This window comes from Rutidosis leptorrhynchoides, chromosome 3 (genome assembly GCF_046630445.1).
Source record: "Rutidosis leptorrhynchoides isolate AG116_Rl617_1_P2 chromosome 3, CSIRO_AGI_Rlap_v1, whole genome shotgun sequence".
Lineage (NCBI taxonomy): Eukaryota > Viridiplantae > Streptophyta > Magnoliopsida > Asterales > Asteraceae > Rutidosis > Rutidosis leptorrhynchoides.
Genome location: NC_092335.1, coordinates 365809939 through 365882027, shown reverse-complemented (window position 1 = coordinate 365882027; position 72089 = coordinate 365809939). Strand labels below are relative to the sequence as shown.

The window sequence follows — 72089 nt, the reverse complement described above, 5'->3', positions numbered from 1 at the left end:
CTTACAGAAAAGTTTGGGAACGAGGGTAAATCTGAGTATCGCATATCATCCACAGACCGACGGTCAGAGTGAGCGTACAATACAAACACTAGAGGATATGCTTAGATCCTGCGTGTTAGAGTACGGTGGTCCGTGGGATATACATCTACCTTTGATCGAGTTCGCCTACAACAATACTTACCATTCGAGTATTGGTATGCCGCCTTATGAGATGTTGTATGGTCGCAAATGTAGAACGCCGACTTGTTGGTTAGAAGCCGGAGAGAAACAGTTTGCAGGTCCAGAAACAGTTCAGATAACAACAGAAAAGGTAGCGATAGCACGTGAAAAGTTGAAAGCGGCGCGTGATAGATAGAAAATGTATGCCGATCCACGTAGACGGCCGGTAAACTTTGAGGTGGTTGATCGTTTTTACTTGAAAGTTTCGCCGTGGAAAGGAGTTATTAGGTTTGAATCATCCGCATTAGGTATGCGTCTATGTTTCAATAGCCAGTGAACAATTTTTGAATTCTCGTCACCTTTAATAGCCCATTTGTCTTGCAGATTTCGAAGCAAATTCAAATCTTCATTTTTAGTAATTGTGTCCAACTCTAAAGATAACTCCCTCCTGTCATTTGTATCCCCTACTGACTCATCTTGTTTGTCGATCAGATCAGCATTTTTATTAAGTCTTGATAAAATATTTGCTTCATTTTTGTCATAGTGGACTTGTTTGCCTTTGCTCAATTTTTAATTTTTGACTTCACCCCTTTTAATTATCACGAAGAGATTGACCTGCATTATCAAACATCACACTCACAACCTCCTTGACCATTCTTTCAAACTCTAGATGATTGAGCCAGAATGCTAAAATATAAACGGCGTTGGCCCGAAGTCTAATTTAGCATTATGAAATAACAGCGGCATGAGATCCGTATGTCTTTTAGAAGGAGCAAACAACTTTAAATATGCAAAAAGAATTACAAACATTAGGCGAAATCAACAATCTATCTAACCGAATCATCTTTGTAGCCGCTTGTTAATTCAAGTGAATTGCCTACCGCCAAGATGAATGTCAATTAACCCCGAATCACCAATACAATTATTGAATACATTTGCCACATCTTTGTTAAATATAGAACCAAATCTCCCGCTTTCTTCTTTAACTTTATTTGAATCTCCGAATAAAATGTATTCACCCACATGGTTACTCAAGATATCACGATGTCTACTACACATTGCTCGCTCGGCATTTTTTGAGGCCCATATATATTCACCATATAAAAAATCGAAGGCGCGTTAACCCGTTTCCCCTTAAAATCATCGTCACACCAAATGCTTTATTTGACGAAATAATTTGGGTCCCAAACAGAAATAATTCCACCCGATAAACCTCTTGAGGGACTACAAGGATAATCGAACGCAAAGCTACGCCACATTTTATTGATACGAAACAGCTCAAGGCAGGAAATATTTGATTTTGAACACCCAAAAAAGCAGATTATTCGCGAATCACAACTCCTTAACCCACAAACTTTTCTTCCTCTTCTTACATCCCCTAATATTTAATGAAAGTAATCTCATTTCTCCTGACAAAGCACCCATATTTGATCAATGAGGCAAGCATATGCCGATTTGATCCTTTGCTTATCCAATCCCAATTATTTACCTGCCACAGAGACAACCTCAATATCTTTTATAAAGAGAGATGAATACCCTTTGCCATCTTTCGATTGATAGGAGCTACTATTATCTAACACTACATTGCATTTCATCTCCTCTTGATTATCCTTCTTCTCACCCATATTATTAAGCGAAAGGGCCATTTTAGTTGCATCTGACTCTTGTTGTACCTTACCAATTTTCACCTCATCTTGCAACTTCTCCTTGACACCAAATAATCAGTAGCATCATCATTATTAGTCAAACCTTCTTTATGTAACTCACATGTTGTGAGTGTGAAGAAGCTTTAAACAAACAATCGGTGTTATTGTTGTTGATGTTAAATCCGGCGACCTGCAAAGGGGGACTCGCGGTCGCGAGTGTACTTTGTAACCGGAAGGATTCTCAACAAGTAAAATTGAAACGCGAGAAATGTGATAGAGAAAACAAGTTGATGATTTTTTTAAGATGGCGGTCGCGAGACACTGGGTCACGATCGTGAAAACTGCTCTAGCGGGCAGAAACTATTGGAGTGTGTTTATGCATAACACAAATAATACATACAATGATTAATCAAATATACAACACATTATTTGCAACCATAAAGATTAAACTTTTAAAATAATTTAGATTTCAACTACACATAAAATTTATATTGTACTTTTATATTTTATATTTTATAGTTTATTATTATTATTAATATTAATCATTATTATTATTATTATCATTATCAATATTATAATTATTATATTATATATAGTATATTATATATATATATATATATATATATATATATATATATATATATATATATATATATATATATATATATATATATATATATATATATAGGGAGAGGATCCAGTGAGAACTTTATAGTGTGAGAACCCTAGGAATTCCAAATACACTAAAATTCGAGCAAAAAAAGTGGCGGGCGAGCAAAAAAAAGAAAATTCGAGCAAAAATCAAAAACACAGACGAACAAAAATTCATAATCGAGCAAAAAAAAAAAAAAATTTTTTGTTCGAATTTCAAAAATGCATAACACATTTTTGTTCGACTATCATGTGTTCTACATTTTGTTTTTCGGATTTCAAAAATGTAGAACACATTTTTGTTCGAATTTCACAATTTTTGTTCGCCCGCCACTTTTTTGTTCGCCCGCCATTTTTTTGTTCAAATTTCAAAAATGTAGAACACATTTTTTTTCAACTATCATGTGTTCTACATTTTTTGTTCGAATTTCAAAAATGTAGAACATATTTTTGTTCGAATTTCACAATTTTTAGTCGCCCGCCTTTTTTTTGTTCGAATTTCTGTGTATTTTGGAATTCTCAGGGTCTCACACAAAAAAAGTTCACATTTAAGCCTTCTACTATATATATATATATATATATATATATATATATATATATATATATATATATATATATATATATATATATATATATATATATATATATATATATATATAATATTTTACAATATCATTTAACTTTAAGATCACGATTTTTCTTAAAAAAAAATAAAATAAACAACCTTAAACACACCCGAGTTAAAAGTACTCCTGAGTACATAATGACCAACTAATTAACGGCTGGCTAATCATTCCCCGCCTTTTCCGGAAACTCGTGATTTTTCACCAACCATATTTCTTGTCTAATTGTCAACTTCTACCAAAATTTCCTTTTCCTTTTTCACCATAAATAAAAATAAATAATCTTTCAACTACCATACTATCATTAAAAAATTTCAATTGTATCTTATATCCACCGGCTCTATTTTTCCCATTACCTACTAAATAAGTAATCGTGTCCCCCATCCCATAAAATGTACTACAACTACCACATAAAATGTACAACTAATTGTATACCATATTACCATATTCTTGTTTTTCCCTAACATATTCATTTACAAAAACGATCGCAAGTAAATATTCTCTTTATCAGAATGTGTTTAAAAATAATTACATCTTGGATAAACACCGTTACACGCATAACAATGATGGATACTATATTAAGTCAATGCAGATTGAATGAAAATGTTAATATTTACAAACATTTTAACATAAATAAATAGTATTTGTTGGACCCAATATTTATGAATATCATGTAAATGAGTATGAATGTATGAAAATTAGATGAAAATAGTATGAAAATAGTATGAAAATTGAAAGAATTAGTCAAATGCCCAACATTTACTAATTCCATAACTTGATTGAACTCTATTTAATGCTTTGGCTATGGGTGTGATGGACACTCAATAAGGATGTCTTGGTAGGATATTTATAGTCATCGTCATATCCCACCACTCTAAGAGAGCTCCCATCGGTTGTTACTTCACCTCCGCCAACCCTCTAGTCCAGGAGGACACCAATGGCAGTAATGTGTCCAGTCTTTAGTCCAGGGTGCCGCTCTCCTCTTCGTCCCTCTTTCAGTGCTTTTGTAACATATTTGTGGACGGAGGTGTGGTTAAGAATATTTGTAACCTATGCTTTTAAACTTGTACAATCTTTACTTGAATAATATAAGTGGGTTCCAATTCATTTGAAGGAGTATGTCATGTTTGGTAGTGTTTAGTCTTCGGGTTAGTCCTGGTGAGGAAGTGCTGATGTGACGCTGATGTGGCGCTAATGTGGCGGTTAGTCCTGGAGGACTAAGACTAAACCATTGGGACCTCTCTAAGTTATGGCATACAATCCATGTAATTCCTTGGATTCTAACAGTCTCCCCCTTTGCATCGATTGTGTGCAAAAAATTAGCATCCTTACTAACATACAAAAAATCTAAAACTAATAGTCTATTCTTCGATTTATGTATGTTGTCTGAGAGGACCCGTTTATATACATTATAAACGATTCACAATAGTTGATTACATCGCGAGGTATTTGACCTCTATATGATACATTTTACAAACATTGCATTCGTTTTTAAAAGACAAACTTTCTTTACATCGAAAATTGACAGGCATGCATACCATTTCATAATATCCACTATCCAACTATAAATTGACTTAATAATAATCTTTGATGAACTCAAAGACTTGAATGCAACGTTCTTCGAAATATGTCATGAAAGACTCCAAGTAATATCTTTAAAATGAGCAAATGTACAGCGGAAGATTTCTTTAATACCTGAGAATAAACATGCTTTAAAGTGTCAACCAAAAGGTTGGTGAGTTCATAAGTTTATCATAATCATTCATTTCCATCATTTTAATAGACCACAAGAATTTCATTTCCATTTCTCATAAATATACGTCCCATGCATAGAGACAAAAATCATTCATATGGTGAACACCTGGTAACCGACATTAACAAGATGCATATAAGAATATCCCCTATCATTTCGGGAAATCCTTCGGTCATGATAAAAACGAATTCGAAGTACTAAAGCATCCGGTACTTTGGATGGGGTTCGTTAGGCCCAATAGATCTATCTTTAGGATTCGCGTCAATTAGTAGATCGGTTTACTAATTCTTAGGTTACCAAGCAAAAGGGGCATATTCGGCTTCGATCATTCACCCATATAATGTAGTTTCAATTACTTGTGTCTATTTCGTAAAACATTTATAAAAATTGCGCATGTATTCTCAGCCCAAAAATATAAAGGGTAAAAAGGCAAATGAAACTCACCATACTGTATTTCGTAGTAAAAATACATATAACATCATTGAACAAGTGCAAGGTTGGCCTCGGATTCAAGAACCTATATTAATTATATATTTATATGTTGGTCAATATTTGTCTAACAATTAAGGTCAAGTCATAGTGTACCACATTCCTAATGCTCGAGACTAATATGCAAAAGTCAACAAAAGTCAATTTGACTCAAAATGATTTCCAAAATCTATACATGATTAATATATAGTTTAAATATCGTCATTTTATATTTTTAAATATCTTTAAAAGATTTATTAGAGTAAATAATATAATTCATTTATTAATAAATAAAACTTTAAAAAAATATACTTTTATATATCTTAAGTAATAAAATTTATAAAGTTCATTTAATATCATAAAGATAATATGATAGGTATTATTAAAGAAATTTTATTACACGTAGTAAAAATATGTTTGTATCTCATATGTATTTGATAAAATAATATCTATAATAATAGTAAGTAAAAGTTGCATTATTTTGTAATAATAATTATTATTATTCTATTAATTAAAATATCAATATTCATAATTACTAAAATAAAATGATAATTCTAATTATGATAACATAAATATTTATGATACTTTTTAATATTATCTTTTAAAATAATACTTCTATTTAAAATGATAATAATAATGATATTTTATAGTAACAATGACATTTCTATTAAAATGGTAATTTTTATTAAAATGATAGTTTTAATATAACGATACTTTTAATAATAATAGTAATGATAAAAAAAATAATAAGAACAATAATTTTATCTAATTCATTATCTTACAATATTTAATTTTCATCATGATACTCATACTCATTATTTCTTAATTGATTCGTTTAATAGCTTTTAATCGTCTTTTATATCGTTTTCATGTTAATGATAATAATAGTAATCATAATAATTAAGTGTTACTAATATAAGTTTTAATCATAATAATACTAATGATAATACTAATTATGAATATATTAATGATAATACTAATTATAACTTTAACGATAATAACGATAGTAATAATAATAAAAATAACAATTTTTAATGATAATACTTTTTATAGATAATGATAATAATAATAATAATAATAATAATAATAATAATAATAATAATAATAATAATAATAATAATAATAATAATAATAATTATAATTATAATAATAATAATAATTATAATAATAATAATAATAATAATAATAATAATAATAATAATAATAATAATTGAATAAAAATTAGGACGACGAGAGTAACGACGATAATAATAATCATTTTTAATAATAATACAAAAATTCAATTGATTATAACTTCTAATCCGTTCATCGAAACCATTCGATATCTAAATGAAAAGTTCTTAATTTTTTGCTAGCTTTCCAACGACATGCATATCTTATACCTTATCTCAACCGCATACGTAACTAATTCAGGATTCAACATATCCTATCTAATGGCAATATCAAAAGTACAAGCATGCATAATCCTATATTCTCGAGCACTAGTCAGAGATACACTATTAATATATAAAAATTAAATTATGAGTACTCACGTATCAATATTGAGATTCAATATTGCAGGAAAAGTAAGTAGACGCAACGGAGATGATAAACACTAGTTTGACTTACGAGCAATACTCCCGAACCATACCCATAACCTCCATAGCTATAACCCATAATTTCCTTAGCTCAATCCCGCTCGAAAAAAAATTTCGAAATCACTCGGATAGCAATCCGTCGTAATATTTTATGTATACTAATAATATATTGAAATAATACGGAGTAAATATATATATGTAAATCGATTGAGAGAGTTTAGAGAAAATATTTTCAAGTTTCTATGAAATAATGAAACCTATTGAATTCTATTTATAATAGATTTTTGAATTATAAAAGTGAATTATTAAAGTATGAATTATTAAAGTATGAATTATTAAAGTGAATTATTAAAGTATGAATTATTAAAGTGAATTATTAAAGTATGAATTATTAAAGTGAATTATTAAAATTAAAGTAAAGTAAAAATAAAGTAAAGGTAAAGTTTAAGTATAGTAAAAGTATAAAACTATGTACATATAATACGCGTATAAATATATATATAATATTAATTTAAATCGTTATATATATATTTAATAAAATAAAATATAAATATCGATATCTTTATCATACTGGTTAAGTAATGAGTTGTCAAAAGTGGTTCTAGATATTTATAAAAGTTATATACGTTTTAATAATAAAGTTCTTTTTAAACTGAAAACGTTTTTGTACGTTTGAAACTAAATCAAATAAATATGATAATTTTGTTTTCCAAAACTAAATATATTTAAGAATTATTTTGTTTAAAGGTTAAAATAATGAAAATCGTTATATCATAAAACGTTTTAGAAAAGTAGAATCATATATATTTATAATAGGTTTCAAGTCTTTAAATTACAGTCTGTTGGTGAAGCATGGGATAAAGTCCAAAGGTTAAATAAACGTATGAAATCATCTTAATGAAAAATGTCGAGTTACTTAACTTTTCGATATCTATTTCCTAAGTTATCTATATTCCCAAATTTCACTTTCACCCTAAATAATATGAAAGTTAACTAGTTAACACCTATATAGGAAATTGAACAGTAAACTCCACTAACCCTTGTCTAGTTCTCGTTAATTGACACATTTGTTCTTACTAATAAATCACTTTACCAATTATTCCGAATACCGTTAAAAAGAAATGTTTTCCAAATCAAAGTGGACCTCCTTACAGAGACTCGTAATCGTAATTCAATGTATCTAATAATTCAATCATTTGATATCATCTTTTAATTTCATTGATAACAATTAGAATATATTTTGAAACAAATACGTTTATATAAAGTATTATACGTCTAATACTTTGTTAATGTTTTCAAGTTATAATATATACACATACACATATATAATCATGTTCGTTCATATAATGGTTCGTGAATCATAGAAACTTGGTCGAGGTTTAAATGAATGTATGAACACAGTTTAAAAATCTTTGAGATTCAACTTACAACTTTGCTTATCGTGTCGGGAATATATAAAGATTAAAGTTTAAATTTGGTAGGAAATTTTCGGGTTGTCACATTATCGTTGGTGACGATCTTGAATGTGCTCAATTCTTGAATCTCAATTACTTTGATGACCTTGAAATACGAGTCTTGAACTGAAGTTTCTCAATAGTCTTTTGTTAATCTTCAAAATTTTCTTCGTGTTACCTTATTATCTCCCCCCTCAAAATGTGATTAAATCTTTTAAGCATATTTTGATTAGAGAATGACATAAAGAATTAGCATGTAAGCTCTCCCTTGACTAATGAGTAAACATAATTAAGGTATCAGAGTCAGGAATCGTGGTAAGTATTTGTTCACTCCCCATAGAAAGAACAATCGTTGCTCCCCTATAAGTAAGAACATTATCTCCCCTTTGATAAGTTACTTCAATCAAAGTGCCTGTGGGTTATGGGCCCACCAATCATCTATTTGAAGACCGGGTCTCATACTGAAGTATATGAGAGCCATAGTGAAGTCAAATCATCATTGTTTAAAATACCACTTGTAGGTATTATCAATTTGAACTATGGAACCTTCACTCCACTTAGATGGAATACTTAGTTTAACTTGTAAGAATAATTTCGGTGGTACTAAAGGGAATGCAGCTTTAGCCATAATCACGGATCGTGGCTTAAACTTGAGTAACTCTTCAAAAGAGTATTGGGTTGGTGTTGAAGAATTGGGTGTGGTATCAGTTTTGATTGCACCTTTATCACTTGACACTTGTTTAGGAAACTGATGCTTTGAGTGTTTGGAAACAATGTCAATTTTGGTATGTGGGTTTTTCTCGAACCTATGGATGGCTTCTTGGTTTTGTGTGAAATCCAACTATATTGATCGCGATAACCCGTAATCTCCCCATTCTTCCCATATGTGGTTTTCAGAAACGGAACGATTCTCATTGGTCCCATAATTGGAGTATATCTTTTTCCTTGAGGAAAATGATTTCTTGGGTTTAGAAACCTTTGGAGGTGTGGATTCTGTCTGGATAACTTTTCATCTGAACCGTTTGAGGAGAATTCGGAATCGAAGTCTTTGTTTCAACCATTACTGGTTCAGTGTAACTCCTACTGGCACCATTTCGGGTTTCAACTTTTCTTCTCGTGAAGAACTCTTAGAAGATTTGAACTCCCACTCTGAAATTTGATCTTTCATTTGAGAAATTTCAAAAAGATAATCTTCTTTTTCCTTTTTGAGTCCTTTGATGATTAACATGACACACGCATTGTACACACTTTAGCTTGTTGAAGTGTACACACATTAGCTTCCAACTTTTCTTCTCTCAATTTGCTTAGAGAAAGTTGTGAACTCATTTTGGTAATCTGAGTTTTAAGCTTTGAAATCTCTAAATCAACTGACATCATTGTATTTAAAGTACACGAAACGCGAATAATATCAAGAATATGATGTTTCGTTAGTTTTCGTCAAGTCTCCGTTAAGTGCACGATTTAGGATTTCCCTCCAAAAATTTTCGAGAAAATTGGATGTCGGAAACTTTTAAGATATGAACTAATATGTGTTCGGAGGTTGAGGAAAACATTTTGAGGATTTCCAAAATTTTCAGGCAAATTTCGTCCGAAATCGTGCGTTTTCGGGTGATTTTCGGGGCCGAAAAATTTTCTTTCGTGATAATTTAAATCTCGCGTAAAAATGATCTTCTAAGTCCAAGGAAAAATTTAAATATTTCTAGACTTTTCCCGCCTTTTTACTTGTTTTTTTTTTTCTTTCCAAAAGTCTAGATCTACTTGGGTGCTATTCGGACATTGAGAAAATTTTCAATTCGAACAAGCAATTCGCACACTAGATTCGCACACCAAGGTTGTCATTTTCGTACATTGTGAGATTCGCACGGGAACAGATGAGATTCGCACAAGGTGTCAAATTCGCACAGATGTCTGAATCTGATTCAAAGTTGACAGTTATCAATCTGAAGCTGAAGGTGTACGAATCTAATCAAAATCAAGAAATTGACCGAATTGAAACCTGATTTCTTCTGCAATTCAATCCTTATGCTCCGATTAACATCTTCAAGTATCAATTCGAAGCAGAACACTAATAAATCTGCATAATTCAGGTTGTGCGAATGTGTTCAAGTTATGAACACCAAATTCAAAATGAAATCTGATGCGTTTCTGAAGATGATGTTGGTCCCTTGATAAACAACAGGAGTATTGTAGAGGAGGGGGGGGGGGGGTGAATACAATTCTCTTTAATTAACTTAACAGTTAAACACAATTTAGTATTCAAGCATGTAATTTAAATAGAGTCAAAGGTAATTTTCAACGGTTTATTCTTTATTGATTAAATCACAAAGAATTACATCTATCCTTGGCGGAATGATAGTTGGTTGATACAGATTTTACCGAAGTATAGCTATAAAGGATATTCTGAGCTTTTACACGTATTGGACTCTAAATAAATAAACCCACACCACTAGTTGTTACAATAGTGGATACATCAATTTATACTAGTCCTAGTATCCGTGTAATTGTTCTATTGTCCACTGGTACATAGGATATCTGTACTTGTGGGGATAACTGCATCAGAGAGCGTGCTCTCCTCTTTCCTCTTTGGTAGCTATTTGCAGGAACACCCCAATTCGGTTTGGCACCACTATTTGTTTAAACAAATAGAATGTTGTGTTCCCTAGGCGTTGACAAGGTATAACACATGTCTGCACATGCGTTAAACTTATGTATTCCCACGTGGTCTTGTAAGGTCACTTGTCAGCCGCCGACGCGTGTCCTTTTCTGTTCAACTTTGTCTTTAACTTCTGTTGAATAGTACAATTGATGTAGACCACTCAGGAAACCACTATGCTTGTAATGGAGCATAGTTGTCTTGTGTATTAAGCTGCATTCCAAATATGCTGGTTCTTCATTGCTGAGTCACTTGATATTCTTGAATTGCTGAGTACACATCCTGTGCTTAATTGAAGAATACTGTCTACCTTGTGCTGGTAGACTAGGCAGCAAACTAAACACTCGACACAGCAATATCTGCTGTCTATACATAAACAAACTTGTGCTGGCTGCACATAACATTTTAGTGCAAATAAATAACAATTTTGTCATAATTAAATCCTTAATTATTTTGAGGACTCAACAGATGATTCCTGAACGAATGTTGCTCCAAATCACTTTCCTAATGCTCATTGATCAATAACAAGCACTCATTTCAACAATTTAACACGTTTTGAAATTTGGACGTTTTGGCTCCAAAACTTCAATTTAAGATCTGGAATTCGTTTGTTGATGAAAGTCGATTTGGTTTGATGTCGAATTTTCGGTTTGACCAGGAACACGAATTTGTAATCCTTTTGATGATTCAACTACGAATTATGAAACTTCAAATTTTGAGTTTGAAAGTTGAAGATGAAGATCATGATAAATTTTTTTGTTTTGTATCTGAGATGAATCTGATATGAAGTTGATAATCAGAATATGTTTGGTGATTGATTGAGGTTCGCTTTTGATGATTTTGGAGGTGTACGAATCTGAGTTTTTGGACAGAATGCAGATTCGAACAAGAAAAAATGTCAAATTCTCTCACTCACAAACACGAAATTTAATCTGGATCGGGACTAGATAAGATCTAGGACCCGCTCTGATACAAAAATGTTGAATCCAATATTTATGAATATCATGTAAATTAGTATGAATGTATGAAGATTGGATGACTATAGTATGAAGATTGAGAGAATTAGTCAAATGGTTAACATTTACTAATTCCACAACTTGCTTGAACTCAATTTAGTGCTTTGGCTATGAGTGTGATGGGCACTCAATAAGGATGCCTTGGTATGATATTTATAGCTCTCGTCATATCCCACCAATATAAGTCATGGCACACAATCCATGCAATTTCTCGGGTTCTAACAGTCTTTACAGAGATGAAGTCGGAATATAAGAATAAAAAGAATTATACAATCATTATTAATTAATGGATACTTAAATCAATTTATGAATAAAAGCTATCGTAAATACATTGTGATTGTCTCACGAAAGGGTGGCAAAGCATTCAAATTCATCTCATATCTTCGCATCTGACCTTAACCTTAACGTATGTCAAACACGATAACCAAAAATAAATAAATAAAATTGTCGCGCCAAATGATGTCCAAAACACTTTCAGTTTCAGTAGTAAGGGACGATGTTTGACAATGTTCTCCATAGGAAATCACGACAAACACCACCCTTTATATGCTCTTACTCTATATAACAACCATGTCTTAAATTATACACCAAGAGAAGTCTTAATCTATCCTATAATAGAAGAGAACTCGTTTCTCCACCCACTTGTAGAGAAAGAATTCTCCACTAACAGAAAGAAAAAGTCATCCCAATCTACTCATCCCAATCTACTCGAGGGTATAGAGAATATAAATTGCTTTCAGAAGGACCTCCAGCTAATAAGAAACAAAAATCGATACATACCTACTTGTCAGTGTGTGCTATATATGGAGATCAAGAAAAAGTAAGAAAGGCCACACACGCGCACACACACACATACAACGTATGGGGAAGGTGACATGTAGACAATCTTTGCTCTATCCTAGAATAGAAGATAATTCGTTTCTCCACCCGCGTGTAGAGAAATAATTCTCCACTTATAGAAAGAAAAAAATCATCCCTCTCTCTACTTGGGGGTAGAGAAAATAGAAATTGATTCTGGGAGGACCTCCGACCAATAAGAAAGAAACATCGATACATACTTGTGTGTGCTATATGGAGCTCAAGAAAATATGCACGCAGGCAACACACAGACGCACCTACGCACGCACGCAAACAAGAAAAGAGGCGCGCCCGCACACACACACACACACACACACCGCGCGCACACACATACAGACACGCACACAGGCACAAGCAGCACGCGCTCTTACACACCTACGCTCACACATGCATACACACATACACCCATACATAACTTACATACACATATCGACACATACATACACATAAAAATTATATATAAACAAAATGAAAGCCCAACCCAAACAGAGGTTTCATTCTATAAAACAAACCTATAAATTAATAGGTAGGAAGGACAATATAAATAAGGTCCCTAGGAGAAAAGGGATACAATCTAACTTTTATATATATATATATATATATATATATATATATATATATATATATATATATATATATATATATATATATATATATATATATATATATATATATATATATAGTCATCATCAAGAGGGAAACACTTTTTTGAGGGGAAATAATTTTTTTTGTTTTTTTCGAATTTTTTTTCAAACATTAAGATCACAAGAAAATATGAACATTTAAAAAATACTCTGTGTGATGAATGTTATTATTTTGACGGAAAACGCTCGAAGAAATAAATGATAGCATTCATCATTAGTAATGCTTTAATTTGAGTTTTTTTCATTGTTTTATTTTTCATCTTGTGTGAAGTTTTTGTTGTCTAAATTTAGCCCGAATTAGAGTTTAGGGTTTAGTCCCTAAACCCAAAATCCTAAACCTAAAACGCTAAACTCTAAACCATTCGTGTTAAAAATTCAATATAAACCATAATTTCTAAACCCTAAACCTTAATTTTTAAACCCTAATTTATACCTTAAAAGAAACTTTATTAAACATTACATATGATGCATGTTATCATTTATATTTTCAAGCGTATTCCCGCTAAAATAATAACATTTATCACAAAGTATCTTTTTAAAATGTTCATATTATTATGTGATCTTAATGTTAGAAAAAAATAATTTTAAAAAGAACGAAAAAAAAATCCTCTCCCCACTTTCCTCAAAAAAGTGCTTCCTGTTGATCAAAGATCCCTAAAGATCCCCTGGATGTTTGTCAATATAATTACTCAACCTTCACGCCAAGATGCTAAACTAACCACCACAAAGCTAAACATTTTTATGCACAAACAACTGGTAATAACAATACATCATCTTGACTAAAAAGAGGCAGATCATGTTTCATTAAGATCATATGCAACAAACAACACACCCCACACGAGCGATCGAGTCGAAAGTTACGGCCATCAAAACACGCAATATCATATCCAAACTTATCAATCCTAAATTAGATGCTAAGATCTAATTTAGGAGTTGAGTGAAATAAGGCTTGGATGATGGTGTTGATAATGTTTTTGGGACCTTATGATCATCTTTCACTTAGATTCAAGTGATCAATCACCATGTCCCAGTCTTGATCGAATTACCTTGGCTAAATTATGATTAAGGCTTGGGCGTATTCACAAGCGAACCATAAAAACCTTGGCAATTGCACAGAATCAACAACCTAAAATGAGAGGTCAATCTCCCTATTTATAGGCTTCGGATTTCCGCTGAGCTAACAACCGCGCGGCACCGACATACCTGTGATGACCCGGAAATTTCTGACCAAATTTAAACTTAATCTTTATATGATTTCAACATAATAAGCAAAGTCTGTAATGATAAGTCTCAAAAATTTTAGAACTATATTCATGCAATCAATTACCCTTCGACTGTGCTCAACGATTCACGAACATTTATGTGTATATAGATATGTATATATAATATATTTTTATATTAATGAAAACATCAACAAAGTATTAAATATAATACTTTACATGAACGTATTTGTTTCAATATATGTTTAGTATTTTTATCGACGGGATTAAAAGTTAATATCAAATGACTGAATTATCAGAAACATTGTGATTTGATTACGGGTCTCTGTTGTGAGGTCTACTGTGATCTAAGAAATCTGTTCTTTTTAACAATATTCGGAAAATGGTAAAGTGTTTTACAAGTTAGAACAAAGTGTCAAATAACTGGTACTAGACAAGGGTTAGTGGAGTTTCCTGTTCGATTTCCTATATATGCTTTAACTATTTAGCTTTCATATTATTTAATGTGAAAGTGAAATTTTGGGAATGTTGATAACTTAGAAAATGGATAGTGGCAGGTTAAGTATATCGACGATTATTTTAAAATGATTTCATATATTTAATTAACCATTGGACTTTATCATATGCTTCACCAATCTACGGTAATTTAAAAACTTGAAACCTGTTATGATTTATATATGATTTTACTTTCTTAAATAAAAACGATTTTCGATATAATAGACTTTTATTATTAAAAATGTTTTATGATATAACAACTTCTACTATTATAACCTTTTTAATAAAATGATTTTGAATATAATATAATTTGATTATTAAAATATTTATATTTAATAAACGTTTGTGCATAAATGAGTTATATCAATTTTAAGCTTTAAAATGCAAACGTTACGAAATAATACTTTCTATCATTTAAACGATTTCAAAATATATATAATAAGCTTTGAATATAATTAGTTTTCAAAAACTGAATGTAATTAAATAAAGATTTCAGCTATATATATATATATATATATATATATATATATATATATATATATATATATATACATATATATATATATATATCATGTATTAAAGACATACAAAAATTATATATTTCCAAACATTAGTACATATATACTTTACAAATAAAATATATTATTTTGATATTAACTTATATGTAAAACGTTTTCATTATATTTCTTGTATTAAATATTTAAAAATAATACTATTAAATATATTTTAGTAAATAACGAGACAATGAATTATAGAAGCAAATGACCAAAACACTCAAATGTAAAAGATATACTTTGGGTAATATAGTTTATCGATGATTAAGTCTAATTATTGATAAAGGTACACGTCGCGTAACGTAAAGTGCAAGTTTTCTAAGCGAACGAAAGAACGTTAGAAAAACCGAAAACAGAACATAAGTCGAATGCCAACGTACAAGTCATCGGAACTAAAATTATAAGTTAACTATGCACGTAAATATAATATAATATTTAATTAATTACAAGAATTAAATATATTATATAATAAAAAACATGTGTCGGCAATATAAGTTGAGCTAGTGAAGAGGGCCGTGCGATCGCATGACCAAAGGCCTTCAAACCCATGCGATCGCATGGGATGGCTGGCCAAAAATTATCTATAAAGCTCGATTAAATCTGGTCACGAAACACACACATACATCTACTTCCTCTGCATTATTATTATTTATATTATTATTATTATTATTAATCATATTATTATTATTAGAAGTATTAGTATTAGTATTATACATAAAATATTACGATGAGGTTATGAGCGAGTAATTTCAAACGGGTTTTCGAGCGGGATAGAGCTAAGGAAATTATGGGTTATAGCTATGGAGGTTATGGGTAATGTTCGTGGGTATTGTTCGTGAGGTCAATCTAGCGTTTATCATTTCCGTTGCGTTTGCATACATTCCTGCAATATTGAGTCTCAATATTGATACGTGTGTGATTATCCCATTTTTAAGTATTATTATTATTATCACTATCGTTGTTATTGTTATCGTCATTATTATTGTTATCTAATTATTACTATTATTATTATTATTATTATTATTATTATTATTATTATTATTATTATTATTATTATTATTATTATTATTATTATTATTATTATTATTATTATTATCATTATCGTTATTAATATAAGTATTATCATTAAAATTATTATTGTTATTATTATTAATATCGTTATTATCACTAACATTATTATTAATATTATCATGGTTAGTACAAATATTATTATTATTATGATTATCATTATTAGTACGATTATGATTATGACTATATGATTATGATATGGAAGTGGACTAGAAGTTATTAAATAAGATGATTATGAAATAATAAGTATAAGTATCATGATCTAGTTAAAATATTATTAAGATTATTATCTGGATAAAATATCATTCTTATTATTTTATCATGATCATTATCAAAAGTATCATTATTATTAAAATTATCACTTTTATTAAAATTATCATTTTTAATATAAATATCATTTTTATTATTATTATTATTATTATTAATATTATTATTAACATTAGTAAATATAATTATTGTTATTAAAATTATTATTATTACTATTAAAACTTTTGTTCATTATTATTATTGTTAATATTATTTTATCAAATAAATAATTGATACAAAGATATATTTACTATACATAATACAATTATATTAATAATACATATCACTATATTTTTATCATTAAAATGATATTAACTAAATGTTATATAAATTATATTACTTAAAATATAATAATATATTTTTATCATATATAAATCTTAACATAAACTTTTATCATTAATACATTATAATGAATGATGAAATATTTTAATAAGTATTTACAATATAAATATTAACTACTTTAAATACGTAGGATAAAAATAAATTATTTAATTATTAAAATAACATATAACTCATTAGATATAACAAGAAAATTAATATTATTAATATATATACAAACTTGTTATATGTTTTAATATATATATAACTGATATAGGTTCGTGAATCCGAGGCCAACCCTGCACTTGTTCAATGCCGTCATATGCATTATTATTACGAAATACAGTATCGTGAGTTTCATTTGCTCCCTTTTTAAATGCTTTTGCAATATATATTTTTGGACTGAGAATACATGCACTACTTTTATAAATGTTTGACGAAATAGACACAAATACTCAAAACTACATTCTATGGTTGGATTATTATACCGGATATCACACCTTTTAGCTTGGTAGCCTAAGAATTGGTGTTTATTATAATTGCCACCAATTGACGCGAATACTAAAGATAGATCTATTGGGCCCAACAAGCCCCATCCGAGTTACGGATGCTTTAGTACTTCGATTTGTTATACCCGATAAGAGTCCCGGAATAATGGGAATATTCTAGATGCATTTTGTTAATGTCGGTTACCAGGTGTTCACCATATGAATGATTTTTATACACAGGTTATGTGTATCATGTTTTGTACACGGGTTACGTGTGCGGTTAAATATTTGAAATATTGTGGTCTATTAAAATTATGGAAATGATTAATTATGATAAACTATTGAACTCACCAACCTTTTGGTTGACACTTTTAAGCATGTTTATTCTCAGGTATGAAAGAAATCTTCTGCTGTGCATTTGCTCATTTTCAAGATATTACTTGGAGTCATTCATGGCATATTTTAAAAGACGTTGCATTTAAAACATTTTAGTTCAAAAAGATTGTTGATAGGTGAATGACAGATTAGTCAATTATATTTGGGAAACATGATAATTTCATTGGTATGCATATTTGTAAACTTTCGTTGAAATGAAAGTTTGTCTTTTAAAAAGAATGCAATGTTTGTAAAATGTATCATATAGAGTCAGAACTTCGAAATGTAATCAACTAATGTGAATCGTTTATAATCAATATGAACGGGTCCTTTCAGTTGGTATCAGAGTGGTGGTCTTAGCGAACCAGGTCTTGCATTAGTGTGTCTAACTGATAGATATTAAGATGCATTAATGAGTCTGGACTTCGACTGTGTCTGCATGTCAAAAGTTTTGCTTATCAATTCTTATCGGAAATTACCTGCTTATCATTCTTAAGTCTAGACACGTTTTCCTGCATTTATTATATAGATAGTGTACAGACGAATTCATATCTTAGCATATCTGTTACTGTAAACTTTGCGTGACATCTTCCAAAGATTCCTTCGTAATTTATGGGATTTTGGTATTATATATACGTATGTAAATTATGTATTGAAGAATACCAAATCTAAGCCCTATAATCTATTTCATACCAAAAATCATTTCTCTGATTATACAAGATGGATCCCGCATCTAGTTTAAATTATTCAGATTCTGATAGCTCTTCCGTTATGGATTTCTACCTGAGTTCCGAAAATAGTGTAACCGGAATGGATCTACCAATTAGCCATCATCTATTCTGGATGAATAGGGGATGGGTTCGTAGTCTACTTAATCATTGGAGACAAGAATAAGGCGATCCCTTTCATCCACCAAATTTTCCTCTCCGCGAAGAACCTGAAGCACTTACCGGCGAACCAGTCCGAAACACCATTTACACCCTTATTTCCAGAGTATCCCGCCACGATTATATATTATCTAAACTTCTAGATCTTATTCATCCACTCGTTCCAACCACCAATCATCCCGGTGTACTAGAAGAAGTCAACGACTTTCACACTAGAGTGGTGGCTTTGGAGAATATGATGCAGAACTTACAAGCATCACAAGCCCCACAAACATTAACTGCACCCCCCGCATCAACACCAACAGTACCATTACCACCACCAACAACATCCTCATCAACATCACAATCTGTCCCACGACCATCAACGTCATACGCCCTGTAGATACCAAGGAATACCAACAATAACAAACGATGAAGTATTGATTCATAACTTCATCGGAGAAATATTCTACGATGATTATGTAATCTGTAAAGTTTTAGAGATTATTTATTCTAATAATAACCGTAAATCAAGATGAGTGGATGGATAGAGATGATAGAGGGGAGAATAGAAACCTGACAGGAATGGTGCATGCATTAGAAAATAGACTTGTTATATAAGCAGTATCGTCAGTATCACCAGCACTAGCAGTACCGTCAGCATCACCAGTACCAACAGCATCTACAACATCACAAGCTCCGCCAGTTCCATAATCACCGACATCATCACAACTCAACAACAAGTATATCGTATCAACGAGTTATGAAGTATTAACTCATTCCCTCTGAAGAATTTATATGTATATTTTATATATATGAATTTTAAACCACAATATATCTTTTCGTACTAAGCCATTACGTGTGAATTTTAAAGGGTAGATACTACTCAGTTAATTCATATTACTAATAAGCTATGATGTACATCCTTCGTTAACAATTTAACAATCGTTAATCTCTACTTCAACTCAATAGATTCTATTTCATAATAAACCTAGAGTATTGTTCGAGTACATGTTTGATTTCACACTTTCATTTTCGATATACTCGAAACTTTCTAGAAATCATCATTTGTGTCTTGCGAAGTTCACAAGAATTCTACAAACACCAACATCATTCACTGAAGAAATATCAATAGATGAATGATGAAGTATTAATTCATAATTTCACTCAAGTGGAAGAAATACTTAGCAAAGATTACGTAATTTCTAAAAGTTTTAAGAATTATTCAATTCTAGTTTCATGTGTAAACCAAATGAGTTTAATTTAACATTAACTCATTAAATCTATATTACATCTGAAGAAAATATACATACATGTATTTTTATAAAGACTGTAGTAAAATTCATTTGTACAAAATATTACTTGTGAAATTTTAATGGGTAGGTAATACCCGAGAAATGTTTAAGTTCACAATTAATATGTTACACTGTACATTCTTCAATTCTAATTCAAAAATCATTAACTATACTCACTACTTTCACAACGATATACATTCTTTCATAAACATCAGAACAACCATTCTTATTCAAATTCAATTACATATTTTGATTTTGATAGATCAGAATCCAAGTCAAGATTTAATAGGTGACATCACCCTTAGATTTCTACATCTTTCAAAATCATACTTTAAATTCAAACTATATTAGAACATCACTTTTTATTCACAAAACTCATAAAGATATTCATATCATTCAAGATTCACGACGATTTCATCATACGGATATTGACGATGACAACCTACATCTAAACCCTTCAAAATTCTTGAAAACACCTCAACTAATGAACAATCGAAAAGATGAACCAACTACACGTGACCTACGGAAGGAAAGATTTACGCATATAGTCATGCACCTGGAGAAGACTAGGAACATAAGTAAAAGTTTAACACGTATCTGTGCTAGATTCTCTGACAGTGTTATTACCAAAAATTAACTTGCAATCCCTTTTCAAAGTAGCCAGTTTTGTCACAGCTCCAGCAAGTCAACTTCGACTTTTCTGTCAAACTAGCCTTATTATAACTATGATATATACGTTTCCCTTTCGCCATCGTTATCGGGAAACCTTTTATATTCCACCACATTATCAGCAGATGTACCAGCAACTTCGTTACTCTTTGGCGTAAGTCTCTCCGAAAAATCACTACAATTATTCATTGAAACCCTATCATGTACTCATCTGTATCTTGTGACGATAATTGCCATACCAAATACCGGAAAGCATCAATCATTATTCTCGAATTTTGCAGCGTTTCCACGACAACAGTTATATGTATACATATAACGTCTACCTCCTGAACTTACGTACTTCAATTCTGAAATTTTGAAAAGGCACTCCCGTCTACAAATCAATTCTCTGAGTTTTGAAAAAGCTGATGAAGTAGCAAAGACTGTAGACAGCCTTAACAGTCAAAAGTTTGACGATAAAGAATAGTATGTTGAAAAAGCTCAAAAGAAAATTTGGTACTGAAAAACGGATTTAGCAAACTATGAAGGAGGTTGTGGACAAATCACAAAGATTAAATCTGCCTTCAAAGAATCCAAATGATTCAGCATCTGCTGAAGTCTTTAGCGAATACCTTGCTCCTTACTCTAAAACCCTTGCGGACAAATTTTTTCATCATTCTCTGATTTTAAATATTTGAAAGTTCTAAGATATCATCGTTTCTTCCATTATAAATATCCTCGATATTTCTAAAGATATCTTCATGACTATTCTTGTTCGAACTTATTTATCTCTTCGCGCTATCTGCGTTACATCATAAAGGAAATTGTTTGAGTTTATAAACTTCTAAAAATTCGAATCTAAAATTATGAATGTTTTTGAAGTAGTGTTGGAAATTGAAGCATGAGTTAGTATAATATAATGACACATGATCAACGTGATTATATTACACTAAGTCATGTTGAGTTTCTAATGAAACATGATGATTCATAGACCATAACGTCATCATGTGCCATGTTACATGACTCTTACATTCTACTTAATCTCTAGACATATTAAGAACATATTTTCTTGATAGTTCTATCTTTACCAGTGAAGTCTGGTAATTTGACCAATCAAGATCGTGCTATTACGATTTCTTTCTTAGAACATTAGTCATGATCATTCGAAACTTCATACCTACAAATTCTGGACCATTACTCGCTTTACTTAAAGTTGAGAAGAGAAAACAGAAGCATGGAACTCCGAAATATAAGCGAAAATATAAGCACGACAACAACACAGAGATTACAAACTGTGAATATCAAGGCGTATAGCAATATACGGGAGAACTAAAAACACTATGAATCCAAGAACATAGTAGAAGTAAACAGATTCTTTAGGTGGTAGATGAAAAAGGAGAATGACAGATGTGATGGTCAAGAATATATCAAGAATTAGAACTGGATGGAGCATATTGATGAATGTTTTGGAAGCATGAATTAAAGAAGAAAGTATAAAAGATGAGAGATGTGAAAATAAGGAAACAAAGGAGGTGGATTTATAGTAAAATATCAGACAGAGAAATCGAAACAGATTATCGCATTAAATTAAAGAGGATCATAATTTCCTTAGTCGCCGAAGAATCAAATCTTATATAGATTACGAAGATTTTCTTTATTTCGGAGATCAACCGTGATGACGTCAAAAGATAAGACGAATCCCTATTTTCTCATTTCACTCTTTTGCGATAGCTTCACTCGTACTCTTCACATAATCAAATTTTTTTATCCATATTACTCAATGATGATAAAACTCTAATTTTTTTCAACTCGTATTCGTCAAGAAAACATACTTATTGTTAGCTGTGACGACCTCGATCAAATTTCGGGACGAAATTTCTTTAACGGGTAGGTACTGTGATGACCCGGAAATTTTCGACCAAATTTAAATTCAATCTTTATATGATTTCGACAAGATAAGCAAAGTCTGTAATGACAAGTCTCAAAAATTTTAGAACTATATTCATGCAATCAATTATCCTTCGACTGTGCTCAATGATTCACGAACATTTATGTGTATATAGATATGTATATATAATATATTTTTATATTAATTGAAAACATCAACAAAGTATTAGATATATAATACTTTACATGAACGTATTTGTTTCAATATATGTTTAGTATTTTTATCGACGGAATTAAAAGTTAATATCAAATGACTGAATTATCAGAAACATTGTGATTTGATTATGGGTCTTTGTTGTGAGGTCTACTGTGATCTAAGAAACATGTTCTTTTTAACAATATTCAGAAAATGGTAAAGTGGTTTACAAGTTAGAACAAAGTGTCAAATAACGGGAACTAGACAAGGGTTAGTGGAGTTTCATATTCGATTTCCTATATATGTGTTAACTATTTAGCTTTCATATTATTTAATGTGAAAGTGAAAGTTTGGGAATGTTGATAACTTAGAAAATGGATAGTGGCAGGTTAAGTATATCGACGTTTATTTTAAAATGATTTCATATATTTAATTAACCATTGGACTTTTTCATATGCTTCACCAACCTACGGTAATTTAAAAACTTGAAACCTGTTATGAGTTATATATGATTTTACTTTCTTAAACGAAAACCTTTTTCGATATAATAGACTTTTATTATTAAAAACGTTTTATGATATAACAACTTCTACTATTATAATCTTTTTAATAAAATGATTTTGAATATAATATAATTTGATTATTAAAATGTTTATATTTAATACACGTTTGTGCATAAATGAGTTATATCAATTTTAAGCTTTAAAATGCAAACGTTACGAAATAATACTTTCTATTGTTTAAACGATTTCAAAATATATATAATAAGCTTTGAATATAATTAGTTTTGAAAAACTGAATGTAATTAAATGAAGATTTCAACTATATATATATATATATATATATATATATATATATATATATACATATACATATATATATATATATATATATACATATATAGATATATATATATCATGTTTTAAAGACATACAAAAATTATATATTTCCAAACATTAGTACATATATACTTTACAATAAAATATATTATTTGGAAATATTAACTTATATGTAAAACGTTTTTTTATATTTCTTGTATTAAATATTTAAAAATAGTACTATTAAATATATTTTAGTAAATAACGAGACAATGAATTATAGAAGCAAATGACCAAAACACTCAAATATAAAAGATATACTTTGGGTAATATAGTTTATCGATGATTAAGTCTAATAATTGATAAAGGTACACGTCGCGTAACGTAAAGTGCAAGTTTTATAAGCGTACGAAAGAACGTTAGAAAAACCGGAAACGGGACATAAGTCAAACACCAACGTACAAGTCACCAGAACTATAATTACAAGTTAACTATTCATGAAAATATAATATAATATTAAATTAATTATATAAATTAAATATATTATATAATTAAAAATGCGTGTCGGCAATATAAGTTAAACGATCATGAGCTGGTTAAGAGGGCCATGCGATCGCATGGGATGGCTAGCACAAAATTATCTATAAAGCTCGATTAAATCTGGTCATGAAACACACACATACATCTACTTCCTCTGCATTATTATTATTTATATTATTATTATTATTATTATTATTATTAATCATATTATTATTATTAGAAGTATTAGTATTAGTATTAGTATTATACATAAAATATTACGACGAGGATATAAGCGAGTAATTTCAAACGGGTTTTCGAGCGGGATAGAGCTAAGGAAATTATGGGTTATAGCTATGGAGGTTATGGGTAATGTTCGTGGGTATTGTTCATGAGGTCAATCTAGCGTTTATCATTTCCGTTACGTTTGCGTACATTCCTGCAATATTGAGTCACAATATTGATACGTGAGTGATTATCCCATTTTTAATTATTATTATTATTATTATTATTATTAGTATCGTTGTTATTGTTATTGTCATTATTATTGTTATCTAATTATTATTATTATTATTATTATTATTATTATTATTATTATTATTATTATTTTTATTATTATTATTATTATTATTATTATTATTATTATTATTATTATTATCATTATCGTTATTAATATAAGTATTATCATTAAAATTATTATTGTTATTATTATTAATATCGTTATTATCACTAAGATTATTATTAATATTATCATGGTTAGTACAAATATTATTATTATTATTATGATTATCATTATTAGTACGATTATGATTATGACTATATAATTATGATATGAAAGTGGACTAGAAGTTATTAAATAAGATGATTATGAAATAATAAGTATAAGTATCATGATCTAGTTAAAATATTGTTAAGATTATTATCTAGATAAAATATCATTTTTATTATTTTATCATGATCATTATCAAAAGTATCATTATTATTAAAATTATCACTTTTATTAAAATTATCATTTTTAATATAAATATCATTTTTATTATTATTATTATTATTATCATTAGTAAATATAATTATTGTTATTTAAATAATTATTATTATTATTAAAACTTTTGTTCATTATTATTATTGTTAATAATATTTTATTAAATAAATAATTGATACAAAGATATATTACTATACATAATACAATTATATTAATAATACATATCACTATATTTTTATCATTAAAATGATATTAAATAAATGTTATATAAATTATATTACTTAATATATAATAATATATTTTTATCATATATAAATCTTAACGTAAATTTTTATCATTAATACATTATAATGAATGATGAAATATTTTAATAAGTATTTACTATATAAATATTAACTACTTAAAATAGGTAGGATAAAAATAAATTATTTAATTATTAAAATAACATATAACTCATTAGATATAACAAGAATATTAATAATATTAATATATATACAAACTTGTTATATGTTTTAATATATATATACATATATATATATATATATATATATATATATATATATATATATATATATATATATATATATATATATATATATATATATATATATATATATATATATATATATATAATATAGGTTCGTGAATCCGAAGCCAACCCTGCACTTGTTCAATTCCGTCATATGCATTATTATTACGAAATACAGTATCGTGAGTTTCATTTGCTCCCTTTTTAAATGCTTTTGCAATATATATTTTTGGGCTGAGAATAAATGCACTGCTTTTATAAATGTTTGACGAAATAGATACAAGTACTCAAAACTACATTCTATAGTTGGATTATTATACCGTATATCACCCATTTTAGCTTGGTAGCCTAAGAATTGGTGTTTATTATAATTGCCACCAATTGACGTGAATCCTAAAGATAGATCTATTGGGCCCAACAAGCCCCATCCGGGTTACGGATGCTTTAGTACTTCGATTTATCATATCTGATGAGAGTTCCGGAATGATGTTGATATTCTAGATACATCTTGTTAATGTCGGTTACCAGGTGTGCACCATATGAATCATTTTATACACAGGTTATGTGTATCATGTTTTGTACATGGGTTACGTGTGCGGTTAAATATTTGAAATATTGTGGTCTATTAAAATTATGGAAATGATTGATTATGATAAACTATTGAACTCACCAACCTTTTGGTTGACACTTTTAAGCATGTTTATTCTCAGGTATGAAAGAAATCTTCTGCTGTGCATTTGCTCATTTTCAAGATATTACTTGGAGTCATTCATGGCATATTTTAAAAGACGTTGCATTCAAAACATTTGAGTTCAAAAAGATTGTTGATAGGTGAATGACAGATTAGTCAATTATATTTGGGAAACATGATAATTTCATTGGTATGCATATTTGTAAACTTTCGTTGTAATGAAAGTTTGTCTTTTAAAAAGAATGCAATGTTTGTAAAATGTATCATATAGAGGTCAGAACCTCCCAATGTAATCAACTAATGTGAATCGTTTATAATCGGTATGAACGGGTCCTTTCAATACCCGCAGTAATTGTGGTGGACACTTTCACAAATATTCTTTGCGCATTGTTCCGCAGAGTTTAAACACCGCACATAATTGCTTGTTCACTTCTGCGGTTCTGTTTGCTTTTGCGCTTGAGCTGCCTTTTGCACTTAAAATATACATATATATGCCTATATATATGATCAAGTCCCCCCCCCCCCCCCCCCAGTTTATTGTGTTATATTTACGTAGAAAATATAACATAATAAACTCTAAAAAAAATGTAGTTTAAAATGCTCTTCTCAATCTGTCCGCAAAATATTAATTATTTGGTAAGCATTTTTATGCAATAGTCAAGTGACCGTTAAACTGTGCAGCAAAACAACGGCTATATAGTTTCCTGAAGCATTTTACGCACTTGCTATTCGTTAAAGTGAACAGATGCAAAGTGAATTCGCCTATAAATACTAAAGAATCCTAGTTTTATCCAAATTCACATTGCCAACTCACTTAATCACATACTTTAAAAACTTTAATCATCTATTCTCTTATTTCTCCAACGTTTAACAATCTTCGCCGTTTATTCAATTAATTAATCATGAAGATCCAAGAACTTAGCCAAAAGGATAATCCCAAATCCTTTATTGCTTCATGGCTTAGAAGCCCCGAAGCGAAAGCTCAATCCTCCTCTGCCAGTAATGGCACAGAGGTACCTTCTACTGCAAAGTCGGGCAAAAAACGTAAGTATATCGGCCTTTCTGCATCTGAGCAAAGGCAAACCCGATCAAAAACAAAGAACCTTGTTGAGACCCCAATTGTTTTAGATTACTCTTCTGAAACAAAAACTCGTAAGTTTTTTCACCTTTTATACGCTTTTATTGAATTGGCAATTTATATTAGCCGATATGTGCATGGCATTCAATTTAATCATGCATATATATTTGCCTTTCTTCTTACAGCTGAGCACACCATTACTCCTCCAGAGTCTGGTGATCTGACCCTCGCTAAATATGAAGAGGCTTTTCGCACTCCTCCCAACCTAGTCAATTCAGTACGAATTGATGGCTTCCATGGGTATTTCTGTGCTTCCCGGCTGCTGCGGAGGAGCAATTTTAAAAGATGAAACTTGCAATTCCTGACGATCTGCGTCAGGAATTTGCCAAGCTTAATTCTGTTTCTGTACATAACTCATATGTGCAGAAGTTTTACATGGCTTTCAATTCTGCTGTCGAAATGATTGCTCGTCAAGAGCAGTTTTATAACTTCTTAAACAGCGAGAAGTTGAAGCTTGAAGAAGAGCGCAAGAAAACAACTCTTGCTCAAAAGCAATGCTCCACCCTTACCACAGACCTCAAGACTACGAACGAGGCTATGGAGGATCTTAAAAAGCAGTTGTCTGAAAAGACAACCGAAGAAAACAAACTAAAAGCGGCACTTGAAGCTGCCAATAAGACAATCGAAGAGCGCACTTCAGAGCGCGATGAAGAAAAGTTTTTTAGAGTTGCTGCTGAATTAGAATTTTCAAGACTGCGCCAACATCTACCTGTTTCTGCGCAAAAGGTGATGGACTCTCATGCTGTTTCTGAGAGGTTTGATGTTTATGTTGCTGCACTTCAGCAAAGTGAACGCGTTAAATTTCATGCTCGCCTTGGCAAAATTTGCGAGCTACCAGAACCACTGCCTGAAGATATAGCAAATATGCTCTGCAGCCACAAAGAGGCTGACGAGTAATATGAACTCACCAAGGCGGACATTACTGAGATTCCCATCCCCAAAGTTATTGCTATTAGCAAAAATAGGGATGCTACTGCTGAGGATATTATGAAAATTGACCTCAGCAAGAGTGATAAGCAAGCGCAGTAGTTTTCGCGTATTTAATTTGTAACAGACAACGCAGGTGTCTCTGCGTTTTTATTTAATATTAATGAATTTCTTTTTATCATAATCAATTGCAATTGTTTATTTTTATAGCGCTTAGTTTCAATTTATATTCGCAATCGCTAGACTTGTCCTTTGCATTTTCAATCATTTATTATTGTGCACATAATAAAGATCTACTTTAGCGAAACAATCTTTTACTTGTATAGTTTTTAATATACCTTGCGAATCTTCCAAGTTCGCCGAAACGATCCTTGGGATAAAATATGTGTTATAGCGAAGCATCCAAGTTGGTCAAATTCGCAACTTAGGAAAATTATATACATATAGGTTCCATCATTACGCTAACACTTTTCATAAAATATGCTCCAACATATAGCGGTCTTTTCCTTCGCTGTAATATCCGCGTGTTTTATAACATGACGCATGGATTTTAACCATTTTGCAGCTATAAGTTTCAAACCGTTGATTAAAATATCAATTAATTTCAAAGAAACAAACAGTTATCATTCATTCTGCAAAAAATTGCATATACATTTTATCAGTTATCCTTTCGCAATACAAAGTTACATTTCTGCGTATTGTTTACAACTTATGCGTAATATCTCTTTAACAGCATAGCATGCCATGCATTAGGTATAACTCTTCCATCGATGTCCGCAAGCTTATAAGAGCTTACCGTATTAATTGCTATTATTTGGTATGGACCTTCCCAATTGGGTCACAATTTACCAACATTTTCTGCGCGACTTGCTTCATTATTACGCAGTACCCATTCACCAACATCGAAGGTTAAAGCACGCACTTTTTTTTATAATATTTCGCAATTTATTATTTGTTATTCGCTTCCCGTATTGCAGCCATTAATCTGCATTCCTCCACAAAGTTTAAATTTTCGTACAAAGCATCATTATTTGCAGTTTCATCAAAATTGGCAACCCTATGTGTTGGCACAAAAATTTCTGCAGTAATCATTGCCTTCGAGCCATACACTAAAACTAAAGGGTGTTTCCCCAGTGCTTTTCTTAAATGTTGTGCGATGTGCCCACAACAGATGGGACAGTTCATCAACCCATCCAGTTCGCTTTTCGTTTAAGCGTTTTTAATGCCGCTAACAATATCGCGGTTAGTTACTTTGCATAAGCCATTGGTTTGTGGGTGAGCAACAGAAGTAAACTTCTGCATAATATTAAGTTCTTCACACCAACTTTTAAAGGGATCTTTTGCTATTTGCGCCCCGTTATCACTTACAATCTCACGAGGAACCCCAAATCGACAAACAATGTGCTCCCAAACAAAATTTCGCACTTACACCCCTGTAATTGTGCGCAATGCTTTTGCTTCTACCCACTTGGTAAAATAATTGATTACAACAATTAAGAACTTTACGTATCCTGCACCTGCAGGGAATGGCCCGACAATATCGATTGCCCATTTATAAAACGGCCATGGTGAATTAACTGGAATCATGTCGTGCCTTGACCTTCTATTCTGCGGCGCATGCCTTTGGCAACTTTTGCACCTTTTAACTGTTTTTGCAACATCACGATACAGAGTTGGCTAAAAGTAACCCAACCGCATAATTTTTGCCACAATGGTCTTATAGCCAGAATGCAATGCACAAGGACCGCTATGCACTTCTTCAATGATCGCTTCTGTCTCTGCGGGGCCAACACAGCGCATTAATGGCCCATAATAAGATTTGAGATATAAGATGCCACTTTCAATGGTGTACATAGGCGATCTTATACGCACCAATCTTGCTTCATCTTTATTCTCTGGCAGTATATTATTGCGCAGATTTTCAATAATTGGATTCATCCAATTTGGGCATTCCTCTTCTATTGCCGCAACAACTAGTCTGCCATCAATTGCTTTGCTGGAAAACTCTTCCACCCACACTTGCTTTTGAAAATGTGAAAAAGTTAAAGCTGCAAGCTTGCTTAATGTGTCTGCCTTTTTGTTTTGATTTCTTGAAATTTGTGAGCTCAAAATGCTCAAATTTTTCCGCCGTTTCTTTCAGCAACTTTAAATACTTTTTCATAGAGAGCTCATGTGCTTCAAAAGATCCATTGAACTGATTAGATACCAAATGCAAATCCACATATGCACGCAACTTAGTGATGTTTAGCTTAAGCGCAATGTTCAATCCCGCAATCAGCGCCTCATATTCAGCCTCGTTATTCGTGACGTTAAAATTGAATCGTAGCGCATATGTGTGTTTTTCACCGCTTGGGCTTGTTAGAATCAAACCCGCACCAGCACCTTCTGCGCACGATGCGCCATCAGTAAATAAATTCCATGTTTCACCCCGCACTGGTTGCAATTGCGTTTGTTCATGAATTAATTCCAATTCGCCAGTCATCTCTGCAAGATAATCTGCTAAAACCTGCCCCTTCACAGAAGTCCGTGGTAAGTAAGTAATTTCATAAGACCCTAGTTCAATTGCCCATTTAGCAAGTCTTCCAGATATTTCGGGCTTATTGAGAACATGCTTAACAGGAAAATCAGTTAGAACATCAATAGGATGTCCTTGAAAGTACCTCCGCAAACGTCTTGACGTTAGGATCAGTGCATAAATGAACTTTTTCATTGGCGCATAGTTAATTTCACTTCCTGTAAGTGCTTTACTTACAAAATAAATCGATTTCTGCGCTTTTTCACGCTCTGCAACCAATACTGAGCCGAAAGCTTCGTCTGCAACAGAGACATAAAGGTATAAAATTTTGCCCTTTATTGGCGCAGTTAATGTTGGTAATGTCGCTAATAATTGCTTCATTTCTTGAAACGCGCTTTCTGCTTCCGCAGTCCAGACAAAATGCTTCTGAGTTAGACATCCTTTAAGCGTCTTAAAAAATGGCAGTTGTCTTTCCGCATCCTTTGACAAAAATCTGGTCAAAGCCGCTAACTTTCCTGTTAAACTTTTCACTTCTTTTACTGTTTTTGGCGCAATCATATTTTCAATTGCGGAAACCTTTTTGGGATTAGCCTTAATGCCTTGTTCAGTGACGTAATATCCCAAAAAATTGCCCTCTTTTTCGCCAAAACTACATTTAGACGGATTTAATTTCATATTTATGCCGCACAGATTTTGAAATGTTTCTGCAATATCCTCTATCATTTCATCCTGATTTTTGCTCTTGATGACCAGGTCATCTACATATGCCTTAAGATTGCGCCCAATTTGATTTTCAAATGCGCTATCTATCAATCGCTGATATACTGTGCCAGCATTCTTAAGTCCAAATGGCATCTTGATATAGCAATATATACCTTTACTCGTATGAAACGCAGTTTTATCTTCATCTTCCTCTGCCATCGGTATTTGATGATATCCCTTATAAGCATCAAGAAAGCGCTTAAAAGATATTCATTCAGCGCTTCAACATTTAAGTCAATTTCTAGCAGCGGATGGTTATCTTTAGGGCATGCTTTATTGATATCTTTGAAATCAATGCACATCCGCCATGATCCATTGGGTTTTTTAACAAGCACTAGGTTCGCAGCCCACGTTTGATATTTCACCTCTCGCAAAATGCCTGCCTTTACAAGCTTAGCTACTTCTCCAGACAACTATTGCATACGATCTGGAGCCATACATCTTCGCTTTTGAATTATTGGTTTTAGCGCCGGATTTGCATTAAGTCTATGTTCCGCAATCCTTCGCGGAACACCAGTCATGTCTTGCTCACACCATGCAAAAACATCCATATTTGAAATTAACAATTGCACTAGCTTCTGCTTGACATTTGCATCTAGATTACTGCCAATTTTAATTGTCTGCTCCGGATAAGTGCGATTTATAATAGCCAGGTTTTCTTGCATATTGGCTGTCTCAATTACTGCGCCCTGCATATTAACATTTGCACAAATTGGCTGTATGATTGCAGAATTCATTGTTGCAACACCTTTAAACGTTGCAAATTTTATCATTCCATGTATAGTTGAAGGGATTATGCCAAATTTAGATAACGCAGATCGTCCCAGCAACATATTATAGCGCGAAGCATATCGCATAACATACAGATCTAGCCATGCTTGGCGCCTCAATTTCGCATCTGTTTCATCAACAAGCTCAATTTGAAGCGACAATTGCCCCACCGGCCATGCAGATTCCCCTGCTAAGCCTGATAGCGAAACTGCAGTAGGTATAAGCTCCGCTCTAATACTCTCTGGCAACTTGCGAAAGCATTGCTCATATATGACATCTACACTGCTTCCTGTATCTACATGTACTCTCATAATTGTGATTCCAGTGTTTGCAATTTTGCAAGATATAACTATTGGCTAATCAACCATGCCATAAGTTTGCATTGTCGGGAACGTTATTGGCGCGAGCTGCCATTTTTCAAGTGCTTCCGTGGCTTTTCGCTTATACACTTTCGCTTGCTTATTGCTTGCACATACTAACTTTTCTTTGCACATTTGCAACTCTTCCAGCTGATTTCGCTTTATTTTTGCCAAATTACTGGCTTCAAAATCATTTTTAAATTTATCATTTCGCCGCATTTGAAGTCTTAACCGCTTTGCAGCTCTCTTAGCAATTGTCTTGTTATTTAACTTTTTCATCTTTTTCTTAAGTCAAATTATCAAATATTGCAGACGAATTGTCCTGCAAATCATGAAACATGAACATGAACACAATTGAATTCGTAATTACATCATTCAATTACACAGAACAGATTTATCAAATTCAATTTTTAATTCATGTCTCACGGATGGCGCCAATTGATCAATCCTAAATTAGAGGCTAAGATCTAATTTAGGAGCTGAGTGCAATAAGGGGTGGATGATGGTGTTGATAATGTTTTTGGGACCTTATGATCGTCTTTCACTTAGATTCAAGTGATCAATCACCATGTCCCGGTCTTGATCGAATTACCTTGGCTTGATTATGATTAAGGCTTGGGCGTATTCACAAGCGAACCATAAAAAACCTTGGCAATTGCACAGAATCAACAACCTAAAATGAGAGGTCAAGCTCCCTATTTATAGGCTTCGAATTTCCGCGGAGCTAACAACCGCGCAGTACCGACATACCCGCAGTAATTGTGCCGGACACTTTCGCAAATATTCTTTGCGCATTGTTCCGCAGAGTTTAAACACCGCACATAATTGCTTGTTCACTTCTGCGGTTCTGTTTGCTTTTGCGCTTGAGCTGCCTTTTGCACTTAAAATATACATATATATATATATATATACATATATATATATATACATATATATATATATACATATATATATATATATATATATATATATATATATATATATATATATATAGGGGCAGGATCAATGGGGAAGTAACCAATCGGGGGGAAGCGGGGGGAAGCAAATTTATTTTTTTTTGTTTTTTAAAAAAACTTTGTTCACGAACATTATAGATTGGATGAAAATAAGAACATTTAGAAAAGACACTTCGTGATGAATGTTATTATTTTGGCCAAAAAACGATCGACAAAAATAACATTCAAGATAATATTGTTCGTGAAGAATGTTAACGTTTTTTTTCATGTTTTGTGAAGTAAAATTTAGCCCGATTTAGAGTTTAGGGTTTAGGGTTTAGGGTTTAGGGTTTGGTGTTTTGGGTTTATTCCATAAACACCAAACCATAAACCCTAAACCCTAAACTCTAAACCCTAAACCCTAAACTCTAAACCGTTCGTGTTAAAAACTCGATCTAAATCCTAAATCTAAACCCTAAATCTAAACCCTAAACCCTAAATTTCTAAACCCTAATATCTAAACCCTATAAACCCTAATATCTAAACCCTAATATCTAAACCCTAATGTCTAAAACCTCAACATACGCTCGAAAAACACGAAAATTGTTATATATGACTTCTTCGAGCGTATCCCGCCAAAATAATAACATTCATCACGAAGTGTCTTTTCTAAATGTTCTTATTTTCATCCAATCTATAATGTTCGTGAACAAAGTTTTTTCAAAAAACGAAAAAAATAAAAAAAATTTGATTCCCCCCGCTTTCCCCCGATTGGTTACTTCCCTCTTGATCCTACCAATATATATATATATATATATATATATATATATATATATATATATATATATATATATATATATATATATATATATATATATATATATGATCACAAACAACTATGGTGAACACCGCATATCATATTTAAAAGACAGAGTCCATGTAACATCGTACATCATTGTAAACTAACTCTCAAACATACTACTCCGTATTTTCAAAAATATCATATCTTTAAAATAAATAAAAAATAAAAAAAAAGACAAATTACAACGGGAGTCCCCGTAGTTTGTAAAGAGAGTACTACCGGGTCCAAAAGCTTCTTTTTTTACTTGAGGAATCCATGTAGCATACCACAGTTTCATGGTAAGTACGTTTCGACAAACCACATGGACTCCCAGCATAATTTTGTCAAAATAAAATTATAATATCATAATTCTCCTTATGGCTATCTTATCCAACCACATATTTCTTAATCTAAATGGGTCCACATTATCTTAATTTGAAAATTCAGAATCATCATTTTTGTGGACATGTTTCACAAAGCAAAATATAATTGTTATAAATTTGACACTGATGGTGATTTATATTGCAATGAACTTGTAAGCAATGACAAAAGTAGACTATGATCTTTAATCCAACAGTAATTAACTAAAATTAGACACATCTAACAAATTGGTCTATTTAGACAGTTAACTAAAGGACTTTTGGGCAGGCATAATGCGCCATAAATACATATCGATGATATTATCACGTGACAAACAAATTTCACAAAGTTAAGTTATCTTCACGAAATAAAATGACAATCATACCGCTCACTTTTCTAGCAAAACTTTATGAATTTCGGTAATTATATGAACGTGTTAATGCTAAAAAATGCACGTCTGACAAATAACAATATAAAATCCTGGGGCAGATAACACTTTTCGGGCTTTTTAGGTTCTCTTACTGATGATTCCCTTCTGCATTTGTCGGTGACGTCTTTGAAGGTGGTGGCTCTGAGCATGCCCTCAGAACAGCTTCATTCTACAAAAAGGAACCAAGTTTTTATTATTTTAAATACCTAATGAAGTTAGATTACAAGGAACAATGTATAGAGAAGCAATGTAATACAATGGGTGAACAAATATGCATTTTCCTCGATATATCAGTAAGTAGTACATACCTAAAATCAACCAACAGTCTAAACAAACACAAGCACTTCAAAATTGAATGAAAAAAAATGTTCGAAGATAGAACATTGCAAATGGTAGAGAATGCCTACGTATTACCAAAATGTGAACTAACTTCTATTTAATACAGTTTTGAAATTCAAAACCGACTAATGCCTGACCGAGTTATAATGGTGTTGAAATTAGGTTACATATTCCAAATGGGACTTATCTCTAGAAAGGAAAAATCGACTCATCAGAAATCGAAAAAGTGAAGGGTAGCAGCATGAGGGAAGACGGGGTTAACATATAGGTTTCATCAATTGTTTCCAATAGTTCTTTTTACTCAATGTTAGATTTGTTATAGTTTTAGATTAATTTAATTTAAATAGTGATTATTTTTTAATTGATGAGGGGTGATTAGTGTGAATTAGTGAATATATAAGAAGACTTCTTTTAGAAAGTTGAATGTGTATTATTGAGATTGTTTGTGTGTTGTGTACATTGGATTTGAAATACATGTTGACCTATTTATAGGCTTCAGATGTTGGTGATCAACTCCCTCTAGTAAGTTCTACATATTCTCCTATCTTCTAGTTAATACTTCTAAAATATCTAATATTTACTAGCTAATTCTAGTTTCTTCTAATTAATTAATCTACTAACTATATTTAATTAATTCTAGAATAAACTAGAAAAACATTACTATTTTAACACTCCTCCTTAATGTTTTTCGGTGTTACTCCGAGCATGTTACGTAGGAACTCGAACTTTGATCTTGGGAGTGCTTTGGTGAATATGTCTGCAATTTGCTCTTCAGTCTTGCAGTATTTTAATTCGATATCTTTCTTCGCAGAGACTTCTCGTAGAAAGTGATATTTGATGTCAATATGTTTTGTTCTGCCATGGAACACAGGATTCTTTGCCATCGCGATTGCAGACTTATTGTCGCAGAATATTTTTGTAGCTTCATCTTGTTTCTCGCCCATATCTTCTAGTATTCTTCTTAGCCATATAGCTTGATTAGCTGAGTTTGCGGCTGCGACGTACTCGGCTTCGGCTGACGATTGTGCCACCGTTTCTTGTTTCTTTGATGTCCATGAGAATACACCAGATCCAAGTGTGAATGTGTATCCTGAAGTACTTCTCATGTCATCTACCGATCCGGCCCAATCACTATCAGTGTATCCATGAAGCTTCGAGTCTATAGTGGGATTGTACCATATTCCATAATCCATGGTACCTTGCAAGTATCTTAAAATTCTTTTAGAAGCTCCGTAATGTATTTGAGTAGGGTTTTTCATGTACCTGGATAATAGACTCGTTGCGTACATAATATCTGGCCTTGTTGCTGTCAGATAAAGTAGACTTCCGATGAGACTTCTGAATCTTGAAGCGTCTGCTTTCTCCGATCCATCTTCTTGTCTCATCTTCTCATTGGCAACTAGTGGCGTGGCTACGGTTTTGCAACCGTATAGTTTAAACTTTTTCAGGAGATTTTCCGTATATTTCTTTTGGCATATGAAGATGCCTTCATTTTCTTGACTTATTTCGATGCCAAGAAAATAGCTCATCAATCCAAGGTCGCTCATCTCGAACGTTTTCATCATGTCTTCTTTAAACTCTTGTATCATTCTCTCATTGTTTCCAGTATATATTAGATCATCGACATACAAGGAAATAATGAGAGTGTCAGAGTTACCTTGGGTTTTGATGTAGAGTGTAGGCTCACTTTGACTCCTCCTGAATCCCGAACTTGTGAAGTAGCTATCAATGCGGCTATACCAAGCACGTGGTGCTTGTTTAAGTCCATATAGAGCTTTCTTTAGCTTCAGGACTTGGTCTTCTTTTCCTTTCTGAATGAACCCTTGTGGTTGCTCGACGTATATTTCTTCTTCGAGAAATCCATTTAGAAAGGCTGATTTTACATCTAGTTGGTGAATCTTCCACCTTCGTTGAGCTGCTAATGCCACAAGTGCTCTTATAGTGTCTAGTCGAGCTACTGGTGCAAAAGTTTCGTTGTAGTCGACTCCTTGTTGTTGTGAGTAGCCTTTAGCTACTAGCCTTGCTTTGTGTTTTTGTATAGAACCGTCAGGGTTGAGCTTTGTTTTGTAAACCCATTTAACTCCAATGATTTCTTTATCTTCGGGATGGTCAACTAACTCCCATGTGTTGTTTTTCTCGATCATTCTGATTTCTTCGTTCATAGCAGCCACCCACTTTTCATCTTTAGCTGCAACTTCATAGCTTTCAGGTTCTATAGTTGTGAAGTTACATGCCTCGTATACCTCTGCTAACGCTTTGACTCTTCCAGGTGTGGACTCTGGGCTTGACTCGTCTTGCGCCAAAGGTAATCTTGTCGACGGAGAAGTTGGTGTAGTAGGACTTGTTTCTCCGGTACTTTCTTGTTGTTGAGAATGCTCCATTTGTAGTGGTTGTTGGGCTGGAGTTTCCATAGATATCCTTGGCAGATATGTTTGTTTTTGAACTTTGTCTTTCTCCCAATTCCAAGAAGCGTCTTCATCAAACTCCACGTCTCGGCTGATCACGATGTTATTAGTCTTCAGGTTATAGACTCGGTAGCCTTTAGACTGTGTGCTGTAGCCCAAGAATATTCCCTTCTCTGATTTTTCTTGGAGCTTGTGACGTTTCTCCTTTGGAATGTGGATGTAGCAAATACACCCAAATACTCTTAGATGTTTTGCTGATGGTTTCCTTCCACTCCATGCCTCAATTGGAGTCTTGTTTTGTATGGCTTTCGTTGGACATCGATTTAATATATATACAGCCGTGTATACAGCTTCAGCCCAGAAACTGTTTGGAAGGCCTTTTTCATGTATCATTGTTTTGGCCATTTCCATTACAGTTCTGTTTTTGCGTTCAGAGACGCCATTTTGTTCAGGGGCATAACCAACAGTAAGTTGGCGTTTAACTCCTTCGTCTTCACAGAATTTGTTAAACTGTGTAGAGGTGTATTCTTTTCCTCTATCACTCCTTAGCGTTTTTATATAATGGCCACTGCTTTTTTCTACGAAGTTCTTAAACTTCTTGAATATCGTAAATACTTCCGATTTTTCACGCATGAAATACACCCACGTCATTCTAGAATAATCATCGATGAAGAGAATAAAGTACCTGTTTTGATTAAGAGACGGGGTCCTCATTGGTCCACAAACGTCAGTGTGCCCCAGCTCCAGTATACCTTTCGCTCTCCAAGCTTTATCACGAGGGAAAGGTTTTCGATGTTGCTTGCCCATCATACAGCTTTCACACGTGTCAGTGATCTCTTCTATGTTAGGCAAGTCTCTCATCATATTCTTCTGTTGGAGGATTTTTAGTGCGTGAAAGTTAAAGTGGCCAAATCTTCGATGCCATAGCCATGATTCTTCAACTTGAACTTTCATGGCTGTGTCTTGGATATACTGCCAACGAAGCGGAAAGTTGCGGTTCTCCATTGGCACTTCGGCTATTAATTTATAGTTATTTTTCTTGTCACGAATAACGCATGATTTGTCTTCGAAGAGTAAAGAGTATCCGTGCTCCATCATTTGTCCAACACTTAGCAAGTTACTTGCAAGGCTTGGTACTAAAAGAACGTCATTAACAGATCGAGTGATGTTATTAGTTTGAACAGTTATCGTACCTTTGCCTTTAGTGTCAACAAGCGCTCCATTCCCTAGTTTGACGCGGGACTTTACGGAGGTGTTGATACTATCAAATAACTTTTCATCTCCTGTCATGTGGTTGCTGCACCCACTGTCGATCAACCAAGTATCATCCCTTTGTTTATTTGCGACATGACAGGCATAGAATAGCTGATTTTTGTTCTCCGGAATATCTTCACTTTCTTTCGTGAAGTTAGCTCGATGATTTTGTTTTAATCGGCAATCTTTTTCTATATGCCCAAATCTTTTGCAATTATTGCATTGTGGCTTCCCTTTGTGGAAACAATCTTTCTCCAAGTGGTTTGTCTTTTCGCAGATACCACATGGAGGATAGTTTTTTCTTCTCTGATCAAACCCGGTTCTGGATTTTTCTCCTCCTCTCGACTTTTCTTCGAGATTTCTTTTCCCCTCATTATTAGATTTCTGAGACCTTATTTTGAGTTTAGACTGAAAGGCACTTTCAAGTGAGTTTTCACTACGCCGACTCAGTCTAGCCTCATATGCTTCAAGAGAGCCAATTAATTCTGGTACCGACAGAGTCTCGATGTCTTTTGACTCTTCGATAGCAGTAATGACATGATCATATTTTTCTGTCATACTGATAAGTATTTTTTCTACGATCCTCTTATCAGTTATGTTATCTCCATAGGCTCTCATTTGATTTACTATTTCTTTAATTCTAGAATAGTAATCTTTTACGGTCTCGGTTTCTTTCATATTTAAATTTTCAAAATCTCGTCTTAAAGTAAGTAGTTTGACGGATCTCACCTTGGCATTTCCTTGAAATTCTTCTTGAAGAATCTTCCACGCCTCTTTCGCTGTCGTAGCTCCCATGATTCGTGGAAAGATGGACGGTGTCAAGGCTTGTTGAATGTAGCCTAGAGCAGCAGCATTTCTGACTACATTTTTGTTGTATTTTTCTTGTTCTTCCGCGGACAGAGTTCCGACGTCTTTCGGAGTTGTAAACCCGACTTCGACAATATCCCACAAGCTTTGTGCTTGAAAATATGTCTTCATTCGGATACTCCAAAAATCGTAGTTATCACCATCAAAAATGGGGACTGGAATATTGTACGCACCGACGGTAGTCATGGTGTATTCGAACGAACGCCCAAAATGGCTCTTGATACCACTTGTTAGATTTGTTATAGTTTTAGATTAATTTAATTTAAATAGTGATTATTTTTTAATTGATGAGGGGTGATTAGTGTGAATTAGTGAATATATAAGAAGACTTCTTTTAGAAAGTTGAATGTGTATTATTGAGATTGTTTGTGTGTTGTGTACATTGGATTTGAAATACATGTTGGCCTATTTATAGGCTTCAAATGTTGGTGATCAACTCCCTCTAGTAAGTTCTACATATTCTCCTATCTTCTAGTTAATACTTCTAAAATATCTAATATTTACTAGCTAATTCTAGTTTCTTCTAATTAATTAATCTACTAACTATATTTAATTAATTCTAGAATAAACTAGAAAAACATTACTATTTTAACACTCAATTATTATCATAAAGAACGCAGAAGACAAAGAGCATGCCAGTGGCATCTCTAATTTCATTTCAGAAGTATCAATTTCCTTAAGGCTGCGAACAAGGAATTATAGAAAATACTAAATCAGACAGAAACATCATAAGACAATCAAACAGAAACATAAGACAATAGTGAAGAAGCACGATTCGGGTGGACTTGTTTGGAAGAGAAATAAGCCATTGAGGGTTTGATTAATTTGTTACATTTCATCTTCTCACTTACTGATATTGATTGATTGTCCATGGGTTTTGATTTATCATTGCTCGGACTCGCTTGACATAACAGGTGTTAGGCCACGTTTGATTTTGACTTAATGGGCTTTAATAGGATGGAACTTAATATAGAGAGTCATCAAGGAAATGCTTGTCTTTTACTTACTCGTATTAAATATGACCCAACAACAACAAAACCCAATACCACATGTGTGGTGTATGGGGAGGTGAGATGTAGACAATCCTTCCCCTATCCGAGAATAAAGACAAGTCATTTCTCCACCCAGAGTGAAAACACTCTCAAAAGTAGAGAAAGTCATCCCTCTCTCTATTCGACGGATAGAGAGATTGCTTCCGAGTGGACCTCCGACCAATAAGTAGGAAAAAATTTGAAAAAAAATAAAATAAAATTGAGACGCCATGAAAATGGTAAAATCAAATTTCCATGGGTTTTAAATATGACGCGTTTAATGAATTGAATTCAAATAAATGTGAATTTACATTTAGGTAATATTATTATAAAATTTATTAGTAATTGCTCTTTTAACTACCCTAAATGGCCACATAGAGAGTTAATTTGATAATTACAATCATTCAGACAGTTATTCAGTACATAAAATAAACAATAATTATTTATCAATTATTTATTCCTCACAGACATCTTATATTTATTCAGACAACTGAACTTGATAAGAAAATAAAAAAAGAAACGGGTATTACAAAGCATATTTTCAGTTATCCATAATACAAATTTAAGAGGAATAAATAAGCACATGTAATCTTATTTTGACCCGTAACTATTTCTTCGTGTTTCTTTCTTTCGTTGCATCACGTACAGAAACACTCAAAGTTAAGGGCACATTTTCTACACATTCAACTATCAATAAGACCTAACCTTTATCCGTCATATCAGAAAACTTTCCAAACAATATCAACTATTAATATTAAACTGAGTAAGTTAATCACACCACATGGTATAGACACAGAGAAAGGTTAAAAAATACATAACCTCAAGTATCATCTACAAAAAAGTAACAATCTTGCTAACTACTCTAAATCACCTATGCATGTCTACATGAGTTGAGCTACTCGTATGTCTTGCAAATTCTGATATCATGATAGTAACACTTGGCCGCTCACTAAAAGGCTTTTAACAAGCATTGGTTGTTGGCTTGCAGCACTATATAAAATATAACAAGGTTGCAAGAATCGCTACACAAGGAGTACTCGTTCGGGACTTTTTAGGAGTATCAACATTAACAACTCGGTGAGTACTAGAGGAGTAATTAGATGTTGACCAAGTTTTGACCGATTTTCAAAGTTATCCTGAGTTTTGGCCGAGTAATTAGGAGTAATCCCCATTGACAGAGGGTTGACAAAGTTTTAACCGAGTACTCGGCCTGAACTTTTGAACCAAGTATTGAGAGAGTTTATTCGGAGTTGTGCAACCCTGACATATAGCAGAAAAGGTCTCTTCTGGCTTGTAATGTACTGTCAAGGCTTAACCAACAACTCTCCAATCAATGCAAAGAGCCCGATTTTAACAAGTTGCCTCAGGCTAACTTGCAACTTATTTCACATTGTCATTGAAAAACAAGTTCCGATAATTTGTTGGTCCCATACCCCCAATATGCTGTCATCAACAAGGGGTTTTAGGGTTTAGTCATGATAGGTTTAGGCTTCTAGGCATGATAAGCAACAATGGGTTTTAGGGTTTAGAGCATACGTAACAAAGAAAAAATTATGGAACTAGTCAACTAAATAAAAAAAAAAAAAATTTGTCAACAGACACTCTGGGAGAGATGATAAAATAAAAAAACCCTGGATAATTAATCACATCAGTAAACGAGAAGACCAGAAGTAACAAATTAATCAAGCCCTAAATGGCTAACTATTGGAGTAGAGAATGAAAAAAAAAAAAAAAAAAAAAAAAAAAAAAAAAAACCACCACCTAATAAGCCGAAATGAATGTATTTAATTAAAAAATGTAGTTGATTTCAAAGATCAGTTGTGATATAATACACTAATAATCGACGGAAGAAATAGTAATTATTATAATAAATATAAACCCTCAAAATAAAAAATAAAAGAAAATGAGAATGAGGATAAACCTGCCAAACACGAAGAATACGCTTCTTGGCGTTGGCTTTACGAGTGGTGGTGAGCTTAATTCTCTTCCAAACGAGTCCACCTGAATCGTGCTTCTTTACTATTTCCATCACTCGCGTCCCCCAAAACGCCATTTTCTTCTATTCTATTTCACTGTTTTATTTTTTTTTTCTCTTTTATGTTTGTTTTTGTGGGTTTTTTTTTTCCCGCCAAAATTGGAACCAATATATTACTAAAAACCTTCATCAAAACGATGAAGGCTACAAGTACAATACAAAATCGAACTTTCGGCTTGTACATAATGATTTCGAATTAAGCCGAAAGACATAAAATACCGGGATTATTATCCCAAACATAATATAATATTGGTGATTATAACATAATTTAAAATACGTAGCCCATAAGAACACTTTGAGCTTGATTTGACGAACGATTGAGGCCCAACACTTGTAATTACCGTTGAAAATAAAGTCGTTTCGTGCTATCCGTATAGCCCAAATAGTCGCGGGACCGATTAATCTCCAAAATTTCTTGTCACCTATACCCATCCCGAAGTACCAATCGGTTAAAAACTCGAGAATGGACACCATTTAAAAAGGGCGGGCCATATATTAAAGGACCACGGACAATGAATGAGTAAATGCTCAACGGTTTCGGTCTCGGAATCACACCAAACATATAAGGGGGAATGAGAAGCCGGAAGAATATGTCTCCGAATGAGAATGTCTTTAACCGGGACACTACGATTGCAAGCGAGCCAATGAAAATTCAAGATTTTAGAGGGAATTTGATTATCCAAACAATATTTTTCAATCCAGATTTAACGAATTGTCCGCAATAACTAATAATATCATAGCCTCCGCCACATTGAAAGACCCCGTTGTCGAAGGTAACCATAACAAATCATCGTCCCTAGGTGATAACCGAAAAGTAGACAGAGAGATTTGTAGTTCACAAACAAGATTATGGGAATTCAAAGTTAAAGTCCCAATAAGAAATAATTCCCAACCACTCTACACTACATTACATGAAACTGTATATCAAAATTTGCAAACAGTAGCATCAGGAAAAGAGCATAACGAAAATAAATGGGGAAGTTTACCATCATTTCTGGAATTGCTAAAAAATGAACTTGAAAATGGTTGACAAGCTCACCCGCCATTTGGCCTTTTATATGTTTTCCCTAGACCACGGGTGTTGCATGAGGCGAGCCTCATGCTTTCGACAATTTTTTTGGTAATTTATCCTTTGCCAATTTATCCATAACACAATAGAAATTTAAAAGCTATTGCTTAAATGTGCCATTAACCTCCACACCTTTCTGACTATTTGAGACTTCACCAACGACCGATTGATCATGAGTAGCTTCACAATCCCCCTTGTTTTAAAATTGTATTTCACTCACGGTATCGAAAATGGGTGATTTGAAGAGCAAACAATCGGGCACCCCTTAACTTCACCCACTATAAGGTTTAATGAATTAATTGAAGAGCAAACAATCGGGCACCCCTTAACTTCAAGACAAGCGAATCTTGAAAATTTGAGGAATCGTTTTTCCATCGGTAAAACAAGGAGGAACTCCAATGTACTTAGGGTATGACCTGTATTCATCCTCTTGAAACCGATACTTACCCCATGTTGAAACCGAATTGATGGAAATATCTCTACTTCTTAACCACTTGAATAACTTTTCTGCACGAATGGGTTCTCTATCGATTATCAAAGCTGCATTTTTCATTCTGACTCTAATGTCTTGTTCAACGGTTAACGTGATACCTGGGTTTGAATTACCGGTCGTGTTTGGTTCCTTAGTTTGCTTGAAATCATTAACAATCAAATCAGTTTTTGCATACCAAACCGTAATCCGTATGCCATAAAACTTTGTTCTGTTCATACTCATAACAGCTTTAACAGCAGCTCCAATATCGGAATATTTGATGAAGATGAACGACCTACCCCTTTTCCAAGCGAAGCCGTTAATGTGCCCAAACACCTTAAAAGCGTGATTAATGGAAGCTAAACTTGCGTTTTTTGAGATTCCACCTATGAATATGGTTAATTTTCTGGGAAACATCGGTGAATTGCATTTTTGTTGAGACCCGATTGGTAGCCTTAGACTAACTTTAAAAGGATTAAGGTTATGTTTAGTGAGTTGTAATCGGAAGACAATTGGGAAAATGTTGAGATTCAAGGAGCGCTTCTTAGCCTTTGGATCATTTTCAATCGATGAACCAGATTAAACCAAGAAATAACACTGGGAGGATAGTATCGTCATTTTACATATTCTAAACAAAAACAAATACAGTTAAAAACTTAAACTCGTAACAACGATGGAGACGATGGCGATTTAACCCTAAACCCTACACGATTCAATCCAATTTGTCATACCCCCCAAATAGGGTCGGGGGTAAATATGAATTCACAATATCACAACACAAGAATATAAATGAGAACAACTCTAAATGAGACGTTTTATTAAAACAATAAATGTATGGCAGCGGAAATTAAAATGTTTTACATGATAAATTCAAATGTAATAAATGTTTAACAAATGAGAAATTCTAAAATATGTGGACTCCAATGCATCAGCTAGCAAGCAACATAGGGCAGCACATAAGCTAATCTTCACCTGAGACAAACATGCTTAAAATGTCAACACAATGGTTGAGTGAGCATCATAGGTTTAATAATCAATAAGTTTAGACCAAAAGATTTATTTCAAAACATCAAAATATTCAATATGTCATGAGTTATAATATCGAGCTAAACATTAACCCCCTGACATTGTACGGGTGTCGGTAATCATTATTATGTACTCCCTTGATGATCGGTCAATGGGTAGAGACGTCACTTTCAATAGGCGTACTCACAATAATTAAGCTTGCAACATTTCAATTCCAGCAATTAACGATATTATGGTGGGGATTTGCATGTAAGAATACACGTTAACAAAAGTCTCACGAAGTTGCATATCAAAAAGTTTAGGCACTTGTGTCTAAATTGTAAATCATTTAAAAGTAAGCATATGTCTCACCCCAAGATTTATAAATTACATTAAAATATGTAAAAGTTGGGCTATGAGTTCACCTTAGTAGCACATAAGAGTTATTCCACAAAAGAAATGAATTGAACGGATGTGATCGAGATCTCAATCTAGAGATAGAATGTATGATCAGATATTGCCTAATGATAACGGTTTTCTAAAAGAAATCCCATTTTCGGAAGGTTACTATTTATGAAAATTTTCCACTCATAGTAACTTTCCAATTATAGAAAGTTCGGGTTATAATCTTTAGTAAGACGTTGTACAACTTTGCTCAAACCTCGTTGCTATCAAGTAAGTCACTCTGATGATCTGTTGTTACCGGGCGCCCAGGACTCTTGACCAGAATCTAAGTCTTGGCATTCGAGATCCACAAGCGGTTCCCATAAGGAAACAAGGACCACCCTAGGCCGTAAGTAGCGGTGAGGTTCGTATATAGTGCACTTTATCTTTCGATTATAACTTTCACTTTAAGTTTAAGTCTTAATCTATGTTATTATTATATTATATTTATTTATTAATGACTTGTTATTTATTTTTAAATCATACTTATAATAAAAATAAAAGTATTAATAGTTACCCTATAATTATTTATTAATAATGTATTACTATAGTTAGTATCATGAATCCTTATTAGTTTTTAATTATTATATAATAACTAAAGTATTTTATTAATAAGTAAATATAATTATCATATTTATTTATTTATTTATTATTTATAATTATCTTATTATCTTTAATTACTTTTAAATTAAGTAAGCATTTAAATTACTTTTAAAATAATATCTCTTATTTTTTTACTGACCAAAATAGATAAGATAATCATATAAAAACTTTAGATAAAATTTTATCTTATTTAATATTTATTTATGTATTTATTTCCTTATTTATTTTCGGTTTACATCTAATACAAGTTTAATTATGGAATAAATATAAATTCGACCTAAAATATAATTTTATAATTTTTACAGATTCTTACAAATTTATAAAACTTAGAAAAATTTTATATATATTTGTATTATTATTCTATATATTTATTACGAATTCTATCCCTTTTACAAGATTAATTACTAAATAATTCATATTTATTTATAAATAATATTCCAAAAATTACAAAAATTATTTTTATAAGTCCTAACACTGTTCTAACCAGTTTTCATAAGTTTATTATTATTTTTTATATTTTACAAAATTTCTATCCTTTTATTTATATGTATAATAACCGAATAATAAGTAAATATAGAATAAACACCTATAATAATATATAATTCAAATTTTCGACTCCAATAACTTTTATAAACTAAATACATTCTGTAAAAATTATTTTTAAAATTTTTATGTGTTTAAATTATTTAAATCCAATTCTTTATATATATATATATATATATATATATATATATATATATATATATATATATATATATATATATATATATATATATATATACAGAATACATATATGAAAATAGTTATTCTATTGATCAAAATAATATTTAAAAATATGTTTTACCTTAGAATATTAATAATAAAAGTTTTCATCAGTAGATATATATTTATTATATTCTTTTTCTATTTATTCCAATTTTTATTGATTTTCGGTTTACAAAAGCAATATTAATCTATATAAATTTGAATTTAATTTTTATAAAATATGTACTGACCTGAATAATTAAGTTTGATACTCCATTTTACTGGAAAAATAATTATATAATTTATATAGCTTTTTTCTTAATTTGTTTTAAATAATTACTTATACCGTATATATATACTTAATAAACTATTTTTAATTAATTAAAAATAGAAAAACGAATTAATAAATAGTAATATTATTATACCTAGATCTTATATTACTTATTAGTAATTATCATACACAATATATAATTTATAAAACTCGTTATATATTTATTACATATTTATTTATGTATCGGCTAAAAAAGAACAACAAACAATATTTTTAAAAATATAAAAACGAATTGTGTTTCTGTAAAATCAATTTTTATAAATCCTATTCTTCTTGTTAATAATTATCATGCAAAGGTTTGGATTTAATTTAGCTTGTAAAATATAAAAAAATTATTATTGTTGTTGTTTACTTTCGGTCGAACAAAAAAAAAGAAAAGAAAAAAAATCGGAAGAAAGAAAGAGAAAAGAAAAAAAAATTACAAGTTTGGGAGAAAAGAAAAACCTCAAATTTTTTTTTTTTTTTTTTTGTGAATAAATTTTTTAAAGGGTCATGGCCTTTTTATAGATTGAAAATACTTGGGGAACAAGTAAAATACAAATTTGTTTCCAAATACAATTCCTAATTAATAATTAAATTATATTTTTTATTTTTTTATTTTGGCTGACCTATATATATATATATATATATATATATATATATATATATATATATATATATATATATATATATATATATATATATATTTAATTAAAAGAAAGTTCTAGGATTTATACATTTAAATTGTATTTTCCCTTTTTTTATATCTTATATATATAATTATTTATATATTATTTAGTATTTTATAAAAAAACTTATAGTTCATTTTATTTATTTATATACCCTATACTTATAAGTATTTATACATGTACATACTTATACATTTATAATAATAATAATAATTATAATAAGAATAATAATATTAATATTAATAATATTAATATTAATAATAATAGTAATAATAATAATAATAATAATAATAATAATAATAATAATAATAATAAATATTAGGGTTAGGGTTTAGTTCATTAAATACGAGTATTAATTACTTCATTTATTATGTCGGGATAACAACCCTAATAATAATAATGTACAAAACAACAATGAAACCTTAAGGGCAGTTTAGTCATTTCAGAACGGAAAAATGAGGGTTGTTATAGTACCTCCCCGTTAATTTAAACTCCGTCCCGAAGTTTCAGGTGGACTTCTCGGATGCATCAACAGTTGAGAAGAGATGGGGATATTATCGCTTCATCTGGTCTTCACGTTCCCAGGTATACTCGGGGCCTATTCGTAAATTCCAACGGATCTTAACAATAGGAATAGAGCTCTGTTTCAAGCCTTTAACCTCACAATCCATAACCTCCATCGGTTCTTCAAGGAAATGCATTTTATCATCGATGCGGACATCATTTAATGGAATAACAAGTGTGTCATCAGCAAGACATCTTTTTAAGATTCGAGACATGAAATACGTCATGCACATTATTAAGCTCAGGGGGTAATTCTTATCGATGTAGAGACCCGTCCTAATCCATCCGGATGAAGTCCATATCGATTACAAATGATTCACAACAGTTGATTACATCGCGAGGTACTTGACCTCTATATGATACATTTTACAAACATTGCATTCGTTTTTGAAAAGACAATATTTCATTACATCGAAAGTTGATGGCATGCATACCATTTTATAATATATCTAACTATAATTGACTTAATAATAAACTTGATGAACTCAACGACTCGAATGCAACGTCTTTTGAAATATGTCATGAATGACTCCAAGTAATATCTTTAAAATGAGCAATTGCACAGCGGAAGATTTCTTTCGTACCTGAGAATAAACATGCTTTAAAGTGTCAACCAAAAGGTTGGTGAGTTCATTAGTTTAACATAAATATTCATTTCCATCATTTTAATAGACCACAAGATTTTCATTTTTCATAAATATACGTCCCATGCATAGAAACAAAAATAATCATTCATATGGTGAACACCTAGTAACCGACATTAACAAGATGCATATAAGAATATCCCCTATCATTCCGGGAAATCCTTCGGACATGATAAAACAACATCGAAGTACTAAAGCATCCGGTACTTTGGATGGGGTTCGTTAGGCCCAATAGATCTATCTTTAGGATTCGCGTCAATTAGTAGATCGGTTTACTAATTCTTAGGTTACCAAGCAAAAGGGGCATATTCGGCTTCGATCATTCATCCATATAATGTATTTTCAATTACTTGTGTCTATTTTGTAAAGCAGTTATGAAAATTGCGCATGTATTCTCAGCCCAAAAATATAAAGGGTAAAAAGGCAAATGAAACTCACCTAATGTATTTTGTAGTAAAAATACATATGACTATATTGAACAATGCAGGGTTGGCCTCGGATTCACGAACCTATAACATTTGTATATTTATTAATATACATAGTCGTAATCGAACAATTATATATATAAATTTATTAGTTATATAATATATATGTTTCTTATATTCATTTTGTATACAAAAATATAAATTTCGCGATGTTATATGTATTAAATACCTTTATATATATATATATATATATATATATATATATATATATATATATATATATATATATATATATATATATATATATATATATATATATATATTTGTTTATCAACACTGCAATTCTATTTATACTAAGTTAATACGATTAATTATATAAAAAAAATAATGAATGTAATATTCCTAATATACTTATGTTACTAATAATGGTTCTGAAAATGATAATAATGTTAATATTTACGAGAATACTAATAATTTATAATAATACTTCTAATGATATTAAGAATAATACTACTTAATAATAATATTAATAGTGACATTTATATAAACTATATTAATGATACTAATTTTTAATAGCCATGTTAATAATAATAATATTGGTACTATTGAATAATACCATATTACTAATCAATAATGATAATAATAATAACAATAATACTAAATAATAATAATACTTGATATTGAAAATAATGTTAGTAATAACAATATTAATGATAAGTATAATTACTAGAATTGTAATAATAATTATTATAATAACAATATTCTTAGTTATAATCATAATAACAATAATAAGTGTTATAATAATCATAATAATAATAATCATACTAATAATAATAACAATGATAATGAAATTGTTAATAATAATTATAATTCTAATAATAATGATATTAATAATAATAAAAACTTTGATAGGAAAACTACCTCACAAAACTTTTCCAAAGAAAAAGATTGCAGCTAATGCCCAGGCTCGGGCTCGAACCCTCGACCTCCCGCTTATATGCAAATACGTTCAACCCTCCCTCCATCTTAGCTTTTCTATTTATTTTCCCTTCCTAAATCTATATAACCCATCATTATAACTCGGCCCAATTTGAAAGTCCAACAACTAAACACTTCGGCCCAACAAGGAAATTTTGGTTCTTTTTCTAAAAAAAAAAATGGCACAGCAGGGATTTGAACTCGCAACCTCCCATTCCCCTAACATGCACCCAAACCATCTGCTCTATTATGTTTTTCTGAAATCAATCTCAACCATATTAATATAAACTGATTTCTGTTCCCTTCCACCTTCTTCCTCAATTCGATTTAATAAAGGATCAAACCCAGCTATTAAGAAAAAATTACTTAATTAATTTAGGATTATCAAACAACATATAAACAATCTTATGAGTCGTTGAATTAACTGAAACAACAAAAAATATATATATATATATAAAAAATAAAACGACTGCACACAGCAGCTTACGATTTTTGTTTAAAAATAAATAAATTTTTGTTTTTGAATTTGAATGCGTAATAGGTTATGATTTCAACATAAAATAGTTTGTAAATCGTATATATAAACTATTGAAATCATCAATTTACATTGAAACACAAACACGAATTCGAATTTCGCGATGAACGATTTGTTTGACCTTTTAAAACAAAACTTTGACTCAAAAATTCGAAGTCGATATAATGTATTTGGATTTGATATTTTGCAGGAAGTTTGAGTAACTGGTGTATAACAATATTACATTATTACATTTTGCAAATTCGTTTGAAATAGAAAAATGGTCGAAAAGGTGAAGAACCAAGAAAATAAAAGAAATAATATGCTGTACTTCTTCTTCTGTTTTAAAAAAAAATGATTTTTAGGTAATATTGGGGTTGTGTTTCAATAATTGAATGGCTGTCGTTTTTTTTATAATTGATCAAAAGTTTGTAGGGTCGATGATTGGGGACATGAAGTTCACGGGTTAGAAAAGAAAAGGAGAGAAAGGAGAAAGCAACAAAAAAAAAAAAATATCTGTGATCTTATTAGTACAAATCTGTCTCTATATATATTATTTTTTTATTAATAATTATATTATATTTATAATAACAATATTGATATTATTATTCATAATAATAAAAATACTAATAATAATATTGATAATAATATTTGTTAAAATAAAATCAATCATATTAGGACTAATGATGAAAGTAAAAATGATAAATTTTAAATAAGATTTATAATTTTTGGTAATAATAATAATAATCATAATACTTATAATTTTTCTACTAATTATTATAATAATGATATTAATAATGATAATAATAACTTTAGTAGTTATAATACATTAATCGTATCAAATTTCATATCTGAATATCTTATATAGTAAAATTAATAATACAGATATTAATATTAGCATTAGTATTGATATTAATAACAATGAAGTAATAATAATACTAATATACAACTATTTTTCCAACTTGTACACATACACAATGTGTGTATATATATATATATATATATATATATATATATATATATATATATATATATATATAATATTTTGTAGGATATCACCCATTTGAATATTTAATATTTACACCTTTTATATATTTCAATATACATATAATAATATTTATTATAGAAATTCATTTATACATAGATTTATTTTAGTAACAACTTATTTTGTATAATATTTTACATTTTTAATTTTAATGAGTTAATAATATTTTATAATTTCTAATACGTACCTTTATAATTATATACATATTTATATCTATATAATTAGTTGTTTACAAACAATTATTTGTGAATCGTCGGAGACGGTCAAAGTCAAATGCATTCATGGAAATAGTTCAAAAATTATGAGACTCAGTTTAATAGAATTTGCTTATCGGGTCGAAATCATATAAGATTAAGTTTAAATTTGGTCGGAAATTCCCGGGTCATCACAGTACCTACCCGTTAAAGAAATTTCGTCCAAAAATTTGAGTGAGGTGGTCATGGCTAACAATAAAAATGTTTTCATGATGAATATGAGTTTATAAATTGAGTTTTATCATCATTGAGTAATATGGATATAAATAATTTGATTATTCGAAGAGTACGAATGAAGCTATCACCAAATAGTGAAATGAATAAATGCAGATTCGTCTTGTCTTTTGACGTAGTCACTATTGAATTTAGAAAATAGGAGGCGTCTTAACTTTTGACGTTGTTTTGTTTGAATTCCGGAATTCAAGGGATTTGAAGAAAATCTTGAAATCTGAATAAGATCTGATTTCCTCGAGATTTAAGGAAATTAGAATCTCTTTAATTAAATACGATGATCTGCCTTGATTACTCTGTCTGATATTTTCATTATAAATTAAACTCTTTCGTTCCATTATTCTCACCATTCCTATAATTTCTTTCTTAGTTCATACATCCAAAAGATTGCGAAAATGCTTAATCCCGTTCTAATCCTTGATATTTTCCTAATTATCATTTCTGTCATCCTTCTGTTCAATCTTCCATCAGAAAACTCTGAGTACTTCTACTATTACCTTGGGGTGATACTATTCTTAATTCTAACGTGTCTTTATATTGCTATCCGTATTAATATCCACGGTTTGTAACCTCCGTGTTGTTATTAGGCTTTATATTTTCTCTTATATTTTGGAGCTCTTTGCCTTTTTATTCTCTTCTCGACCTCTAGTAAAGCGAGTAATGGTCTAGAATTCATAGGTATGGAGTTTCGAATGAATATGACTAATGTTCTAATAGAGTGATTATAATATCTCGATCTTGATTGGTTAGATTATCAGAATTCCAGAGAAAATATAGAACTATCAAGAAATTATGTTCTTGATATGTTTATATATAAGGTAGAATGTAAGAGTCATGTAACATGGCACATGATGACGTTATAATCTGTGAATCATCATATTTCATTAGAAACTCAGCATGACTTACTGTAATATAATCACGTTGATCAAGTGTCATTATATTATACTAACTCATGCTTCAGTTTCCAACACTACTTCAAAAACATTCATATTTTAAATTCGAATCTTTCAGAGTTTAGAAACTAAACAGTTTCCTTTCTGATGTAATACAGATAGCACGAAGCGATAAATGATTTCGGACGAGAATATTTATGAAAATATCTTCAGAAATATCGAAGATATTTATGATGATATTTTGAAATTTCTAAGTTCGATGATTGATAAAGAAATATTTTCCGCAAGATTTTAACATGAGTACGGAGCTAGATATTCGTTGAAGGTTTCATCGAATCCAGAATTACCTGGATTCTTTGAATATAGGGTATGGTCCTTGTATTTGTCCTTGGTCTCCTTCGTGGTTAGCTCAATCTGTTTTCTAGTTCCAACTTTTCTAAGCTTTTCCAACATACTATTCTTTATCATTAAACTTCCGATGATTAAGGTCGTTTACGGTTGTCTACAGTTTCTGCTGCTTCACTCAGCTTTTTCAACATTCTGAGTATTGATTTGTAGACTGAGTGCTGTTCAGAATTTCAGAATGAAAGACCATAATTCTAAAAGATAAATGTTATACATATAACTGTTGATGTAGATATGCTGTGCGTTTTCAAAGTACTGATTGCTGATTCCCGATAATTTGTATGGCAGATCTCGTTACAAGATGCGGATGAGTATATGATAGGGTTTCAATGAATAAATATAATGATTTATCAGAGAGATTTAAACCAAGAAGCAACGAAGTTGCTGGTACGTCTGCTGGTAATATGGTAGAATATGAAATGTTCCCCGGTAACAATAAAAGAGCACGCATATATATCAAGGTTATAATAAGGTTGTTTCGAATGAAAAGTCGAAGTTGTCTTGCTGGAGCTGTGACAAAATTCGCTAATTTTGGAAAGGGATTGCAAAGTTATTTTCAGTAATAGTAACGCCAATGGAGTTAGCACAGATACGTGTTAAACATTTACTCAGGTTCTGAGTGTTTTCAGGTGCATAACTATATGCATCATTCTTTCCTTTCATAGATGAAGTGCGGTTGGTTCATCCTCTCAATTGAGGTGTTTTCAAGAATCATGAAAAGTTTGAACGCGGATTGTAATCGTCAAGATACAATGAGGTTTAAGATGAAATCAAGTGGCAAACTTGGAGAATTATTTTGTTTCATATATTATAATCAATATTTTAATTCATTTTAATTGTCCAATGTCATTAGTCCACAGTCGATAATCCACAGTTAACAGTCCAATAATTCATATATAATTTAATATATAATATTCGAATTAATTAATACGTATCGTGACCCGTGTACATGTCTCAGACTCGATCACAACTCAAACTATATATATTATTATAAAATCAACCTCAACCCTGTATAGAGAACTCGATCATTACTGCATATAGAGTGTCTATGGTTATTCCAAATAATATATATAGATGCGTCGATATGATATGTCAAAACCTTGAATACGTGTCCCGATATTTAAAGTGCGTAAAATAAATATCAGAAATTAAATGGCGATAAATAAAGTGTGTGAAATAAATAACAGAATGTAAACGACAATAAATAAATTTGCGATAATTAAATTACGATAAAATAAATTGCGATAATTAAATGTACAATAAGGAATTAACAGTTAGCTAGGAACATTTAGCTAGAATTTTGTTAGCGTGGATTCTTAACAAAATTTCTCATAGTTATTTTGTTTGTTTCTAACAAATTTTATTTTGTCCAACGTTTTCTTCATTATGCCACTTATTGGATTCTGATAGATCAAAATCCAAATATGAAATTTGAATGAAAATGGTTATTCTGTGGTGAACGAATACTTATGTCTGTGGATGTAAGTAGGATAGTAAATGATCGTCGAATCAGATTCGAAGAATGTACAGTGTAACTTATTAATGTGGAATCTAAATATTCCCCGGGTATTACCTACCTGTTAAAATATTTTCACCATTAACAGTTTGTACAAAAGAATTTTTAATTACAATCTTTATGAAAAAATATATATATACCTATATATTTTCTTCAGTTGTATTCATGGATTTAATGAGTCAATATGATATTAAACTCATTTGATTTACCGTTAGAACAAGAATATATAATCTCTAAAACATTAGAGATTACATAATCGCTATGTTGAACGAAGATAAATGATGTAGAACGTCATGTAGAACGATGATTATACTCGAGGTACAGAATGAGATGTCGAAGCTGGTGACGCGGATGTTGTTGTTGGTGGTATTAGTGCTGTTGGTGCTGAGGCTGGTGATGTTACTGGTGTTGGTGATACTGCTGGTGCTTGCAAATTTTGTACCGTGATCTCTAAAGTTAACACTCGAGCTCAGAGTTCTTTAACTTCTTCTACTAACCCTGGTTGGTTATCAGTGTGAGGTAGAGGTCGGATATCTTCTCTAGTTCCGTTAATGGTAGCCTCAAGACGAAAAATTCTTGCAAAAAGGGTATAAACGGTGTTGCGAACAGGTTTTCTGATGAGCGGGTCGAGTACTCCAAGGTTAGGTGGTAGATTCGAATCATGATATGGAGTACCTTTTTCCCTTCTCCATAGGGTGAGTATGTCGCGAACCCACCCCCATTTTATCCAGTAATCACGGTAGTTGATTGGTTGGTGTGCTCCTATCATGCTGTGTTCGGAGTCAGAGGAATGTGGTCGATTCGTAGAGGCCATCTTACGCGATCACAGAAAAGATTTTTGGTATGAAGAGTTTAGTGACAGAAATTGATAGTTGGATGTATTCTCATTGCATAATATGCATAGATATATATAGTACCAGGATCCCTTAAATTACAGAAAAATTTACGAGAGATATAAGGCAAGGTCTACAGTAACAGATACGCTAAGATATGAATTGTTAGATATGCTAAGATATGAATTTTGTCTATACATTATTCATGCAGTCAATGCAGTAAAACGTGTCTAGACTAAGAATAATGAGCAGGTAATTTTCTAAGGATGATAAGCAGGTAATTTTCAACACGAAATGATAAGCAAAACTTTTGACATGCAGACACGATCGAAGTCCAGACCCACTAATGCATCTAAACAACTATCAGTTAGGCACACTAATGCAAGACCTGGTTCGCTAAGACCACCGCTCTGATACCAACTGTAGATAGTGGGGATGCATCCCACTCAGTGCCTTCCCAGCTAACCTCCTGGTGACCACTGAGCGTACCTCAGAGACTGATTTTACGGCCCTGCCTCTCGGAAAACCAACCATATTCGGACAGCGAGGAGTAAGAGCGAATGCTTCGTCACAGGTAACACTATGAGAACCCCCTCTACGATTAAGCTGACGACACAGCTTAAACCAGCTCTGATACCAATTTGAGAGACCCGTCCTAATCCATCCGGACGGAGCCATATCGATTATAAACGATTCACAACAGTTGATTACATCGCGAGGTACTTGACCTCTATATCATACATTTTACAAACATTGCATTCGTTTTTGAAAAGACAATATTTCATTACATCGAAAGTTGACGGCATACATACCATTTTATAATATATCTAACTATAATTGACTTAATAATAATCTTGATGAACTCAACAACTCGAATGCAACGTCTTTTGAAATATGTCATGAAAAGTGATATTTTCGACACGCTCTTTTTCTTTCTTATTTCTCGCTATTCTAGTTTTAGGACATAGATTTTTATTCTACTTCTTATCTAAATTTCTTAAAATTACGAAAATTTATTTTAAGTGGTTAAATTGATAGACATCAAAATTTTCTGGTTCGTAGTAATAGTTGGATTTGTACGTGGACCGGGTTATTGGAGCCAAACAGTCCTCAATTATATTGAGACCAAACGAATCCTGCCCCTCTGCTGCATCTTTTGGCTATTCGAAACGTGGGCAAAATCAGAAAAGTCTATTGATTGGATAACTTATTATAATTTTTCTTTCCTTTTTAAAACTAATAGGATATTCAGTGAATGCACCGAGCAAGACGTTCACCACCTTTTGTACGTTCACCACCTGTAACTAGATCAAGACATTTAGCAAATATTACTGCCATTGATTTTTCTTTAGAATCGTCATCCAGTCGACCAAGTACTCCAGTTCAAATTTCCGATAATCCATTTTTTGAACCCGACCTCACAATTGAGAATCCGGAGAATATTCAGGAACGATTCGTAGATCCTGAACCACTAAACTTTCCTCCGGAACCACCAATCATTCAAACAGAGATTATTGAGGAACGAACCATTAAATCAGAATCCTCTAGTGATTCCGATTCAACAAATTCAATTATGGAGAATCTGGAACCTTTAAGTATGGAAGACCGAATGAGAGCTAAACGCACTGGCCAAGGTCACGCAATTACTCATCCAGACATTAATGCGCCAGATTATGAAATCAAAGGACAAATTCTACACATGGTGACTAATCAATGCCAATTTAGTGGTGCGTCGAAGGAAGATCCAAATGAACATCTACGTACCTTTAATAGGATCTGCACACTATTTAAAATCCGAGAAGTGGAGGATGAACAGATATATCTCATGTTATTTCCCTGGACTTTAAAGGGAGAAGCCAAAGATTGGTTGGAATCGTTACCTGAAGGGGCGATTGATACATGGGATGTTTTAGTTGAAAAATTTCTTAAACAATTTTTTCCTGCATCTAAAGCCGTAAGACTTCAAGCAGAAATTGTTACGTTTACACAGAAGCCGAATGAAACTCTATATGAGGCGTGGACAAGATATGGAAAGTTATTAAGAGGATGTCCGCAACATGGTTTAGACACCTGTCAAATAGTACAAATATTCTACCAAGGATGCGACATCACTACAAGGAAAGACATAGATATAGCAGCTGGTGGTTCTATTATGAAGAAAATCGAAACTGATGCTTACAAAATTATTGATAACACTGCTTCCCACTCACATGAGTGGCACCAAGAAAAAGATATCGTTAGATCATCTAAAGCAGCTAGAGCCGATTCTAGCCATGACTTAGATTCCATTTCCGTAAAGATAGATGCTGTCGAGAGATGAATGGAAAAGATGACTAAGGATATTCACTCAATACGAATTAGTTGTGAGCAGTGTGGAGGACCACATTTGACAAAAGATTGTCTCAGTATTGAATTAACAATGGAACAAAGAGAGAATATTTAATAAATAAACCAAAGGCCTGGAAATAATTATCAGAATAATTATCAACCGCCAAGATCGATTTACAATCAAAACCAGAATTATAACCGAAATATTCCATACAACAACCAACAAGGTCCTAGCAATCAACAAGTATCCAATAATAATTACAATCAGCAAAGACCTAATTTTCAAAACAAACCACCACAACAAACCGATGATAAAAAGCCGAATTTAGAAGATATGATGACGAAGCTAGTTGAAACTCAAACACAGTTTTTCACATCTCAAAAACAAACCAATGAACAAAATGCTCAAGCATTTAGAAATCAACAATCTTCTATTCAAAATCTGGAACAAGAAGTAAGTAACCTAGCAAGGTTAATAGGTGAAAGAAAACCGGGAAGTCTACCTAGTGATACAAATGCTAACCCCCGGAATGAAACAGCTAAAGCCATTACCACAAGAAGTGGTACAACACTTAAACCACCTGAAATACCTGTAACTTCTGATGAAGTTATTCCTACTCCACAAGAACCACAACCTAATCAAGATAAGGAAAAAGAACCGGTAGTTGAAAAGGTTAATGAAGATAACACAGTTAAGGCTAAACCTTATGTTAAACCATTGATAATGCTAAAAACGAACATATATTTCATAGCATTATTCCTCAAGAAAGACAAGCTTTTAGTTGCAATTGTTCTATTTACAAGTGATATTCGTTTAAATAATAAAAGGTGAAGACAAAAGACAGATTCGACGAATTGAAGACGCAAACGACCAAAAAGCTCAAAAGTACAAAAGACAATCAAAAAGGTTCCAATTATTGATAAGAAACATCTCGAAATTACAAGAGTACAAGATTCAAAACGCAAAATACAAAATATAAAATTGTACGCAAGGACGTTCAAAAATCCGGAACCGGGACCAGAGTCAACTCTTAACGCTCGACGCAACGGACTAAAAATTACAAGTTAACTATGCATATAAATATAATATAATATATAATTAATTATATTAATTATATATATATTATATATATATATTATAAAACCGTCGGCAGAGAAACTCCAAGGGTGTGAGCTGTAAATACATTCTCCGCGACTCGCGGAATTTGAAGAGGATATTGCCGCGAGTCGCGGAGCCCCAAAAATCAACTCTGGCTATAAAGCAAACCGAATTCTGATCAAAATTTCATATTCTATTTTCTCTCTTCTCTATCTATACGATATATATATATATATATATATATATATATATATATATATATATATATATATATATATATATATATATATATATATATATAATTTATATTTTAATTTTAATTTTAATTATAATTCTAATAATAAGGGTATGTTAGCGAATGTTGTAAGGGTGTAAGTCGAAATTCTGTCCGTGTAACGCTACGCTATTTTTAATCATTGTAAGTTATGTTCAACCTTTTTATATTAATGTCTCGTAGCTAAGTTATTATTATGCTTATTTAAAACGAAGTAATCATGATGTTGGGCTAATTACTAAAATTGGGTAATTGGGCTTTGTACCATAATTGGGGTTTGGACAAAAGAACGACACTTATGGAAATTAGACTATGGGCTATTAATGGACTTTATATTTGTTTAACTAAATGAAAGTTTGTTAATGTTAATATAAAGATTTACAATTGGGCGTCCCTATAAATTACCATATACACTCGATCGGACACGATGGGCGGGGTATTTATATGTACGAATAATCGTTCATTTAACCGGACACGGGAATGAATTAATAGCTACTAGAATAATTAAAACAGGGGTGAAATTACATTCAAGGGTAATTGGTGTAATTGTTAACAAAGTAGTAAAACCTTGGTTTACACGCAGTCGATAACCTGGTGTATTCATTAAACAAAGTATTAAAACCTTGTTACAATTCGAATCCCCAATTAGTTGGAATATTTAACTTCGGGTATAAGAATAATTTGATGAGGACACTCGCACTTTATATTTATGACTGATGGACTGTTATGGACAAAAACCAGACGGACATATTAAATAATCCAGGACAAAGGACAATTAACCCATGGGCATAAAACTAGAATCAACACGTCAAACATCATGATTACGGAAGTTTAAATAAGCATAATTCTTTTATTTCATATTTAATTTCCTTTATTTTATATTTAATTGCACTTCTAATTATCGCACTTTTATTTATTGTTATTTAATCGCACTTTTAATTATCGTACTTTTTAATTATCGTAAGTTTATTTTATCGCACTTTTATTATTCGCAATTTCATTATCGTTATTTACTTTACGCTTTAATTTAAGTCTTGTATTTATTTTATATTTTACATTAGGTTTTAACTGCGACTAAAGTCTTAAAATCGACAAACCGGTCATTAAACGGTAAAAACCCCCCTTTATAATAATAATATTACTTATATATATATTTGTATTTTTATAAAAGTAAACTAATATAGCGTTGAGCTTTGTTTAAAGATTTTCCCGTGGAATGAACCGGACTTACTAAAAACTACACTACTGTACGATTAGGTACACTGCCTATAAGTGTTGTAGCAAGGTTTAAGTATATCCATTCTATAAATAAATAAATATCTTGTGTAAAATTGTATCGTATTTAATAGTTTTTCCTAGTAAAATATAAACTATTTTGTATACACCTCGCATAACATCAAGTATTTTTGGCGCCGCTGCCGGGGAACTATCTTAAACGCCAGAAGCGCAACGCTAATATAAAAAAAAAAAAAAAGATTTTTAGTTACTTTTATTAAAAGTCGTTTTTGTAAAAATACGTTTTAAAAATTCGAAAATATAAAAAGAAAAACAAAAATATAAGTATTTTTAAGATTTTGTTAAATATTTAAGTTTTATAAGTTTCTTTATTTTTATTTTAGTTTATAAAAATATAAGTTTAATTTTAATATCTTTTATTTATATAAAAATTAAAAACAGAAAATAAAAAAAAAATAAATAAAGAAAAACGCGTTGAAGATAAAACATGTCAGCTGAAATTCTGAACCCCGCGACTCGCGGGGTTTTCTTTATAAATTGCCGCGACTCGCGGAGCCTTTCTGACAGGCGACAAAGAACCCTAAATCTGTATTAATTACGGAGTATTTATTAATTAATTATTATTAAAACCTAATTATTATTATTATTATTATTAATTTTATTTTAAGATTTACTTTTTATTTAATTTGTTTTATTTAGTATTAATTAGTTTAATTAATTTGTAAAATTAGTAGTTTTATTAAATAAATAATATAAAAATAATATTTTTATAAAAATTGTACTTTTTACAACTTTTTGTATATTTTTATATTTTGTCCCTTTTTAATCGTTTTAGCGTAATATTTGTATTTTTAGCTCATATTTAATTTTAAACTTAGTTTTTGCTATAGTCATTTTTACTCCTAGATTTTTAGGCTTTGCCGTAGAATTCCTTAAGTGCTTTTTCTTTAGACTAAGATTTAGGTGCTTTAGAATTTTGCGACGCCTTTTTAAGTTTTAGTTTCTTTTTAAGTTATTTCTATTTGGGATTTAGTTTTTCCTGTAAGCTTTAATATTTTTAGACCTTTTACTATGTATCAATTATCATTCCAATTAGTAATTTCAATTTGCGATTATAATTTTAAGTTAGTTGTAGTAATAAGGTTAGGTTAGTCAAGTATTTTTAAGTTTTTATAAGTTTCTTTTATTTTTCCGTCACCTTTTATTTTTCAACCATTTTTCGTTTTTCGACCTTTTTCGACGAACTTTTTTTCTCTCTTATTTCTCGCTATTCTAGTTTTTAGGACATAGATTTTTTTTTCTACTTCTTATCTAAATTTCTTAAAATTACGAAAATTTATTTTGAGTGGTTAAATTGATAGACATCAAAATTTTCTGGTTCGTAGTAATAGTTGGATTTGTACGTGGACCGGGTTATTGGAGCCAAACAGTCCTCAATTATATTGAGACCAAACGAATCCTGCCCCTCTGCTGCATCTTTTGGCTATTCGAAACGTGGGCAAAATCAGAAAAGTCTATTGATTGGATAACTTATTATAATTTTTCTTTCCTTTTAAAAACTAATAGGATATTCAGTGAATGCACCGAGCAAGACGTTCATCACCTTTTGTACGTTCACCACCTGTAACTAGATCAAGACATTTAGCAAATATAACCGCCGTTTATTTTTCTTTAGAATCGTCATCCAGTCAACCAAGTACTTCAGTTCAAATTTCCGATAATCCATTTTTTGAACCCAACCTCACAATTGAGAATCCAGAGAATATTCAGGAACGGTTCATAGATCCTGAACCATTAAACTTTCCTCCGGAACCACCAATCATTCAAACAGAGATTGTTGAGGGACGAACCATTAAATCAGAATCATCTAGTGATACCGATTCAACAAATTCAATTATGGAGAATCTGGAACCTTTAAGTATGGAAGACCGAATGAGAGCTAAACGCACTGGCCAAGGTCACGCAATTACTCATCCAGACATTAATGCGCCAGATTATGAAATCAAAGGACAAATTCTACACATGGTGACTAATCAATGCCAATTTAGTGGTGCGCCGAAGGAAGATCCAAATGAACATCTACGTACCTTTAATAGGATCTGCACACTATTTAAAATCCGAGAAGTGGAGGATGAACAGATATATCTCATGTTATTTCCCTGGACTTTAAAGGGAGAAGCCAAAGATTGGTTGGAATCGTTACCGGAAGGGGCGATTGATACATGGGACGTTTTAATTGACAAATTTCTTAAACAATTCTTTCCTGCATCTAAAGCCGTAAGACTTCAAGCAGAAATTGTTACGTTCACACAGAAACCAAATGAAACTCTATATGAGGCGTGGACAAGATATGGAACGTTGTTAAGAGGATGTCCGCAACATGGTTTAGACACCTGTCAAATAGTACAAATATTCTACCGAGGATGCGACATCACTACAAGGAAAGATATAGATATAGCAGCTGGTGGTTCTATTATGAAGAAAACCGAAACTGATGCTTACAAAATTATTGATAACACTGCTTCCCACTCACATGAGTGGCACCAAGAAAAAGATATCGTTAGATCATCTAAAGCAGCTAGAGCCGATTCTAGCCATGACTTAGATTCCATTTCCGCAAAGATAGATGCTGTGGAGAGACGAATGGAAAAGATGACTAAAGATATTCACTCAATACGAATTAGTTGTGAGCAGTGTGGAGGACCACATTTGACAAAAGATTGTCTCAGTATTGAATTAACAATGGAACAAAGAGAGAATATTTCATACATAAACCAAAGGCCTGGAAATAATTATCAGAATAATTATCAACCGCCAAGACCGATTTACAATCAAAACCAGAATTATAACCGAAATATTCCATACAACAACCAACAAGGTCCTAGCAATCAACAAGTATCCAATAATACTTATAATCAGCAAAGACCTAATTTTCAAAACAAACCACCACAACAAACCGATGATAAAAAACCAAATTTAGAAGATATGATGACAAAGCTAGTTGAAACTCAAACACAGTTTTTCACATCTCAGAAACAAACCAATGAACAAAATGCTCAAGCATTTAGAAATCAACAAGCTTCTATTCAAAATCTGGAACAAGAAGTAAGTAACCTAGCAAGGTTAATAGGTGAAAGAAAACCGAGAAGTCTACCTAGTGATACAAACGCTAACCCCCGGAATGAAACAGCTAAAGCCATTACTACAAGAAGTGGTACAACACTTAAATCACCTGAAATACCTGTAACTTCTGATGAAACTATTCCTACTCCACAAGAACCACAACCTGATCAAGATAAGGAAAAAGAACCGGTAGTTGAAAAGGTTAATGAAGATAACACAGTTAAGGATAAACCTTATGTTAAACCATACCAACCACCACTTCCTTACCCGAGTAAAATGAAGAAAGAAAAACTTGAAGCCGAGCAATCCAAATTCTTGGATATGTTTAAACAGATAAATGTAAATCTTCCTTTCATTGATGTGATTTCAGGAATGCCAAGATATGCTAAATTCTTGAAAGATCTAATCTCAAATAGAAAGAAAATGGAAGAACTCTCGGCTGTTACTATGAATGCTAATTGTTCAGCAGTGCTGTTGAATAAGATACCAGAAAAACTATCTGATCCAGGAAGTTTCACAATTCCATGTTTTCTGGGTAGTCTTAGTTCAATAGAAGCATTGGCAGACTTAGGTGCTAGTATAAATCTAATGCCGTATTCACTATACGCTAAACTAGACCTTGGAGAATTGAAACCAACCAGAATAAGCATACAACTAGCCGATAGATCAATAAAATATCCTAGAGGGATAATGGAGAATATGCTAGTTAAAGTTGGTACTTTAGTATTTCCAGTAGATTTTGTTGTTTTAGACATGGAAGAAGATTCTCAAGTTCCTCTCATATTAGGAAGACCATTCTTAAACACGGCTAAAGCAATGATAGACGTGTTCGGTAAGAAATTGACCCTAAGTATAGAGGATGAGAGTGTTACCTTTTCAGTTGATAGAGCAATGCAACAACCACAATCTGCAGATGATACATGTTATTATATTCAAACTATAGATGCACATGCAGAATTATTAGAAGAATTTCCAGAATTACAAGGAACAGGAGAATGTTCTTTAGGAGAAGGTAATGAACCAATTGATGAAGCTGAAATGTTAGCTACACTTATAGCTAATGGATATGAACCAACAACAGAAGAAATTCAAATGCTAAAAGAAGAAGACAGATATCGATATAAATCATCGATAGAAGAACCTCCGAAATTAGAGTTAAAGCCACTTCCAAACCATTTGGAATACTCTTATTTACATGGTGAATCTGAATTACCTGTAATAATATCGTCTTCTCTTACTGAAAATGAGAAAACACAACTCATTTCTGTGTTGAAAGCTCATAAACCAGCCATTGCATGGAAGATTCATGATATTAAAGGAATAAGTCCTTCGTATTGCACACATAAAATCCTTATGGAAGAAGGTCATAAGACGTATGTGCAACGCCAACGAAGACTAAATCCTAATATGCAAGATGTAGTTAAGAACGAGATTATTAAACTGCTAGATGCAGGTTTGATATATCCAATCTCTGATAGTCCATGGGTAAGCCCAGTTCAATGCGTGCCTAAGAAGGGTGGCATGACTGTCATTACAAATGAGAAAAATGAGCTTATTCCTACTAGGACTGTAACAGGATGGCGTGTATGTATTGATTATAGAAAATTAAATGACGCCACCAGAAAAGATCACTTTCCCTTACCTTTCATAGATCAAATGTTGGAAAGATTAGCCGGAAATAGTTACTATTGTTTTCTAGATGGATTTTCCGGATATTTTCAAATTCCAATAGCACCCGAAGATCAAGAGAAAACCACATTCACGTGCCCTTATGGTACTTTTGCTTACAAACGCATGCCATTTGGACTTTGTAACGCCCCTGTAACCTTTCAAAGGTGTATGATGGCGATTTTTCACGACATGATAGAAGAATGCATGGAAGTATTCATGGATGACTTTTCAGTCTTCGGTGATACATTTAAATCATGTCTAGTTAATCTGGAACGAATGCTAATTAGATGCGAAAAATCAAATCTAGTACTTAATTGGGAGAAATGCCATTTCATGGTTAAAGAAGGCATCGTTCTTGGACATAAAATTTCAAAAGAAGGAATTGAAGTGGATAGAGCTAAAGTAGATATAATTGCTAAACTTCCACATCCCACCAATGTTAGAGGAGTTAGGAGTTTTCTAGGGCATGCCGGTTTTTACCGACGTTTCATAAAAGATTTTTCTAAAATTGCCACTCCTATGAATAAACTCCTAGAAAAGGATGCTCCATTCATCTTTTCAGATGAGTGTATCAAATCTTTTAATATTCTTAAAGAAAAACTCACTAATGCACCGATCATGATAACACCAAATTGGAATCTACCATTTGAACTAATGTGCGATGCAAGTGATTTTGCAATGGGAGCCGTTTTAGGACAAAGGATTGAAAAACGATTTCAACCTATATATTATGCTAGTAAGACATTACAAGGAGCACAAACGAACTATACAACTACTAAAAAAGAACTCCTTGCTATTGTCTTTGCTTTTGACAAATTTCGATCATATCTCGTTCTAGCAAAAACGGTGGTCTATACCGACCATTCTGCTCTTAGATACCTATTTTCAAAACAAGATGCTAAACCAAGATTAATCCGTTGGATCTTACTCTTACAAGAGTTTGATATTGAAATCCGAGATAAAAGAGGAGCAGAAAATCTCGCCGCTGATCATCTTTCTCGTCTTGAAAATCCCGAATTAGAAGTTCTGAATGAATCGGCCATACAAGACAACTTTCCTGATGAATATCTATTGAAGATAGATTATAAAGAAATCCCATGGTTTGCAGACTATGCAAACTACTTAGTTTGTGGATTCCTTGAAAAAGGATTATCGTACCAAAGACGAAAGAAATTCTTCAGTGATATAAAACACTATTTCTGGGAAGATCCACATCTGTTTAAAAGTTGTCCCGATGGAATAATACGCCGATGTGTATTTGGAGATGAAGCTAGTAAAATTTTAAACCATTGTCACACAGGACCAACAGGAGGGCATTATGGGCCTCAACTAACAGCAAGAAAAGTTTATGAAGCTGGATTCTATTGGCTTACAATTTACAAAGACGCACACCTTCTTTGCAAATCTTGTGATGCATGTCAAAGGACCGGAAAAATAAGTCAACGTGATGAAATGCCACAAAATGTCATCCAAGTATGTGAAGTATTTGACATTTGGGGTATTGACTTTATGGGTCCATTTCCAAAATCTAATAATAATCTATATATACTCGTAGCCATTGATTATGTATCTAAATGGGCGGAAGCACAAGCTCTCCCAACTAACGATGCACGAGTTGTAGTCAACTTTTTAAAACGTCTTTTTGCAAGGTTTGGAACACCGAAAGCTTTAATAAGTGATCGGGGAACTCATTTTTGTAATAATCAACTTGAGAAAGTTCTTAAAAGATATGGAGTAACTCATAAAATCTCCACCGCATATCATCCACAAACAAGTGGACAAGTTGAAAATACAAACCGAGCTTTAAAACGTATTCTAGAGAAAACCGTAGGATCAAATCCGAAGGAATGGTCCATTAAATTGGAGGATGCACTCTGGGCTTTTAGAACAGCCTACAAAACTCCAATTGGAACCACATCTTTTAGACTTGTTTATGGAAAAGCATGTCATCTTCCAGTAGAAATTGAACACAAAGCATTTTGGGCTTTGAAGACATGTAATCTTGATTTATATGAAGCTGGACGTCTACGATTAAGTCAACTAAACGAATTAGAAGAATTAAGACATGAAGCATACGATAATTCGTTAATCTATAAAGAAAGAACGAAGAAATGGCATGATAAAAGAATCAGAAGTTCAAAAGAATTTAAAGAAGGAGACAGAGTTCTTCTTTTCAATTCACGATTCAAGCTATTTCCTGGAAAATTGAAATCAAGATGGTCTGGACCATTCATAGTCAAAAGAGTTTTCCCATACGGAACGATAGAATTAATAAATTCAAATGGGATTGAATTTAAAGTTAATGGTCACAGAGTTAAACATTACATACATGGTCCGATGGAAGTCGACAACGAAGTTAATCACAATTTCGATACCACAGCTAACTAAGTGTGGGGAGAATCAAGTCTTTAAAGGATAATATGTATTTCTGTTAGAATTAGATTGTCTGTTTTCGTGTAGTTCTCGAAAATGGAACCCGAATGGTCTTTCCCTAGCAGACCCTAAAGAACTAGTCTTCTCCCCCCATTCTGAATTTTTATTTTTTTTAGGTTTTTACAAAATGAAGACTGCCTGTGAACTAAACCATGGTCTAATGCTACACGCTTTGATCACTAAACGTAATAATGACATACTCCCGAGTGAAATAGTATCAGTAATCAGAGAAAGAATGGACGGAGTTAGAAAAGAATCCAGATGCGAAGATAATAAGTTACAATTTGGTAAAGGAAAATCAAAATCCGCAGCGAAAAGAAGAGCACGACACCTAGAACGATGTCACAAATGCGGAAAATGGTCACATAATCAAACCTATTCAAATACCGAATTTGTTACTTTATGCAGAGACGGACCGTTCATATGTTTAGAAGAAAAGATACTGAATGCTCGAGGTTACGCCTATGTAGCCATGGAAAATCAATTAAACCGACTATCTTATGAATGGAATAGATCATATAACTAAGAAATCTATTTCACAGGTATGTCTGTACATTTTTTATTTTTATTTTTATTTTTAACCTTTTGATAATAAACGCTAATTTGTTCGCTAAAAAGTATTAAATTAGTATTAAATAAAATTAGGTTTGGCGACCGAAATTATTGATATCATTCAAAAATTTATTACATCACTGCGAAATTTAACGTTTATTCTTAAGGTATAAATATCTTTAATCAATCAACCCAAAATATTTCAAAAATTCGTCATGAGTTAAATTAGGTCTTGGAACCGAAATTACTTTACCGAAAAGAGGGGCGCATATTTTTGATAATATTTGATTGATTAAAGTGGGATAAAAAGACAAAAAGATTTTTAAATTTATTTTTAGCATTTTTTTAAAATTAATATTTAAATCTTAAATTAATATTGTAAACTTTGTAAAAACAATATATTTAAAATATTTGAAAAATTAATATAAGTTTGATATGAATTTATGAATTTTTAAATTAAGTTTGGTGTGAATTTTTAAAATATAAATTTTTAATTTTATGCATTTCAAATTTTAAGTTTGGTGTGAATTTTTAATATTAATTTTGAATTTCATATTTAAGTTGTGTGAATTTAAAAACAAAAATTTACTTTATCTCATTAAGTTAAGAATATGATTTTTAAAATTCGTCGTAAGTTGAAGACTAGGTCTTTGAACCGAAATTGCTTTACCCGAGGGAGGGACGAGAACTTTTATTATCATTATTTTTAATCTTATTGATTTAAAGTATGCCAAAAAAATTAAAAAACCCAAAAATCTTAGCTTTTAAAACAATCGCTACAAAAAAAGACAAATTTTAAAATTTTGTCGAAGGACGGACTAGGACATCGATCCGAAACGACCTCGTCCTAAATAATAAGGGAAACAAAATTTTAAAATTAATTTCTTAATTGTTTTCAAAAGTTAATGATTAAAAAAAAAATATATATACCAAACTCCGCGAGTCGCGGAGTTTGGAGGGTATTTTGCCGCGACTCGCGGAGAGACTAAAAACCGGAAAAAAAATATAACTGCAGAACAGATCAGTCCCCAACCCCCAACTCAAAAATAACTGCGAAAAAAGAACCCGAAAAAACCCGAAAAACACCCCCAAAAATCCCAATTTTTAACCGTTAATCACCAAATTTTTTGCTAAAATCATGTTGAGAAGGATGCTATCTAAGAATTACTCAAGAAAAACGGTAAATTTCTACACCTAAACACCATTTAATTCGAAATTAAGTGTTCTTGAGCTATTTTTTTCCCAATTTGATTTTGATGCTTTTTAGTGTAATTAGGCTTAAATTGTTTATGTATTATGCTTGTATAACCTAGATTGATGCTGTTTAACATGATTAGAAGCCTTAAACTTCAAATTTTGAATAATCTAGGGTTTGTGTTCTTGAGCAAATTTGGGGCTTTTTGATATAAACAGGTTATGGCCGATTTTTGTCATGAATTGTTGCTAAATTGAGTAGTGTAACATGTCTAGGTAGTTAAATGATCCAAACTTTGAGCCTAAACATGATTTTGAGAATTAAAGTGGACTTTTTCAAGTCTAAAATTCATGAACTTGATTTTTGAAAGATAATGCCATTTGAGACTTGTTTAATTGCTAGTAATGATTATTTTGACATGTTATTTGAGTTGAATGCTTATGAACTTGGCGAACATTTTCGTATATGCTTATTTGAAAAAGTGTAGATTTGATGAAAATATGAAAATGAGCTTAAGTTTGATATAAATTGATAATGTCATTGTAATTATTTTGATTAATGATTTTGCTGACACTAATGCATATTTGGATGCACAAAATTTGTGTTTGATGTGTTTTGCAGAATGAAAGGGGTGAATCTTCATCCCAAGCCCGCAATGCTCCTGCTGAGAATTTGGAACAACAGGAGGTGGATAACTACTACAAGCAGGATGTACCTCATCCAGTCATGACCTTTTCCGATATGCACTTGGAAGAATTGCACCCGAACCTGAGATTTGACAGACTTTGGATAGATTATCCAAAATATCAACGGG

General features: G+C 31.8%; 2 protein-coding genes across 2 annotated transcripts; both read right to left on the bottom strand.

Annotated features, from left to right (window-relative positions):
- Positions 1-32512: 32512 nt before the first annotated feature.
- Positions 32513-33181, bottom strand: LOC139901252 (uncharacterized). Its single transcript, XM_071883978.1, has one exon. The coding sequence runs from the start codon at positions 33179-33181 to the stop codon at positions 32513-32515; it is 669 nt and encodes a 222-aa protein (XP_071740079.1).
- Positions 33182-35883: 2702 nt separating this feature from the next.
- LOC139901251 (uncharacterized) lies at positions 35884-43788 on the bottom strand. The gene is made up of 2 exons (XM_071883977.1): positions 43613-43788; positions 35884-35964 (listed from the first exon to the last, which is right to left on the bottom strand). Exons 1-2 carry the CDS (start codon positions 43742-43744, stop codon positions 35884-35886), a joined length of 213 nt encoding a protein of 70 aa, XP_071740078.1. The 5' UTR covers positions 43745-43788.
- Positions 43789-72089: the final 28301 nt, after the last annotated feature.

Excerpts from the sequence above, each read along its gene's own strand:
- LOC139901251 (XM_071883977.1), bottom strand. The coding sequence starts at position 43,744 with ATGGCGTTTTGGGGGACGCGAGTGATGGAAATAGTAAAGAAGCACGAT. Across the intron at positions 35,965-43,612 it reads GTATTCTTCGTGTTTGGCAG|AATGAAGCTGTTCTGAGGGC; the intron begins GTTTATCCTCAT and ends TCCTTTTTGTAG.
- LOC139901252 (XM_071883978.1), bottom strand. The coding sequence starts at position 33,181 with ATGAGAGTACATGTAGATACAGGAAGCAGTGTAGATGTCATATATGAG.